Source organism: Pinus tabuliformis, chromosome 5_1, assembly GCF_031772625.1.
Source record: "Pinus tabuliformis cultivar Carrire ecotype Pingquan chromosome 5_1, CPIR1, whole genome shotgun sequence".
Classification (NCBI taxonomy): Eukaryota; Viridiplantae; Streptophyta; class Pinopsida; order Pinales; family Pinaceae; genus Pinus; species Pinus tabuliformis.
The window spans coordinates 96245966-96318054 of record NC_142305.1 but is presented as its reverse complement, the minus strand read 5'-3'; positions in this window follow the sequence as shown (position 1 = coordinate 96318054).

Below are 72089 nucleotides of genomic sequence, written 5' to 3'. Positions count from 1 at the left end.
TTGAGTGGAAAGAATGATGGGATCATGAGGATATGTGTCACATCTCCTAATTGTATTGTAACTCTAAGAATACATGTGTCTTATCAATTTCTAGTTTGATTAGGGCTCTAGAGGTAGAGGAAGAGGTTCATGGACTCTCATTAATGAGATGGCTTCTCATTTTTTTGTATAAATAGAAGATCTCTCTCCTTCATTTGTTAGTTCTTAAGTCTCAGTTTAGAGTTCTTTAGCTTGGAGTTTGTAGTGCTTCCTTGATGGCTCTTGAAAGCTTTGGAGAGATTTGTTGTACTTTGTAATTTGGAAGAATTTGAATAAAGCTTTGATGTTCTCAACATGGAAGGAGAAGTGAATTAGATGTCGTGGAGCACATTAGAATGTAAGGTAGAGTAGATTTCATTTTGTAATTTTGCTTTGATTTCATTATGTCATTTGATTGCTTTCAAGTTTGATAGATTAGATTTTCCATTCATGAAATTTTAATTCATGTAAGTGTCTTCAACCGGTTGATTGTAGATTAATTTTTTTTCTTTACATGTTTTTGCATAAAATAGTGACATGAGATTTACCTCTCTGCTGACTTTGTTTTTTTTTAAGCTTTTCAATTTCAGTTATGCTTTGATTTCAGTCTTATTCATTTACTTTGTTAGTTAGTTTAAATATCAAATTGCTCATGTCATTTTCAGTTACCTCCTATAGCCAGAGTGAGTCAAATGGTGAGGTATTGAAGTATGAATGCGTAGTTTGATATTAGTTTATTTTTCTGCAAGTTAGTTATTGAATTGTCATGTCATTTTCAGTTATCTCCTATAGCTAGAGTGAGTCAAATGGTGAGGGATTGAAGTATGAATGCATAGTTTGATATTAGTTTATTTTTCTGCAAGTTAGTTATTGAATTGCTCATGTCATTTTCAATTACCTCCTATAGCCAGAGCGAGTCAAATGGTGAGGGATTGAAGCATGAATGCGTATTTTTATATTAGTTTATTTTTCTGCAAGTTAGTTATTGAATTGCTCATGTCAGTTACCTCCTTATCCAGAGCGAGTCAAATTGTGAGGGATTGAAATATGAATGCATAATTTGATATTAGTTTATTTTTCTGCAAGTTAGTTATTGAATTGCTCATGTCATTTTGAGTTACCTCCTAAAGCCAGAGCGAGTCAAATGGTGAGGGATTGAAGTATGAATGCGTAGTTTGATATTAGTTTCATTTTCTGCAAATTAGATATCAGATTGCTCAATTTGTTTATGATTACCTCCTAAAGCCAGAGCGAGACAAATGGTGAGGGGTCAGAATATGAGTTGATGTAATTTGATTTTAGCTTTACTTGCATTTTTTTTTATTTTCTTTGAGTGCAGTAGCTTAGTTCATTTCTTTTGTATTTAGACAAGCAGCAGAGACAGTGATTTCATGATCAATATTTCATCTTTTGTTTGATTTAAGTAGTTGCATAGTTACACTTTTGTTTAAGTACTAATTCCATCAATAACATGTTTTGAGATCTTTTGAAGTGCTAAGATTTGGAAGTTACCATTAGGGACATAGACTTTGTCTTGAAATCTACATCCATACTTGACCTTTAAAAGTATTCTTAAGACCCTAGAATAGGATTTCCATTTGCATTAGATACTTTAGGAAACCAACAAAAACAAAACCCCAAAACAAAATTAAATCTATAAAACAACGAAATAAGAAAAATGTTAACTAAGCACATATGGTGCACCACTCTTCATCAGTTTACGTTACCCGGATTTATAATTTATGTAGAGCAATTTAAGATGTTAAATTGACTAGACAATATGATATACTTTCCTTGATCATACCTCTTGATATAAACACAATGGTCAGCTTCCAACCTCTCTGAAAACCATGTTCGAACATGAATGAATCAAATTTCTTGTACGATTGTTGAAGTTCCTGTTTCAACCCATAGAGACTCTTCTTCAACATACAAACAAGGCCTTCTTTTCCTTTTTCTATGAAGCCTTCTGGCTGCTCCATATAAATTTCTTCCTCCAATTCACCACGAGGGAATGCAGTTTTTACATCTAACTATTCACATTCTTGGTCTAAAGTAGAAACTAGACCAGGAATGACTCTAATGGATGACATTTTAACAACATGTGAGAAAATTTCAGTGAAGTCAATACCTTCTTTTCGGGCAAAACCTTTCACCACCAACATTGCTTTATACCTCTCCTTCTTTTCGTCACCTTCATGCTTAATCTTGTAAACCCATTTGTTTTGTAAATCCTTTCTCCCTTTTGGGAGGTTTACCAACTCCCAAGTTTTATTTTCTTGCAAAGAGTTCATTTCTTCTTCCATTGCTTTCTTCCATTCTTTACTGTGCTGGACTTTACAAGCTTCTTGAAAACAATTAGGTTCACCTTCATCAGTCAACAAAATATAGTTTGAAGGAGGATAACTTTGTGAAGGCTTATGAGGCCTGGAAGATCTGCAAACCAAATGTGGTGGTGTATTATCAGGTTGAATCTCCTGTAAAGGTTCCTGCAAGATTCCTTCTTCTTATTGTTCATCATTTTCCACTTGTTGTTCTTCATTCTCCTAAATTTGTTGTTCATTTTCTTGTATTAGTAGTATGTTTTCCTGCTACTCTTCAAACCTGTCAATAACCTTCTTGACCTCCAACTCACCTACAATCCTCTTGAACATTTCTGACTCATTAAATATAACAACCCTGCTTCTAATAATTTTATGATTGACTGGATCCCATAGACAATAACCAAAATCTTCATCCACATATCCCAAGAAAATGCATTTCATAGATTTATCATCTAGATTGGTTTTATTTTCTTTGGGAATATGTACGATTGCTTCACATCCAAAGATTTTCAAGTGAGAATAATTCAAATTCTTACCAGTCCAAACTTCTTTAGGGATATGGCCATCCAAGGCTATAGTTGGAGATCTATTTATGAGGTAGCAAGCAGTCATGACTGCTTCAGCCCAAAAATTCTTCTCCAAACCGGAATTGGATAACATACTTCGCACTTTTTCCGTAATGGTGCGATTCATCCTTTCTGTGACACCATTCTGTTGAGGTGTACCAGGCATAGTTTTCTCATGCTTTATGCCAAAAATGTTGCAGTATTCCTTAAATGAATTTGAGAAATATTCTCCACCATTATCTTTTCTTAAACACTTCAGCAATTTGTTAGTCTCTCTTTCAGTAGCAACATGGAATTTTTGAAATTTTCCAAACAATTCACTTTTATTTTTCATAGGATATGCCCAAACCTTCCTGGATGCATCATCTATAAATGTTACAAAATATGATGCTCCTCCTAATGATTTGATGTTAACATGCCTAAACACATCTGAGTGTACCAATTCTAACACATTTTTCTTTCTATCATGGCCACCTCTAAGGAATGAAACCCTTCTTTGTCTACCATATATACAATGCTCACAAAGATCAAAATTGTAGGATTTCAAACCTGGCAATAAATTTTGACCAACAAGGATTTTTAAGCCCTTCTCGCTCATGTGACCCAAATGCCTATGCCACAGATCTACTAAATTTCCTTCTTTTGTGATAGCAACCAAATCTGATTTTCCTATCAGTGTATTCAATGTGTATAATGTTCTTGTCTTGGGTCCTTTGGCCACAACCAATGCACCTTTGTTAATTTTCCAACCTCCTTTTCCAAAGCTTGTTGAATAGCCTTCATCATCCAGTCGTCCCATAGAGATTAAACTCATGCGCATTTTTTATACATGCCTGACCTATTTCAACAATATATATTTTCCATCTTTCATCTTAATATGGACATCTCCCACTCCAACAATGCTACAAAAATGATTATTCCCCAAATGCACTCTACCATAATCACCAGGATTATATGAAACAAAACTATCTTTGCATGGGGTTACATGGTGAGATGACCCAGAGTCAAGGATCCAATCAAAGCTACTGCTAGATGTATATACACATGCATCCTCTACTAAAACAGTAAACAACACATCACCATATGTGGCTATAGCATTAGTCTCACCTTCATTTGTGCTGGATGACTTGTGATTTTTACTAGACCGTCTCTGATCCTTTTGTCCTTTCTTCCAGAATCAAAATTCTTTCTTCATGTGCCCGGGTTTTCCATAATGAAAGTAGATGATTCTACCTATCCTTGATTTTGATCGGCCTCTTGATCTTGATTGCCCTTGCCGGCCTCGATCGATTCTCCTACCAGTATCAACTAGAGCTAGACCCTCTCCTCCCTAGTTTTCCGTAATTGACTTGCGTCGTAGTTCTCATTCATTAAACTGCTGCTGACATCATCAAACTTTAGGGTCCCTGTAGTTGTTGAAGTGCTCATATCTACAATTAAATTTTCCCAACTGTCTGGCATAGAACACATCAGCAATATGGCTCTAATCTCATCATCTAAAATGATTTTAACAAAGGCAAGTCGATTAGTAATAATATTAAATGCATTCAAGTGCTCAGCAACTGAGGTACCCTCCTTCATTTTGAGATTATATAGCTTCTTCATCAAGAAAACTTTGTTTGATGTCGTGTTCTTCTCATATAGATCATGGAGCTTCTTCCATAATCCTTCTGCGTCTTTTCTCTGGACACATAGAAACACACATTCTTTGCTAAATATTAGAGGATTGTTGCAATCGCCTTTCTATATAGCTTATTCCACTCTTCATTTTTCATCAATGAGGGTTTCTTTGTTGTGCCCTCAATCGGCAAATATTGATCCTTTAAAATCTGTATATCCTCCATCTGTGATTTCCATAGAGAAAAATTAGCCCCGCTCAACTTCTCCATATTTGTAACCGTTGTCTCCATTTTCAATGAAATTCATGCCCCAAAACACAAAAACTCCACTTAAAAATAAAAATTTAATTATTACTCTTTAAAATTTAGTAATAATGACCTTCCTCCTTTTAAAATACCCTTTTCAAAATTCCTTCTTCTTTTAAAATATACTTTTCAAAATTCCAACATATAGTTATATATTTTTCATAATAGATATAAAAACATATATAATGTTTTAACCTTTTCACATTTCACACATATATATGTTGCTTTGAGAAAAAACTTGACGTATACGTGCAAGATTTATGTGAACAAAAATCTTACGAACACCATGTTTCAACTCCAAACTCCACGGATCTCCACATTTCAAACTCTAGCAACACATTTCAACATAGATCCCCGACCTTGTTTTTCTTGCAGCAATTGTCTTTTAGTTCCAGAGTTCCTCAGCTATTTCCTAGACAGATCCTTCAACAGCTCCAGATGTATCAGCCAACGTTTTAACAAACCGTACCAAAGTAAGGCGATGGCACTAAGCGGCTTGCACAGTGGATATTCAACCCTAGCTCTGATACCAGTTGTTCGACTAGAGCATACATAACACACAACGGATTTATACTCAGAGACAAAAAAATGGAGAAACAACAAGATTACTCAATCAAAACAATGGAATAGATAAAACAATCACTGGAGAACAAAAATCACTTTGCATTACATAACAGGCTTGGGCCTTGGCTTGCTTGCTTGGCCAGAGAAATTACAAATTTATAGAGGCAGAAGAAGGATCTAGAATCTTGTATGTGATTCAGATGGAGATCTCGAATGATATAGAAACTAATGGTGGTGTATAAAGATCTATAATCCTGGAGATCTATAAAGATCTGATCTAGAAGGATCTGGAATCTTGCATGAATTTGGCTTCATACTTAACATATACCCGCTAGAGCCATGGGCAAGGGTTTGATGGATAAAAAAGTAACATAAATATTTTTTTCTTTCCTAGTGCAGTTTAACTTCCAAATATTTTTTCCTCACATATGGGATCAAAATTGACCACTGACATGGATAAAGCATGTTGTGAAGCCCACACAGAGTCAAAATGGCCATTGAATTTCTTACTGGATTGTTTACAATCTTCATCTTTAGGAAAATTATGATGAATAGCAAACCTTCAATATTCCTGGTAAGTTGTAAGACTTTGTAGTATTATTATTATTTTAATGTGAATGGCAAGCCTTGTTCAAATAAACTTTGGTGTAGCAGCAAAAACTCTCACCTAATTGAGTTTGAGTTTATATAATGAAATTTTTGTAAATGGGTTATTTAAACTCTTATACTTAAATATTTGTATGCTTAAATACTTGTATATTTATGGGTTTATGAGAATCAATTCAAAATTGAAAATCATCTATGTCATGGAAGTGATTAGTACAAAGGACCTTTATTTAGAATTTTACATGTATTCTAGAACAAGATAACTATAATATCATTCCTTTATTTATCTGTTTCGTATTGTAATTGATGGATTGACTCATTATGTAGTTTCTTGATAATCCTCTTATGTTCAATTAAGCCATTTGGATTTTCCATTGAATGGTGGTTTGAAGGAGAGAGGAAATAAACAATGATGTTGCCTTATTTATGTGTTTTGTATTGTAAATGATGGATTGACTCATTATGTAGTTTCTTCATAATCCTATTGTGTTCCATTAAGCCATTTAGATTTCCCATTGAATTATGGTTTGAAGGAGAGAGGAAATAAACAATGATGTAACAATGATTGAAGAAATAATGATGAGGGTGAAAGTATTCACTAATTGTAACCATTGGATTACACAACTAATCCAAAATTTTGTGTTTAAATTGGTATAAAAAAATTGGATAATAGAAGTATTACCATTATTATTATTTCAATGGCCATCTACTTCATAGTGGAATGGACAATGAGGAAGATGATATCCAGGAATTATGGTAGGTTTTGCCACTGGGTCTTCCATTTTCTTGTTTGGAATTAACATCTTCATCATGAATGAGGCTAATGTTGAGCATAACTCTTTCACAACCATTTTTGTTTCCATCCAGACTCCATGATTTCTTTGTTCAACATATTCTTTGCATTTGAAAAGTGAAATAACACAAATAGTGACATAATGAACACCCACTCAACAAAGAAGAAGATCTCTTATTATAAATTACAAAGGATTGATAAAAACACATTGTAGTATAGTTTAGGGATTTACCCACTAAAGCATTGAAGGGACAATATTAATTCATTCTATTTACCCATGAGGTAAGTTCATAGCTACTAGAGCCTTTGAGAAGAGATATATGTTTTCCATCACCTAACCTCCAATATCGTATAGGGTATGTGCTATATTATTTGCATGAATATCTACATGCATAACTGGTTGCATTGGATGCATGCAATAAGGTCACAAAAGAGATGAATCTAACAAAAAAATTGGCGGTCTTTTGCATAGATATTTGGCAATTTTCAGCAATTTTTTTTCTTTTGGTGGCTTTGTGGAACATAGTGTTTAAACCCATGGTTTTTAATTCTAGGTAAGGAATTAAGGTTGTAATTTAATCCATATTAATGGATTAGGATTTTTTGTTGTTGCAAGATCATACATATTATATTGTAAATGATGAAGTTTGTTGATGATGAAAATTATAGGTGTGGCTCTAGATAGTTTATTCTTTATTCTAGATTAAGTTTGTAAGATTATTTAATATGTGAATGCCATTATTTTACCATTTTTGTTTCTTAAGAAATAGTGTGTGCACTGCAGGACTAAGATCAAAGAGGATGGAAAGCTGAGAGAGAGAAGAGAAAAAAATTAATATTTCTTGAAAATATTCTAAAAAAACATTGATAAAAATACACACATTGAATACATCACAACAAACGAAAATAAACTTAACTTTTAAATGAGGAAACCATTATTTATAGTATTTTTGGTGCCTTCTTGAGCTACATTATTCAATACCATGAGGAAACCAATCCTTCCCCTTAGGAAGCAATGGCCCACATTGCATGAAGTTCCCTCTTTAGAAAATTTTGATGAATATGAGCCAATGAAGAGAAGAGTTTCATGTGGTTAAACCATAGCCATGGGTTTGTGGATGACCCCTAACCATGAAAAACTATGGTCCTAGAACAAAATTAACCTATAATGTTTTTGGGCCAACTATGATACTAACAATGTATGGATTATCAAATGAACTTCAAGATAGCTCACTTCTGAGTATTCTAATTTGTCATGGGTAGAGCATGTTGTGAATCCCATAGGGAGTCAATGACCAATGATTCTCTTATTGTAATTCTTATAATACTCATCTCTAGAGAAATTAATATAGAGTAGCAAAGCATTCTATATGCCTTGTTTGGGATAATATGTAGTGTGAAGGAGAGAATGTTGTTTAATTGATATTATTTTTAGTGTGAATGGTTGGTCTTGTTCAAACAATCTTTGGTGTAACACCAAAAACTCCCACATAATTAAGTTTATATAATGAAATTTTGTGAATGGAATTTGAACCGCTATAATTAAATACTTTCATACTTATGGCTTTATTAGGATCAACCCAAAATTGAAAAAAAATATCTACCATTGAAGTGATTAGGACAAAGGACCTTGATTTAGGTGTGCACATGCACTCTAGAACAAGGCAACTATAATATCACTTTCTGGTTTATTCATTTTTTACTCTAACAGGCCGAGTGAGTGACTTGTTATGTAGTTTATTGATAATCCTCTTCTGTTCCATGAATCCATTTGAGTTTTCTATTAAATGAGGGTTTAAAGGAGAGAGAAAATAAACAATGATGAAATAAACAACGGTGAGGGTGAAAGTATTCACTAATTGCAATCATTGTATTACTGAAATATGTTGTTTGATATATATGGCACATTTGGTGTTTAAATTGGTATAAGAAAACTAGATAGGGGAAGTATTACCATTATTATTATTTCCATTTCCTTCTACTCCTTACTGGAATTTGTTGAAAAAGTGTAACTAGGTTCCTTCTTCATAATGACATGTAATTGCGACTTTTGTAAATGAGCCAATGAAGAGAAGAGTTTTATGTGGCTAACCCATAGCCATGGGTTTGTGGATGACCATAACCATGATGAAATAAGGTCAGAGAACAAAATTAAGCTATAATGTTTGTGGGCCAACTATGTTATTAACAATATATGGCTTTTCAGTTGAAATTCAAGATAGCTCACTTGTGAGTATGCTAAGTTGTAATGGATAGAGCATGTTGTGAATCCCATAGGGAGTCAAAATGACCATCGAATCTCCTATTCTAATGCTTATAATATTCATCTCTAGAGAAAATATGATGTGTAGAAAAGCCTTCAATATGCCTTGTAAGTTGTGACACTATGTAGTGTGAAGCACACAATGTTGTATCATTATTACTATTCTTAATGTGAATGGCGGGCCTTGTTCAAATAAGCTTTAGTGTAGTGACAAAAACTCCCACCTAATTGAGTTTATACAATGAATTTTTGTTAGTGGTTTGAACCCCTATAATTAAATACTTGCATACTTATGGGTTTATGAGGATACCTAAAATTGAAAAAAAATCTACCATGGAAGTGATTAGGACAATGGACCTTGATTTAGGTTTTCACATGCATTCTAGAACAAGGAAACTATAATATCACTCGCTAGTTTTTTTTTTTATTACTCCAACAGGCTGAGTGACTCATTATGTAGTTTATTGATAATCCTCTTGTGTTCCATGAATCCATTTGAATTTTATATTAGATGAGGATTTAAAAGAGAGAGGAAATAAACAATGATGAGGGTGAAAGTATTCACTAATTGCAACCATTGCATTACAAAAAGATGTTTTTTGATATATATCGCACATTTGGTGTTTAAATTCGTATAATAAAATTTTATAGCAGAACTACTACCATTATTATTATTCCCATTTCCATCTACTTCTTAGTGCAATGCGTTGACAAGTGTAAATAGGTTCGGTCTTCGTAATGATAGGTAATTGTGACTTTTGTAAATCATGTAAAGAAGAAAATAAAAATATTATTATAAGCCTTGTTTCATGGATTTAATGAGAAAGGGATTTTATTTTAGATGGCTACCAATGTGAACCTTTAGGATTTATCATGAAAGTCAAAGAGTCAATGTCATGTATGGACAACCCTTCTCATGCATGTTACAAACGTATACTAGTCTATAAGATTGTCAAATATACCTCAAAGACAGGCATTTGATTCTCCTCTTCATCTTGGCCTCAAGAAAGAAATAATAACTCATGGAGACACACCTATTCAGACTTATAGTTCGTCTTATTTATGGGACAAACCACTATATATATGTGGGAAAGCTCTCAACATTTCTATAGTGAAGTTTGCATATATCTTTGAGATTTTCAGATGACAATTATAGTCAGAAGTTCAAATGTCTCTCTATGATTTTGGGCAGACAGTAGCAGTGAAGAAAGGTTCAGATCTCTCTAAGTTCAGGTGACAAGAGATCATAGAAAAGTTTGGGTAAATTCCAAGAGGCAGGTTTCTTATAGGATCTTAGATAAGGAGACAATATTGCAGAGATAAGATCGGTGCTATCTCTTAGTCAAATATTTTAGGTTTACCTCTCCGATTCAAATAATAATTATAGTGACAAAATTCACAGTCACCATAGTTTGAAACTACCACAACAAAGATGAGTTTGAAGGGCTCACAATTCAATATCATTACAGTTTGATGCTACCACACTGAGAAGGTTTTGTTGCCTCTTCGCTTCAGTGCCAATATAGTTGAGTGTTACAGAGTGAAAAAATATTTATACTAACATGAATAAAGAGTTATAGCTAGTATGAGATATCGATCCTTCTACTACGATAAGATCAAGGTATAATTATAGTGATAAAGATCTGAGTGCACTGATGAGGCTTTTGATGATATAGAGAAGTAGTCTTTGTGATAAGAAGGTCGAGAGCAGAAGAGGAGTCGTGAAGAAGAAAGGAGGAGAAGACAGTCAAGAGAACTTGTATCTTGGTCTTGGAGTGGCTAATAGTTCAAAGTCCTTGGTCTTGGTCTTTGTAAATTGGAATATTTCTAAGACGTCCCAATGCCCTAGTCTCTTTAGTAATAAACTCAATGGATGCCCCAACACCCTAGCACACCACAACTCGTCCTACTGCCACGGCACCACCCTGAAGTGTTCACAGGCCCAATTTGTCTGCGACTTCATACACCTGCCTAGAACCTCCTTGCCACCCTATAATGATTGAAATAAGATAGGACTGTGGATTCCCAAACCAGGGACAACAATCCATGATACAGTAAGATGTAAAATTATTTTTTTGCACTTGAACAAATACCCAATCACTCTATGACCTACAACCCAACCATGACATCATCCGAATAGTGACTCCTATACCTCCCAACACTACATCTTTGACTCTAGGCAAAATGATTCTTTCACAAATGAACCTTTTACAATATTTACAATGATGACTCTTTTACAAATGACTCTTTTACAACTTTACAATGATGACTCGTTTACGAACGACTCTTTCACAATGATGACTCTTTTATAAATTACACTTTCACAATGATGACTCTTTCCCTTAACAATACTTCACGATATCTAGATGGTTATCATGTCTTCAAGGATGTCTTGCAACAATGCTTCCTTTGTTTTGATATTTCTTCTCTTGAATTATTTCTTGATGTTGTACTTGAATCTTCTTTTACCTGCATGAAAAATTTTCATGTCAAAACCAATCCCAAAACAAAAAAAAATAACATTTAACATACCTTTGCCTGAAAAAGACATGTAAGTGCATAATAACGAATAAATACAAATTGCAATTACAATGCGTACCTGAATTGTGCTTGTCACCTTTTTCGTTGACTTTTTGTAGTAGTAGACAAATGCTCCCACTCTTGATATAGGCCTGGAGTCTATGCAAGACTATATCCAAAATTGACCTAAAGATATATACAATAAAAATTGAGGACAAACCCTAGAGTTGTGGCGGACCAAGTTCTAATTACATGTTATATACCTAGGGGGGTAATATGGGGTACCAAGGGGGGTACCCAAGGTAATAATGTAATAATGGGATGGGCCATAGTAATAAATAAGGTGGTTAACCCATATCATGTAAGGGACCACAAGTAGTTAGTAATAATGTAATGGGCCCATGGTATTAGTTTGATGGTATGAGGGAACTAATGTAATGACCCATGGTATTGTATGTATGAGGCCTATATAGAGGCTAGAGAGTCCATGTCAAGAAAAAGAGTTAAGGATTATTGTATGAACAGGCATATGGCTTGTGGAGTGTTCTCCTTCCTTAAGGAGTGAATGTATAGTGTTGCCCTACCTTAAGGGTTTGATCAATAAAGAATCATTTCATATTATTTCTGGGTTTATTTACATATCAGATCTATAGTATTTCCGGGTTAGATATATAACAAGTGGTATCAGAGCACTTTCTTGGGAAAAAAAGTGGAGAATGTTTTTTATTTTTGCAGGATTTCGGGGGCGGCGAGTTTGTAGATCATATTTGTACATTTTGGTGCAAGATCTGTAAAATATAATTGCAGATCTGGATTCTTTGTGAAAAGAAGCCGATTTAAAAAAAAAATCAATTGAATCGGAGTCCGGATGAAGGAGATATAGCTGATCTAAAAATCAGTGGGGTTGCAGACAATTTTTCAGGGCAGCACGTTTGAAGCACAGATCTGGATGTCTTGGTGCAAGATCTGCAAAATCTAATTGTAGATCTGGAATATTTATGGAAAAAACCTAATTTCAAAAAACAAATCAGTCGAATCGGAGTCCGGATGAGGGAGATATCGCTGTTTAAAATCAGCTCTTTTTATAGAAATTTTGGTGACGACGGGAGAGTTGCAGCACAGATCTAAAATCCTAGTGCCTGTATCAAGATTTATATCACATGGGTAGATGCAGAATGATTGTTCCATTTCCAGAAACAGGTCATAATACAAATTCTAAGAAATATTGACTAAACTGTGACAATTTCAAATTTTCGCCAAGTAAGTGAAATTTTTCCAAACCTTCATGGCTTCTAGCAAGGAATTTTTTACAAGGAAAGATAATGGTCCTACTATTGAAGAATACATAAAAGAACAGAAATCATTATGGAAAAACAATTGGAAATGGTTTGCAGTGCAATTCTTTAGAGATGATGCAGCCACATGGTGGGGATTACTTAACCAAAAGAAGTGTTACAACTTGCCTGATGAAGAATTTGAAAAATTCCTTTTAGACCGATGGTCTCATACTAGAAAACCAAATAAGGAGAAACATATGGGGTTATTTCCTACTGGTATATGTTTATTTCAGGTCCATGGCTTGATTCAGAAGGAGAAAATTGTTGTGTCTATAAATCCTAGTTGCAAGCACAATCTTATAAGTGTTAATTTGGCAAAAAGATTGCAAGTTCCAGCAAAACACATTGACACTGTACAGATTGATAATGAAGATGTTCAAATTTATAATGATTTGAAGATTTCTATGGACAAGTATGTATTGCATTCTAATTTTTAAGCTTCAAATATGGCTAATGTGGATGTTGTTTTGGAATACCCTTGGATGGAAGAGATGGGTAATATCAATATTAATGCGCGGAAGAAATTCCTGAAGCTCTGGTATAAAAAGAAGAAAATTACATTACAGGATATTTCCATTAATAAAAAGGCTGAAGTGGAAGATGTTCCAGGGACTGACATATCAGATGATGAGCCATTGATGGTCGACAACCAAACACAAACATCAAACCAGGTACTAGAAAAACAGGTAGAGTCCAAAGAAGTTGAAGCAGAAAATGTTACATCGGATGAGGATTCAGTGGTTGAGGTAATATTGGAAGATAAGAAACAACAGTAAGCACCACAACATGTACCATATACCAATCAGGCTCCATTAGGTGGTGAATTAAAGAAAGATACACCGTTAGCATATCACCACCCACATCACCCAGCACGAGATCGACGGTTCACCTTTCTCTTGGATGGCTAGATGCATGTGCATGGTACCAGTGGACTACTCTTTTGAGTAGATCTTATTATTTGTGTTCTTCCCATGTTTCGGGGATGAAACATGCTAAGGGGTGTTATAGACATTTTTGTGCCTAACAGCATGAAATGTCGATAATCTAAGGGATCCAAAGTCCCTAAACATGTTGTTCCTACCTCTAGAGGAACAAGGTCAGCAAACCACAGCACTGAAAATCAGTTCTCCACCTGAAAACACTCAAAAACAAGCTAATTCTGGATCATGTCAACTGCTCCACTGAGCATCTGCGCTGAATGTCAACTGCTCCACTCTGTACCTGCGCTGAATGTCAAAAGCAATGAAGGCTACCTACGCTGGGTGAGATTGGCCAAGTGGCACAGTCATTCTGCAAGGTGTCAAATGCCCAGGAAGCTTCCAAAATGACACTTGGATCAAGGAATTCGCCTTGTGATGAGTAAGAGGATCTAGATCTCCAAGTGGAAGCAAGAAACTCCAAGTGGAATCAAGAACTGAAGTATAACTGAAGTGGGAGAGGACACTAGTCAGCTTCATGCCAACCTCAAGCCGACTCATCCTTTCTCCAAAACTCCTATATATAGAGCTCTCTCATGAGGTCTAAGGAGGCTGGAATTTTGTGCAAGTAAGGAAGTGCTGTTGGTTTGAGTATAGAACTATTGGGTGATTGCTTTGAAGGAGATGAAGAGGATATTTCTTTCTGCTGGGAGGTGTTGCTGGATTGGGCCTATTATGGTTGTAACACTCTCAGAACTTTACTTCTTCCATTAATAAAGTATTTGAGGTTCTTCTATATGCATGTATCTTTGTGGCGTATTGATGCTTGTATATTTTATTTATTCTAATCCTTGAATCAATTATGGATGTATGCTTCTTGTAGTTTCTATTTCTTGTGCTTTTGCAGGATCTTTGTGTAGCTGGGCCAGTGAAAGAGCAAGGAGCTGGGAGCAAGCAGCAAAGAGGGAAGATTGGATCAACCATTAGCGGAAGATAACGGTTAGTGGATCCTCTTTCTCTTCTCTCTCTCATCTCATAAAGAAGTAATCTTGAATAGCTTTGCATTCAGTTGTTGCTGAGGTACTATCACCCTTAGAGTGGGATAGGGTCATTCCCTATTGGATACTTTTCCCAACAACTAATTGGCGACTCCGCTGGGGATCGTATCTTGTTGGTTGTTTGTGTTTTTGCTATTCATTTCATAAACAAACGGAGTACCGAATCGAACTATATTTGAATCTTTCAAATGCAAAGTAGAGGGCAGCTACTCTAGCTCAGTTTCTGGGCAAGTTTATGATTTGAAGAGCTGATACACAAGGACTCTAATAAGCTCTTAGTGATAGCTTTTCATCCTCCTTGTCATCCCTTAGTGTGTCCTTGACTGATAGCTTCTGATTTGAGAAAAAACTGTGAATTTTTGAGCAATCTGTGACCCGGAAACCAAGAGAAACGAAAGTTTCGTTCTTCAATGCAGGCTGTAAAAAGGTTGTTTGCATTTCAGCGTAGTTCCCGAAGGGGCTACCTACGCTGAAGGTCAAACAGGCAGTGTCCCACCTGCGCTGGACCAGTCTTGCCTTGTGCTACTGGGGTTTCCTGCTGTTTCTTGCCCTGTTTTCACCCTTGTTTTTGCTGTTTGTTACCAGTCAGTGTGCCTATCTGAAACCAACTTTCCTTATCACTATTCCGCCTCGGTTGTATAAAGAAACTATGTTTGTTCTTTGTGTATTTCTTATATCATTTACAGTTTCCCATAACGAAAGTGAACTAGTCTTGCTGTGGCCTCTTAGATCTAGACCTGTGATAAAGTGTCGTTTTGATCTTAAGAGTTAGTTTGTTTGCTGTTCATAGCTGATTGAGCTTTTGCTTTCATCATTTGGTTTGAGTTTATATATTTCTAGTGTCGAAACAAGTAAATCTTAAGGTGTCTTTTGATTTTGGACAAGCTTGTTTGCTTTCGCTTGAAATTGAATTCAAAATTATACAACAGCTTTCTTTTTGTATCGCACAAACATTAAGAAAGAGAAAAGAAATACCTGCATCTTTGCATTTTGCATATAAGTTTGTATGTTGATTTAGGGAAAAAGTGCATTAGAGAGTGCTCTTTGATCTGTGTGAAAAGATTTTGTCTCTCTTTTCCCTCAGTAGTTAAGATTTTCATAAGTCGAAAAGATTGAAAAAGATTGCTTCTCATCTTAGACTGCATTTAGGAATTTGTATCAATACATCTCGTGGTGAACCTTGAAAGGAAAACTTTAAAAAGATCAACTTAAAATATATTGAATTAACCTAACAACGCTTTGAAACATAACGCAAACATCTAGAGGTCTAAGCTAGAGACGTGTTCCGGCGTCGTTAAACGTAGTGACTGTCGATCTCGACGAAGGTGGGTGATTCCTCCTGAGAGTCGGTGGCACTAATACGGACTTGTGCTCCCACGTACCGTCGCGTATATATTGGGAGACCCCTATAGGAATAAAGCCTTTATCCAATAGGAAACCGTGTCGGCCGCCCTACTGATCGCAATGCAGTGAACACAGCATTCACGAAGATCGACCACTCGTACCGTAAAACGTATTCTGTGGTTTTGCGAAAGGTTTGGCACACCCTCTGCCTAGATCTCCAGAGCAGTTTCTTTTGGCCTTTTTCAAACTCTATAACTGAAAAAGTCCAACCGAGCATTTGTCACTTCGGGCTCGTTAATACATCGAAGGAGACTAGAGTCATCTTTAGCTTTTTCTCGACTCTTAAAAAGTGAAAAAGCAAGTTGTGTCTAAAAGCGTCTAATAAAATTCATTCATTTCGGAAACACAAATTTCCCATTTTAATATTTTAGTTGATCGAGTAATCCGCAATCGTGGAAGAAAGTCAATTGAAACCCCGTCGTTCGCGGAGGCTTACGAGTCAACCGTCTGTGTCCCCGGAATCGAAAACAGTATGGGCGAAGCGAACTCGTTTAACCGGTTCAAAATCTCCTTTGAAAGTTAGAACAAGTGTTCCGACTGCATCTGAGGTTCTGGTTACTCCTTACGTTTCTGGAAACCCTGCCTCTATAGAAGAAGTTCAACAGCCACAGAAGGACAGTAATACTGATCCTAGTCTGGGAAAAATACTTGTGTAACTGAACCAGTTCCATCTGTAACCGGTCCAGAAAGTTTTGTTCCCCAAACAACTGTCGCTGTTGAAGCAACCACTTCTTCGGCACCAGAAATATTTTACGGACCTGACGGTCTTCCTCTTCCACCGGGTTTGATTGCGATAGAGGAAATTGCAGAGGATCCGCAAGCAAGTACTCCAACTGATTTTGGAGTCGGGGTCACTCTATTTCCTTCATCAGAAGTTAATCCACCACAAGTGGAAGTCCCTGTAGAATCGCTAGGCAATCTATTGGATAGACTTAAAATGTCTGAACAACCGTCATCATCTAGGACTGTGCCAAATGACACAGCGACAGCAGAAGCCCCTGCCGTCACTCCAACGATGTTTGCCGGCGTACCAGCTGTCCCAACTAGCTCTCAACAGCTAGAAGGAGTCCACCAAGGGACTATTTCGACAGTATGGTCTCTTCCAGTTTGTTCATCCGAAGTAATACCCAGTAATTCTTATGTTGAAACTCGACAGATTGACCCTCATGGAGGTCAATTTGGGCCATCTAGTCCTCAAGGACTAACAATCCCTCTGAGTTCCGGATTGCTACCATATGGGGGGCAGTATGCCCTTTCATTACCTCCTCCGGGAGGATATCCATATGGCAGTTCTCAACAGTATTCAGGTTATACTGGAATTGCATCAAGTAGTTGGGTACCTATGCTACCTCAACAACCAAGGATTGTATATTCTATGCAACAGTATGTACCTGTGACGAACATCCCAACCACACTGGCTATTGTAACTGTGTCGCAAGTTCAAGCGATGCCTGTTACATGTCAACCTCAGATTTCTCAGGTTGTAATGCAACAGTCGCTTGACCATGGGTCACAACCACAATCGCCGACTGGTGGGATGACACAAGTACAAATGGGTACAATTACCCCACACCTTGGTCCAATGGTTAGCATGGCGCAACAGAACCTGGCGTCACAACCATGGCTTGTACAATACCAACAACCGCAGTTCCAGCAAGTGTACCAAGGTTATGAGCAGCAGATCTTTGCGAATAGTGGACAACCGTATATCCAAAACGGTCAAAACCAACCACTTTACAGTGGTCAAGTCCACCAACCGTATCAGTCATACCAACATCAATTACATTATGCTGGTATGCAAAGGCCCACTGCTGAAGCGATTCCATCGTACCCTGGTTACGCTTCGCCTAACCTGAATCAACAGTTACCATTCGTGGCAACTTTAGAGTTACCCGATTTACACCGTTTAACCAATGATCCGATTGCTTATGCCCCTTGGTGGCCAGCGATTCCTCATAAAATTCCATCTGACATTCCTAAATTCAATGGAAATCCAGGTGAAGACCCGTCGAATCACGTGATGACTTTTCATCTGTGGTGTTCGTCGAACACCCTTAACGACGATTCGATAAGACTTCGCCTTTTTCAGAGGACATTGACAGGTCCAGCGGCTAAATGGTATATTGAATTGCCAAGAGCCTCTTTCGACAACTTTAGTTCCCTAGCCACGACTTTCTTGACCCATTTTTAATTACCGATAAGGTATGAAACGGGAACAGAAATATTAACCAACTTCAAACAGACAACTGCTACCCATATATCTGATCATATACATGAGTGGCGTCGTCGTCGTAGGATGGTGAAAACATATGTTCCCGATCAGCTATTAGCTGAATGGTTTAAAAAGTCGTTACTTCCAGCTATTACGGAAGATGTGGCCAAGGGGGGAGTCGTAACAGAGGAGCAAGTGATTGATCGTGCACAATATTTGGACTTAGTTTATACTCAGTCCGGCACACTCTATGACAAAATACCTGATGCTCCTAGACCAGAGTTTTCAATTCCTCCCCCTCCTAAATCAAATAGTGACTCTCATGTCGGTGATGGCGTGATTGGCACAGCAAACACGAAATCGATAAAGGCTTCGTCAAAGGAAGCCCGTAAGAATTCGGATCAAAATGCAAAAGGAGAAATTCTTGCTTCGAAGGTAAATGCCGTATCAGAAGATAAAGGCAAAGAAACCAATCAACCAGGAAGCAAGAAGAAACAAAACAAAGGGAAGAAGAAGAAACAGGGAGAGTCATCCCCTGGAAAAAATTCTTCAAACCCTCCTGGCAAAGGGAAACAAAATTATCCATGTCTAATATGTGATGATAAGGATCATAACACAAAGAATTGCCCATTCAAAGCTGAGTTAAAGAGGTTCTTTAAAAGTTCCCAAACATCAGCTGTGTTAACTGATCCATTTCCCAACCCAGGTCAAAATCTGGTTGATAGTGGAAATGCTTCCCCGTCGCAAGTCCTTATGTTGTCAGTTTCAAAACAGCAGAATGATGCTTTGATTTCGACAAGGAACAAAGATTATGGGAATCCTCAGGTGTCAAACGAAAAAGGTAAATATCAACCAAGTAGTTCGACAACAACTTCGACAGAAGTTGTAATGCCCATCATCCCTGAATTAACAATAAAACTGCCGAAGGGTGTAGTACACAAGTCGACATTTAATCCTCGTGCCAGAGCGGCGCAGCATTATAATATAGTGGAAGATTTGGCCCAATCGCCATCAGCTATGTCGACTCTTGAAGTGCTACAAAATTGTCCAACCCAAAGGCAGGCATTGTTATCGGCAATTGGTGGGGTTGATCCTAAGGATTCCAATCTTGTATCCTTTGATCACAAGGGATATGATCCTCAGTTACCAGCTTAGCTAGCTTTCCTTATTCAAGTGAAAGCACTCAACAAAACTGTTCACAGAACGATAATTGATGAGGGAGCCTCGACATGTATTATGTCAATGAGTTGCTAGAAAACTTTAGGATCTCCAACCTTGTCGCGATCTTCGACGACATTAAAAGCTTTCGACGGAAGGACTTATACCCCTTACGGTATCCTTAATAACTGGAAAGTTGAACTAGGAGGAAAGACAGTAGAAATTGATGTAGAAGTCATTGATGGAAATCTTGACTATAACATCCTACTGGGTAGACCATGGATTTATGCCATGGCAGCTGTCGTATCGACTTATTTTAGGAAGATCGCATTCCCGTTTGAAGGAGGGATTACGATCGTCGACCAATAGAATTTCCTCCCTAATGGTTCGCAAGTTACAGGAAGCATTCCCATGATCCATGAGAGCAACCATTCAATTCAAGATATCGGAGTAGGATTATTGAAAGACCCCACATTGATGGGAACTTTCGCGCTACCACCTCCTATTTATACAGGAAATGTACCGTTTGTAGCGACCTGCAACATGATATCTTCCACGAAGGTCAACATGGATCATTCAATGGTTTTGCCCCCAAGCCCTTTAGAAATATTGTAGCAATCAATGTTTCAAGCATGGGAGGCGAGCCCAAATCAACGCTCGTCAAGCGTTTGGGTAGATAGGTCTAGAGAATATGGAACCCCATTAGATCCTTGGTCGAAAGTACATGGGACTAACGAAGGAATCTTACAATCAATGATGATTGAGGGGGCACCATGGAATGATCACCACCATCGTTCCCTTCTTCCGGAATATGAAGAAGATACTCAAAGTGACCTTTATCACCCTTCAGTATTTGAGTTCCTAACGAATACTGTAAATACGGTGGATTCTGAGCGAAACCTATTGAGGAGACTATAGCCATAAATATCTCGACTAAAACAGATGTTGTAGAGAATATTTATGTCGGCAAAGGTTGTTCCCCTTCAGAACTGGAAATATATAACGCTCTTTTTCGCGAATTTAGAGATGTCTTTGCGTGGTCATATGATGAAATGCCAGGCATTGACTCGAGTATCGTTGAACATGAAATTAAAATGTATCTTGATGTCAAACCAGTAAGACAACGACTTCGGCGGGTGCACCCGAAGAAAGCCGCTGCCATTAGGGCGGAAGTTGAAAAACTCCTCCATGCTGGATTCATCTACGCAGTTCCTCTAACCGATTGGGTATCGAATATTGTCCCTGTTATGAAAAAACAAGGGACGATTAGAGTGTGTGTCGATTATAGGGATGTAAACCAAGCTTGTCCGAAGGACAACTACCCTACACCCTTCATCGACCAGGTAATTGATGAATGCGCCGGATGTGAAATCTTTTCATTTATGGATGGATTTTTCGGGTATAATAAAATAAATATCCGCCCACAGGACCAGTCAAAGACTGCATTTATTTGTCCGTGGGGCACATTCGCTTATCGAAAATTACCCTTTGGTTTAAAGAACGCAGGGGCGACGTTTCAGAGGGCGATGAATTATGCCTTCCATGACATCAAGAACATTGTTCAACCTTATCTCGACGATCTTCCGGCTCATTCGCGAAAGCGGACTGATCATCCGCAACATTTAAGAGCGATATTTCTACATTGCCGACACTACAAGATAAGACTCAATCCGCACAAATGTGTGTTTTGCGTCGATTCTGGTCGTTTACTTGGCTTTGTAGTCTCTAAAGATGGGATTCGTCTCGACCCCTGTAAGGTTCAGGCAATAATTAATTTGCCTCCACCTTCAAATTTGCTTCAGATTCAGAAACTCCAAGGGAAAGCAAACTTTCTGAGGAGGTTCATTCCAAATTACGCAGAACTTGCTAAGGGTTATACTCGTCTATTGAAAAAGGATGTACCTTTTGTCTGGGACCAGGTGGCGCAAGCTTCTTTTGATGCTTTGAAAGATTGTCTAGTAAAAGCATCATTAATGTACGCCCCGGACTATCAAAGAGATTTTAACCTGTATCTAGCTGCAGCGGATACGACCATTGCGATGGTTTTAGTTCAAGAAGTCGATGGAATAGAACATCCTATCTATTATTTAAGTAAAAACTTAAACGATACAGAAAGTAAATATTCTTATGTTGAAAAACTAGCGCTTGCAGCTGTTCAAGCGATTCAAAGGTTTCGACATTATGTCCTCTTTCGAAAAACTACCATCCTGTCAGATTGCAACCCCATGACTTATATACTGTCGCGACAGTTGCTGGGGGGAAAATATTCAAAATGGATAGCAATCCTTCAAGAGTTTGATCTGGAATTTGTAAAATCCAAATCAAAGAAAGCTCTAGTTTTTGCAGAATTGTTATGCGATCTCCCATCGTTGTCCAACGATGAAACATCGGAAGATTCAATCGTGGACGAAAGTTTGTTTTTGATATCTGTAAGCGATGAGTGGTATGGAGATATTATAGTTTATCTCCAAACCCAAAAATTCAGGTCTAACACCTCTCGCTCCGAACAAAAACGTATACGATACCAAGCAAAAGACTACATGATCGTCGGTGATACACTTTACCGTCGTGGTGTCGATACAGTTCTGAGGAGGTACCTTACCCATGAGGAGGACGAAAAAGCCCTGAATGATTGTCATTCAGGCGCGTGTGGGGGGCATCCGTCTGGATATGCAACAGCACAAAGAATCTTACGAGCAAGATACTTCTGGCCAACCATGTTCAAAGATTGCATAACCAAAGTCAGAAGTTGCCATGCTTGTCAAATCTTTGATAGCAAAACCAGACGACCACCCACGCCTTTACAGCCGATAGTTGCTGTTGGGCCCTTCGCCAAGTGGGGCATCGATTTCATGCAATGTAACCCCACCTCGACCGAGGGGCATGGGTATATTATAGTCGCTGTTGACTATTTTACCAAATGGGCCGAGGCGATGCCTACATTGGATAACACTGGTGAAACAGCTTCCCTTTTCTTTTTCAATCATGTAGTCGCCAGGTTCGGCGTACCACAGGCTATAGTTACAGATCATGGATCGCATTTTCGCAATCACATGATGGTCGAATTAGCTGCCAAGCTAGGGCTATCTCACGACAGCTCTACCCCATATTATCTGCAAGCCAACGGACAAGTTGAAGCAATCAACAAGGTCCTGAAGCGTATGTTGCAAAGGATGATCGGGGTTCATAAAAGAAGATGGCACCTAATCCTGTACTCAACTTTGTGGGCTTACCGGACCTCGGTAAAGAACGCAACCGGGTTCACGCCTTTTCAACTGGTGTATGGCCTGGAAGCAGTCTTACCAATCCAGTGCGAAATTTCATCGCTTAAACTCGCAATCGATCTTCTCCCCGGAACTTCAGAAGAAGAGACTCGTTTCTTGGAATTAATCCAGTTGGATGAAACCCGTTGTGATGCCGCTTTGGCTAACGAGGCCCATAAGAAACGAGTAAAGGCTCAGTTCGACAAAAATGTCAAACCCCGTGTCTTCTCAGAAGGTGATTTGGTCTTGCTTTATGACCAAGAATCCGATAAGTTGGGAGCAAGTAAATTCAAGTCCTTATGGATGGGCCCCTATATTGTTAAAAGGGTGTTAGCAAAAGGAGCCTACGAGTTAATGGATTACGATGGAATTCCACTGGCGCAGCCCCGCAACGGGTTGTACCTCAAGCGTTACTATGCTTAAATAGTAACCTGCATGCTTTTGTTGTATTTTGTTTTCGCTAAAATGTTTGTTCTGGTCGAGTGATCCGCCTTTTTCATTCGTTGCAGATGTCAAACCTTATGGAGACATGTGTGGGATATGCCGACGGAGCGAGTCGTAGTTCGCGGAACCTATCCTCCGCAGCCTGGGCCATTTTTGATCCAAGCGGCGAGTTAGTAAGTTTCAGAGGTGTATGTATTGGGCAATCAACGAATAACATCGCTGAGTATAGTGCGTTGATAGAACTACTCTCTGATGCCATCACATGTGTCATACGCCGACTAATTGTGAGGCTAGACTCACAGCTCGTAATACTACAACTCAATGGTATATATTCTGTTCGCAATCCAGCTATTTATCGCATGTTCCTAAGGGTTAAGATCTTGGAAAGACGATTTGATTCAATTCAATATCAACATATTTCAAGAAACTTAAACACATTAACTGACTCATTAGCAAACTATGTGTTAGATAGACATTTGCAACATTTATAAAAAGGACACATCATCAAAAATTGTACATATGGATCACGTAAATCAACCAGAATAAAACCCGAAAATCAAAATACATATAAGCTGTTTATATAAGTTCATACATAATGTTTTGTAACCAAGACAAAATTGGTCATATGACCTAAAAACTCAAAAAGATGCTAGGGGGCACCCTAGCCTAGTGGTGCTCATGATAGTACGTCACGGCCTGTGCAATCAAGCGCAAGAGACGAGTCCATCGTCTAGGTACACCAATGGTATGTCGCTGCATCTGTAAAGGTAACTCGTCAATCTGTACATCCGGAAGGCCACGAGTAAGGCTCTCAACCTGCTCCTGCACAGCTGTAAGGGTCTCAGTGTCATCAAGATCGCGAATAACAACTCTCCTAGCGGGCTCCCCTGCTGGGGCAGCAGCCGGCGATCTCGGACGAACTGTTCGACGAACAGGACCAATATCTGCATGCACCCAAGAGTACAATTAAAAGTCTTGATAGAATAAAGCACAACAACATTATGAGTAAGAACAATAAACAGTAATATGGTCAAGGAGTTTACCAATGGCTCCCCACTGCTCACCATCCGGTAGCACCAAATCCGGATCACCTCAGAAATCCATACCCACATATGGATACTCAGAAAACGCCATCTCCTGGCGCTCGAACCACCTAAAGAAGGCCTCGGTAAAAGTAATCTGAGGTTGACCTGCAGGCCTAGACATGTGGTCAACCCACCTCTGCATGCGTGGCTCGGTCAGAGAAGGCAAGTCAAGTATGATGTACTGAGGTTGCATCAGTGGGATTTTCTCCAAGGCGAAGGCAGTCAGAATAGAACCAAATCCAAAGTTCTTCAGCTTCCCGTCCTTTACCTTGGTCAATTGACTTTTCATCTGAACAAGTACTGCATCACACCAGTTGAATACTTTCGGTTAGAGACACTCCAAGGCGTGCTGCATATAAGACCTGTTGGCAACATGTAGAGCTGCGCTGCCGGCCATCCTACCAATAGTGAACAGAATGGACCTGAGAGCCCGATCAGTAATCTCACGGATAACAATCTTGCCATCTCTGCTCGGCTGAGAACCTTCCCTGCAATACTGGCGGACATAATCTCTGGTGGAATCAGTCCCCCGGGCCGTACCTGATAAGGAAATGGGGGCACCTCATCTTGAAAATCCAGTCAAGAAGTACATGTCCTCTATGGTCAAGGGGATGGTCTTCCCTCTAATCTAGAACACTTGGTTAACAGGATCCCAAGCATCAAGCATATACTGCAGTAAAGAAATCTGTGCTCTCATGCTAGAGATACGGAAGAACTTCAGCAGGCCACAGTTCCGCAGCGCGTTCACCGTGACCGAGTCATGGAGGGCAATCATGTCCTCCTCTTCATGTTCTCATTCTCGCCATGTGTCACACAGAATTAGTCAAGGGTGCGGACACAGCTGACCTTCCTAGAAGTCTAAGACATTCTAATGACAAACAAAACAAACTGGAGCTATCCTTCTCTAAACATACATTATGATATGAGAAATCAAGTGTTTCGTTCTTTCCTTTGTCCAAACGCTGTTGTAGAAGTCCAAGCTTTGTTGATCTGGATGAGCTCCTCCTTTTCTCCAAAACCTGTAATCACCAACAGTCAAACAATTAAATAGCACCTGATTATAACATAAAACAAAGCATATTCAACACATAGACCAAGGAGTACATGAAATAACCCATAAACAACAAGTTATTGAGAAGAATGGACCAATTTGCATTAAAGGTAATCAAAAGGAACCATTACAACCTGAGCCTTGGTGTTGTGCAAGCTCCTTCCAGGGTCCACAAGAGTCTTCCTCTACTTTGACAAATCTCACCCACTTCCAAATAGAACAAGTAAAGATGGCAATCTCTCCTCACAAACTTCTAAATGGGAGTCTTAATTCCTGCAGCATTTACCCTTAGAAATGTATAGCTTTCAACCTTCTTCCTTCTGGCTCAATGCCTCTTTTTATAGTGCTCAAGAGGAAGTTAATCAGGTCCACCATCAATGGGATAGTCCCCTCTTTGGATGGGATCACTCCCTTATTGATGGGATAAGTTCCTCTTTGATAGGAGTGCATGAACCATCTGGAGGCGCTCAATACACATCAAACAACCTTCTAGAATGCTCTAGAAATGACCACAAGTAAGTTTTTGAAGATAAAACTTGCGCATTTTAACCTTTTCAGAGGGATGCACCTGCCCCTTTAGATACAGAGCGTCCTTGGACGCAGACCTTATGAACAATAGGTGCGTACCCGCAGGCAAGGCTTGAGAGAACCTGCGTACCCAGAGATAAACATATTTTTAAAGACTTTCTCTCTTTCTTGGAGTTTGACATGAATAGCAGAGGCATAAGACTTGCTCAAGAGGGTAGTATGACTGTTGATAGAGCCATACCGACTGTAAATAGCCATGGTGACATTTTTTAGTGTAACAGATTGCCCACTAAAGTGCGAAGCCTGGAATAGATTAGGGTTTTGTATTATCTAGGAAGGGTGAAGCGCTTTATCATTTCGAGGATTATCTCGTGGAGAGCCTGGTCAGAACCTGCAATTTTCAACACAAAATAAATGTATAAGATTATATCATCACTGAGGTAGGCATTCCCATACTCAGATTGAAACTTTAACTAACTGACTAACTACTCTGATACAGAAATGATTTCGCAGTACATCATGATCATAGACTTTTGTAGACGCAGTATGGACGCAGCCATCTATTTATGGTTAGTCTACTTAGATAATGAATACAAAACTCCTCGCAGCCTGGATGGTAAAGATTTGATCCAGGGTCTTCATTCCTACTTCTCGAATTGGTACGATTCTAGCCATGCGAATAAATGAGTCGATGTCGAACATGGTAGAAACCACTTGATTACCAGTCGATGATGTGAACTGTTAACAAGCGTGAGAGAGACCACCAGTAATGTCAATGGTTCTCAAAGTACCCAGTACAATCCATGAGATGTGAATGAATGAGTTGATGTTGAACATTTCACAGAATCCTTCGATCGAAAGTCAATGATGTAAACTGACGCCAAAGGCGAGAAACCTGCCATTGATGCATGCAGACTTCAAGGCACTGACGATTTCTAAGTCATCTCTCTAGATAATGTGCTGATGTCGATAGAAAGTGACCCGTTGCAGGCAAGCCCACAACACGAAATCATTGTTCAAGTTGAAGAAATGTTGCTGTAAGGACTGACTCAGGGATGGTCAAATGGATGACAAGTATTTTGCAGATGAAATTTTTGTTTGCGGACCTCTTGGACACATAACGACACGACAGATGGTTTGGTGCTAAATAACTCAAAGTTAATCCCCGGAACCCGGTTGAAGACTTTCAAAAGTGGTTTGATCAACTGTGAGGTAAAGGATTTCCCAACCCAGGTGAATGAAAAGTGTCGTGTCCAAGAGTGGTAATAAAGTTTCTTCTGAGACAAAAGGTAACAAATAGGCTCATTCTTCTCTCTTTTCCCCCACCATTTCTGGCAAGTACCTCTTTATTTTTAACAAGCTTGAGGAGGATAACATATGCTTGATTATAAGCTCATCCTTCGGATGAGTCCAACCCAGTTTTGATTTGAACCCTAATAAGGAGTGGTTCGTTCCTGTTTGTAATTGAACAGGTCCTTTACTGTGAAATGTTTAACGAGCCCAGTATAGGAAAAACTCGGCGTTTTTCAATTTTAGAGAGTCTGAAAAACTTAAGAAGACTCCAAGTTGAACTTTTTCGTAGATTTGTGTCCCTCAAGCCCGAAAAAGTATAAAATAATACCTGGGGGAACCGCTTGATCTTGCGACCAAGAGGTACTTTCATGATTAGTGCCACTGACCTGAAAAGTAAAAAGCGATCAAGGACACGTCGTTTTATTTCCAGTATCGAGTTTGAAACGACAAAAACCCGACAATCTTTTCCTGATTTTACGGTCAGAAAAGAGCTATAAGGGGACCGTCTTTTAATTCCATTTTAACGAGTGTAAAAGAAACGCTCGGCAATATTTTCATATTTTAGGAGTCAGAAAAGGGCTTAAAAGATGACTCTAAGGTTTCACTTTTTCATAAATTTTAACGAGTTCGAAAAAGGGATAAAAATGTACTCATGTGGCCGACTTTCAATTTAATTTACGAGCAGGAAAAGACGGAAAGAACTCGGCATTTTCATTTCTTTTACGAGAATGAAAGATGGCAAAATAATCTCGGGATTTTCATGAGTTTAACGAGTCTTGAAAATAGCTAAAATTGACTCAAGATTGGTTTCATTTTTACAAAAGCTTGAAACATAGAAAAACTATGCTTTATGGCCCCTAAGCATAACTGCTAGAGCGCATGCCCCCCTAGCTTCATTTCTTTCGGCCAGTTGGATGAAATGAAGGCTGAGTTACGAGATCATTTGAAAGACTCGACCTAAAACTATAAGAAAATTATGCAAAACACTGAAATAACTAACCTAAAACTTAACATTTATAAGATCTCGTCAATCTCTCGACTCAAGTAGAGGAGGATTTGTTTCATTTTTAAACGAGCTTGACACAGGAAAAGAACTATGCTCGGATTCGGTTTCATGTTTATGCAAGCTTGAAACGAAAAACTATGCTTGTTATAAGTTCACATGTCCCCAGCATAATGACGCAAAACGAGGAACATGCCCCCCAAGCTTCATTTCATTCAATGAGGTGGATGGAATGAAGCTTTACTTTCAAGATCTATGAAAGACTTGAGGGAGTTGTTTCATTTTTTAAATGAGCTTGACACAAGATAAGGAACTATGCTCGTAACTATTCTCTACAATCTACCTAACAAAAACTCTACTCTAAAAACCTTGATTCATTTTTTAACGAGCTTGACACAAGACAAGGAACTATGCTCTTAAATCCTTGATTCATTTTTTAATGAGCTTGACACAAGACAAGGAACTATGCTCATGACTACTATCTACAATCTACCTACTTAACCTACCCTTGTTTCATTTTTTAACGAGCTTGACACAAGACAAGGAACTATGCTCAAAAAGTTCGCATGTCCCCAGGATAATGATGCAAAGCGAGGTAGATGCCCCCCAGGCTTCATTGCATTCAACCAAATAGATGGAATGAAGGTTTACTTTCAATATCTAACTTGAAAAGGGAGTTGTTTCATTTTTAAGGAGGTTGACACAAGAAAAGAACTATCCTCATACCTGATTCATTTTTTAACGAGGTTGACTCAGTAACAGGAACTATCCTCATACCTGATTCATTTTTTAACGAGGTTGACTCAGTAACAGGAACTATCCTCGTACCTGATTCATTTTTTAACGAGGTTGACTCAGTAACAGGAACTGTCCTCAAACCTGATTCATTTTTTAACGAGGTTGACTCAGTAACAGGAACTGTCCTCAAAATCCTACTTTCTATAGTCTACCTATATATCCTAAAATCTACCTGATTCATTTTTTAATGAGGTTGACTCAGTAAAAGAACTATCCTCATGCTAGCCTATTTCATTTTTTAATGAGGTTGACTCAGTAACAGGAACTATCCTCATACCTGATTCATTTTTTAATGAGGTTGACTCAGTAAAAGAACTATCCTCATGCTAGGCTGTTTCATTTTTTAACGAGGTTGATACAGGAAAAAACTATCCTCGTAAAATCCTACTTTCTACAATCTAACTACATATCCTAAAATCTAGCTGATTCATTTTTTAATGAGGTTGACTCAGTAAAAGAACTATCCTCATGCTCACTGATTCATTTTTTAACGAGGTCGACACAGTAAAAGGAACTTTCCTTGTAACATCCAATTTCATTTTTTAACGAGGTTGAGAGAGGAACAAACTATCCTCGTAACTCCTTGTTTCATTTTTTAATGAGCTTGACACAAGACAAGGAACTATGCTCATGACTTCCAGTTTCATTTTTTAATGAGGTTGAGACTAGAAGAAACTATCCTCACACTCACTGATTCATTTTTTAACGAGGTCGACACAGTAAAAGGAACTTTCCTCGTACCATCCAATTTCATTTTTTAACGAGGTTGAGAGAGGAACAAACTATCCTCGTAACTCCTTGTTTCATTTTTTAATGAGCTTGACACAAGACAAGGAACTATGCTCATGACTTCTAGTTTCATTTTTTAATGAAGTTGAGACTAGAAGAAACTATCCTCACACTCACTGATTCATTTTTTAACGAGGTAGACATAGTAAAAGGAACTTTCCTCGTACCATCCAATTTCATTTTTTAACGAGGTTGAGAGAGGAACAAACTATCCTCGTAACATTGATCATGGCTTCCAACTGGAAGAAAGACATGTCAATGAACACACCTTGATCATGGCTTCCAGGAGGTCTTCATCAGAAGGAAGAATACTTCTCTGGAAGGAACACATGTCAAGGGACTCAAAAGGGAGAAGAACATCGTGTTCAAGTAATCCCATAGAGTTTTCCATGTCAATTACCGGATCTAAATCAACAGTGAGAGGCTCACCTACATCGGTAACTGAAAACATGGGACCAGTTGCCACATAATTAACCCGTGGCAGGGTAGATACCACTTTAGAATCAGGAACATTTAGGGTGTCATATTATTGGTAGTTGAGACAAGACTAGGGAATGAAAGCTGGTCTACAGTCACAATACTGCCATTGTGAGGGAAAGACATCACGCGAAAGAGTGTCGATACGACAACTTTCATTGCATAAACATAGTCTCGCCCAAGGAGTAAATTGAAATCCAAGGGACCTCGAACTACCATAAGATCAATACAGACAATTTTACCTTCCAAGGTAATAGAAAACTTAGGAAGGATCCCTAAAGGTTCGCTAATGGTTCTGTTAAAAGCTTTCAGATTCTGCGTAATAGGCGCAAGCTGAGGGTAACCCAAAGCTTTCCAAACAGTTGAGGATAAAATACTAACAGAAGCACCTTCATCTACCTGAATACGATGTATATCCCTACCACCAGCCTTGACAATGATTTGGAAAGGGATGGAGGAAGGAAGACGAGGTTCTGTCAGTCTATTCCAATCAAAGGAAAAGACCTCAGTACTTGGAGGGGGTTCTGTAGAAACAGGTGAAATGCCCCCCGACATAGAAGAATCTGATGTAACAAGAAGAACCTGAGCGGTATGAAGTTCACTCTCCAAAGGGAAAGTGGGATCGACCGAATGTGAAATTGGATCGACCACTTGATCAACTAACGGATCATCAACCTGAGTGACATGAGTTTCACTCTCCAATGGAAGAGTGTGATCGACTGTACTTGAATTTAAATCAATCACTCCGTCAGTTGACGGTAGGTTGGGAGAAAGTTTACGGTAACCAGTTGGAAATTCTTGCTGTGGAACAGTAAGTTTTTCCAACAATTTTGAGGCTTCATCCATGTGAGGGCAAATGTGAGTTTGATGACTCCCTTTGCATAACTTACAAGGAAACCTAACTTTACCCTTTTTCCCAGGAACCTGACTATCACTGGTTGATGGATCAACGGAAAGTTGATGAGATTTTTCTGACCATACTTCCAAGACCTTTGGAATACCAGGACAATTGACAAGGAAGTGGTCACCCCTACAAAGCCTGCAAGGGTATTTGGGTTTACGATGCATGTTGGAGTTTTCCTCAACACCACTAACACTTACAGCCGTGGTTGGTTGGTTGACTTCTTTCTTATCTTGCTTCTTCTTCTTCTTCTTCTTCTTCTTCCCTTTCTTCTTCTTCTTAGCCTCCTGGTTACTAGCATCAAGGCTTTTACCAGGCGAAGAGGAAGAAATGGAGGAAGAAAAATTAGGCGAAGAAGGTAAAGGGTCAACAGAAGGTTGGTGATGTTGAGATGGTGAACTCTGTTGAGGTGAAGCATCCGGTTGAGATGGAACAATTGGAGTATTTTGGGCTAACGAAGTTGAAAATAACCATATCGGTAAACCTATTGTAAATCCAGGTAATGACAAAGTAGCCATATAAGGAGGACCAACATTTCCAAAGTAAGGAAAAGTACTAGGATTCTCATTAGGAGGGGTTCCTAGGTTGATAAATTCCAGAACATTTGCCATTATATTCAACTTCAGTGAATTTTATTAACAATTTAAAACTAAAATTAACAATTCACACTTAACAACTAAAATTCACAATTCACACCTATGGTCTCTAAAAGTAAAAACAAACAAATTAACACGCGCTATCAAATCTAGGAGTCAAACCACACACAAACAGTAGCCTTCCGGACCGAAAACACTAGTTGGTGATTAAGCCCAACCTCGCAGAATCCAGTACAGAAATAGTGGGTGGAACAGTTACCCCGACAACCTGCTTAATGAATAGACTGGACCAAGTTCCTCCACTTTAACCGTCTCGAGTGAAGTGAACCCCCCAGAAAATCCAAGTGAGTATAACCGACGTCTGCTCCAGGTACAGTGGGACCTTCCCTCCACCATCACCTCGGTAGAATCCTAAATATAATGGCCACTAAGGTTACCAACCGCAACAAATGCACCTGGGGGAACAGTCTAAACTCCGACAGCACACAAGGGCAGAGTAGCAAGCTCAATCCCCTTGCCGGCTCCTTGACAATAATCCAAGGTTTACCGACAAGTGACCCCTGGCTCCTCGACAATGGTTAATCCGAGGTTTACCGTTTGTAATACGTGCGTGTCTGGCATCGTTCCCAACGAGGGGGGAATGATCCCCTCACTGGTTCGGACACGAGCTCGTGCTTCTCCTTTAAGAGGAGCTTTCCCAGAGTGCAAGTGAGACAATTGGATTTATTCTATCACAAGATAAGCTACTTGTTTGGTTTTGTTGTCTTGGAGAGTTAAGTACTCACCTACTCCAAGACACTAGCCTAAGCTATGTTGGTGCTTCAGAGCCCTAGAAACGTAAAAATTACTAGATGAATTTTAATTAAGCGCTGTGTTATTAAGGCTGTTATTACTCAAATGGGTAAATGGATATGAAACCAATGGTGTTATGACCCGACTCAACTGAATGCAATCGCATATGATAATACAATCCTTTCAATTCGATGAATCCTAACTAGAGTAAGGAGAGAGTTTCCATTCACTTCCAACAATGCAAAAAATTGATCACTAAGAGAAAATATAACAAATTCTCTAATGCACTAATTTTATCAAGAAAAACTAATGCAAATCAATTCCAAACCATTTTTGTATTTTTATTTTTGTGTAAATTCAAATCAAAGAAAACTGATCTAAATCTACGATTGATTTTCCAGAATGTAAACTATGCAATTGTAATCTATGCACAATTCGCTTGAAAAGTATGCAAATGTAATCTATGCAAATTTTTCAATAATATTCTGAAAATGAGAATTCTAATTATGCAAATGTGATCAATGCAAGAGAATCCTCAAAGACAAGATGATTCTAATGTAATCTAAGAACCAATCAAGTGCAAGTCGAGAAAATTGGGTGAGAGTTCTAAAGGTCAAAAGTAAAAACACTCAAAGGCGATTAACACTCATACACAATGAGGGGGAAATTTTTTTGCAAAAATAGAAGCAAAAAGATGCAAAATTGTGAAAAGACTGAGAGAAACCTCCAAGTAATGACCAAAGGAAAATAAATTAAGAATTTCTCAAAAAAGAGACTCAAAACACCCAATTGATGAAAGCCTAAAGCAGGAATGCTAATGAAACAAGCTTAGGTGAAGATCTTTGACAGGAGACTAATGGATCTGGGCAGTAAAAACTAAGAAAAAGCAAAAACTAAGAGAAAAAATGCAAAAAAAAATGGAATTTTCTCAAATTTTAGCAGGGGACGCAGGCAACCCGTTAGAACAGGTGCGGGCCCGCACTGTGCACACAGCAACAGTGCGTCCAGGGATGCACTGTGCAATACTCAGAGGGTGCGTCCTACTGGAAATTTCAAGAAAAACCAAAATGAATCTAACCCTAAGCTAACCCACCCAGAGACAAGGTCACAGAGCCAAAACCAGAAAAATAAACCAATTTTCTCAAAGCAAAGTTCACACAAAAGAAAAAACTCTTCTCATCAATGGAATCTATCCCCAGCGGAGTCGCCAATTTGTCACACGGAATCAGTCAAGGGTGCGGACACAGCTGACCTTCCTAGAAGTCTAAGACATTCTAATGACAAACAAAACAAACTGGAGCTATCCTTCTCTAAACATACATTATGATATGAGAAATCAAGTGTTTCGTTCTTACCTTTGTCCAAACGCTGTTGTAGAAGTCCAAGCTTTGTTGATCTGGATGAGCTCCTCCTTTTCTCCAAAACCTGTAATCACCAACAGTCAAACAATTAAATAGCACCTGATTATAACATAAAACAAAGCATATTCAACACATAGACCAAGGAGTACATGAAATAACCCATAAACAACAAGTTATTGAGAAGAATGGACCAATTTGCATTAAAGGTAATCAAAAGGAATCATTACAACCTGAGCCTTGGTGTTGTGCAAGCTCCTTCCAGGGTCCACAAGAGTCTTCCTCTACTTTGACAAAGCTCACCCACTTCCAAATAGAACAAGTAAAGATGGCAATCTCTCCTCACAAGCTTCTAAATGGGAGTCCTAATTCCTGCAGCATTTACCCTTAGAACTGTATAGCTTTCAACCTTCTTCCTTCTGGCTCAATGCCTCTTTTTATAGTGCTCAAGAGGAAGTTAATCAGGTCCACCATCAATGGGATAGTCCCCTCTTTGGATGGGATCACTCCCTTATTGATGGGATAAGTTCCTCTTTGATAGGAGTGCATGAACCATCTGGAGGCGCTCAATACACATCAAACAACCTTCTAGAATGCTCTAGAAATGACCACAAGTAAGTTTTTGAAGATAAAACTTGCGCATTTTAACCTTTTCAGAGGGATGCACTTGCCCCTTTAGATACAGAGCGTCCTTGGACGTAGACCTTATGAACAATAGGTGTGTACCTGCAGGCAAGGCTTGAGAGAACCTGCGTACCCAGAGATAAACATATTTTTAAAGACTTTCTCTCTTTCTTGGAGTTTGACATGAATAGTAGAGGCATAAGACTTGCTCAAGAGAGTAGTATGACTGTTGATAGAGCCATACCGACTGTAAATAGCCATGGTGACATTTTTTAGTGTAACACCATGTAAGGGACATTTTGTTCAAGGTTCCCTGCAAATCAAACAAGAGAAAGAGTGAATTCCTGATTTGATGAAAAACTGGTGAAAAAATCATCAAAAATAACCTTAAAACTCAGTCTTTTTGAGCCCAGCGCAAGCAGGAAGTCTCCCACTTGCGCTGAGGGTCAGGCTGCCTTAAGGCAGCTTGACCTTCAGCTCAGGTTTCGAAAGGGAAACCTGCGCTGATCCTAGGGCGCCCTGGCAAAACCCCAGGGGCTCAGAAAGATCGGAAAACAGGCAAAAAACAGGAAAAGGAAACCATGAAAAGAAAGAGCTAGGGTTTAGCTCCTACCTGGTCTAGACAGCACCGAAAATCGTCCGCATAATCTCCCGGAATCAGCTGGTGAAAATCAAGGGGGAAGAGGCACCTCCAGAGCTCCAACAAACCAAATGCAAATGAAATGGTAAATGAGAGGTAAAAACACCTTTTAATGGCTTTTTACACAGTTTAAAGTAAAATATTAGGGTTATAATCTCATTCTCATGCAAATATTATTCATTCCTAACAAAGTTTGTTGCAGCAATTGAAAAAGCAGTACTATATTTGTTGTTGGGAAAAGTATCCAATACGGAATGACCCTATCCCACTCTAAGGGTGATAGTACCTCAGCAACAACTGAATACAAATCTATTCAAGATTACTTCTTTATGAGATGTAAGAGAGAGGAGAAAGAGATCCACTAACCGTTATCTTCCGCTAATGGTTGATCCAATCTTCCTTCTTTGCTGCTTGCTCCCAGCTCCTTGCTCTTTCACTAGCCCAGCTACACAAAGATCCTGCAAAAGCACAAGAAAGGGAAACTACAAGAAGCATACATCCATAACTGATTCAAGGATTAGAATAAATCAAATATACAAGCATCAATACACCATTAAGACACATGCATATAGAAGAACCTCAAATGCTTTATTAATGGAAGAAGTAAAGTTCTGAGAGTGTTACAACCATAAGAGGCCCAATCCAGCAACACCTCCCAGCAGAAAGAAATCTCCTCTTCACCTCCTTCAAAGCAATCACCCAATAGTTCTATGCACAAACCAACAGCACTTCCTTACATTCACAAAATTCTAGCCCCCTTAGACCTCATGAGAGAGCTCTATATATAGGAGTTTTGGAGAAAGGATGAGTCAGCTTGAGACTGACATGAAGCTGACTAGTGTCCTCTCCCACTTCAGTTATTCTTCAGTTCTTGAGTCCACTTGGAGTCTCTTGCTTCCACTTGGAGATTTAGATCCTCTTACTCATCACAAGGCGAATTCCCTGATCCAAGTGTCATTTTGGAAGCTTCCTGGGCATTTGACACCTTGCAGAATGACTGTGCCACTTGGCCAATCTCGCCCAGTGCAGGTAGCCTTCATTGTTTTTGACATTCATCACAGGTACAGAGTGGAGCAGTTGACATTCAGCGCAGATGCTCAGTGGAGCAGCTGACATGATCCAGAAATAGCTTGTTTTTGAGTGTTTTCAGGTGGAGAACTGATTTTCAGTGATGTGGTTTGCTGACCTTGTTCCTCTAGGGGTAGGAACAACATGTTTAGGGACTTTGGATCCCTTAGATTATTGACATTGTCAAGTATGATGTACTGAGGTTGCATCAGTGGGATTTTCTCCAAGGCAAAGGCAGTCAGAATAGAACCAAATCCAAAGTTCTTCAGCTTCCCGTCCTTTACCTTGGTCAATTGACTTTTCATCTGAACAAGTACTGCATCACACCAGTTGAATAATTTCGGTTGGAGACACTCCAAGGCGTGCTGCATATAAGACCTGTTGGCAACATGTAGAGCTGCGCTGCCGGCCATCCTACCAATAGTGAACAGAATGGACTTGAGAGCTCGATCAGTAATCTCACGGATAACAATCTTGCTGTCTCTGCTCGGCTGAGAACCTTCCCTGCAATACTGGTGGACATAATCTCTGGTGGAATCAGTCCCCCGGGCCGTACCTGATAAGGAAATGGGGGCACCTCGTCTTGACAATCCAGTCAAGAAGTACATGTCCTCTATGGTCAAGGGGATGGTCTTCCCCCTAATCTGGAACACTTGGTTAACAGGATCCCAAGCATCAAGCATATACTACAGTAAAGAAATCTGTGCTCTCATGCTAGAGATACGGAAGAACATCAGCAGGCCACAGTTCCGCAGCGTTCACCGTGACCGGGTCATGGAGGGCAATCATGTCCTCCTCTTCATGTTCTCGTTCTCGCCATGTAAGGGACATTTTGTTCAAGGTTCTCTGCAAAGCAAACAAGAGAAAGAGTGAATTCCTAATTTGATGAAAAACGGGCGAAAAAATCATCAAAAATAACCTTAAAACTCAGTCTTTTTGAGCCCAGCGTAGGCAGGAAGTATCCCACTTGCGCTGAGGGTCAGGCTGCCTTAAGGTAGCTTGACCTTCAGTGCAGGTTTCGAAAGGGAAACCTGCGCTGATCCTAGGGCGCCCTGGCAAAACCCCAGGGGCTCAGAAAGACTGGGAAATAGGCAAAAAACAAGAAAGGGAAACCATGAAAAGAAAGAGCTAGGGTTTAGCTCCTACTTGGTCCAGACGGCACCGAAAATCGTCCGCAGAATCTCACGGAATCAGCTAGTGAAAATCAAGGGGGAAGAGGCACCTCCAGAGCTCCAACAAACCAAATGCAAATGAAATGGTAAATGAGAGGTAAAAACACCTTTTAATGGCTTTTTACACAGTTTAAAGTAAAATATTATGGTTATAATCTCATTTTCATGCAAATATTATTCATTCCTAACAAAGTTTGTTGCAGCAATTAAAAAAGTAGTACTATATTTGAAGAGAGAAAAGCTAGTAATGGTAAAAAATCAAAATTTGACCATGTGATTCGAGCAGTTTTAACACATAGTTCATGCTCGTTAAAAAATAAACATAGGACCGAGTAGTTTTAACACATAGTTCATGCTCGTTAAAAAATAAACATAAGATCGAGCAGTTTTACCGTGGAATTTATGCTCGTTAAAAAATAGAAAATCGTGAGCAAGAGTTTCCTACAGAGTTTAAGCTCATTAAAAAATGAACCTATACTGGTAAATAACCATTGTGATCGTAAATTTATTAGCCATAAAAGCCTTGGTCGTGTCTGCACCCGCCACCTCCATTCCATATTGGCCTACCGTTCACCTCCATATGATTGTTTACCCATTTTGAGGAACAGCTGCGAAGAGTGATTTCACCTAGCCATCCTTGTGACACTGCCGTGATTGGAAAATTCCAACCTGTACCTGGAATCTGCTGCTATCCCTGTTTATCACTCGTTCCTCAAAAGACGAGTCTTCTTTGAGCTCTTTTCTCCTGACTCATAAAATATGAAAAGTTTGCCGAGTTTTGGCCTTCCAGCTAGTTAAAATGACCGGAAGAGCTATCCCTCCTCTAGATTTTAATCTTTTTGGGCCTGAGGGATTATTACACAAAAAGGTCGAGCGCTTGTTTTATTCGGCTCGTTAAAATTATCGAAAACTCATCCCTTCTGTATTGTTTTATACTTTTTCAGACTTAAGGGATTAGATGACGAAAAAGGAATTTTGGAGTTAACTTTCTGTACCTTTTCAGACTCTCTAAAAATGAAAAGGACCGAGTTTTCCTTGTCGTTAGACTCGTTAAAATGATTAAATAGCGACAAACTTGTCTTTAGACGAGAACGAGTTTCCCTATCGCTAGGCTCATTAAAACATAGCAATGGGATTGCCCGAAGGGCAGGTTATAGAACAAGCATATGTTATCCTCCTCAAGCTTGACAAAAATAAAGAGGTACTGGTCAGAAATGACTGGGGAAAAATTGGGAGAACCTCAAAGCTTTAATGGTAGCAAGTCGCTCTTGAACATGACACTTTGTCCTCCGTATCACATCGGGTTGGGTTGTTTCATTCACCGGTCTCATCACCATGGTCCTCGCCAAACCATCCACATTTGGGGTAATGCTACCGATCCATCACATCAGTGTCGTTATATGTTCAAGGGATGTTGTTCAGAAAGAGTCAACCGTGTCCCATCCACTGCCATACATTATCCTTCATCCACCCATGATCACCACCCTGAATCATATCTCACAGATTGTTTTCACCTCCACTAAAATCATTAGCTCCGTTTTGTGTCATTGATGTGGGATTCATTAAGGCCCTCCTTTGACGGATCGCTTCTTGTCAACTTCAGCTCATTATCCAAGAAGTTGATCTAGGAACAACCCCCCCAGTACTTTGAAGCTTGCATGCCTCAATGGCAAGTTTCTCACTTCCGGCGACAGGTATACATCAATGGCCTTCGACCAGAAGATTTTGCGTGGTGTTCGACGCCAAGTCCTTTATTCACACCACGTGAATTGTACTGCAGTACCTTGAGGGTCATTGTCATTATTGGTTATTCCTCTCGCGCTTGTTAACGATTTACATTATTGACCGGTAATCAAGCAATGTCTTTCCATGTTCGACTTCAGCGCAATTCTCACATGGATCGACTTGTACTTAGAGTGAAGATCGAACGAGTTTGAAGACCCCGGATCTAGTTTCATCCATCCGGGCTGCGATATATATTCAGGAAATATAAAGACATTTGATATGTACATTATTGCAGCAGATGATCATCCTACTCAAAGGATGATAATTTCATCAGAGAATTATCAGTCTATCATCAGACAGTCGTCTGTTATATGTACCAAAATGAATTTATAAATCTGAGCATGGGAATGCCCGCCTCAGCTAGATCATGAAAGCAGAATGAAAAATAATGTATTGTATTGTATTTATTACAGGGCACCTCTCAGCGATTGAATGAACTTCGGATCCTCCTGATAAAGCATTTCACCCGATAAACGACCTCATACTTTAGGGGGCAACTGTTATAGACATTTTTGTGCCTAACAGCATGAAGCATGAAATGTCGATAATCTAAGGGATCCAAAGTCCCTAAACATGTTGTTCCTACCCCTAGAGGAACAAGGTCAGCAAACCACAACACTGAAAATCAGTTCTCCACCTGAAAACACTAAAAAACAAGCTAATTCTGGATCATGTCAACTGCTCCACTGAGCATTTGCGCTGAATGTCAACTGCTCCACTATGTACCTGCGCTAAATGTCAAAAGCAATGAAGGCTACCTGCGCTGGGCGAGATTGGCCAAGTGGCACGGTCATTCTGCAAGGTGTCAAATGCCGAGGAAGCTTCCAAAATGACACTTGGATCAAGGAATTCGCCTTGTGATCAGTGAGAGGATCTAGATCTCCAAGTGGAAGCAAGAAACTCCAAGTGGACTCAAGAACTGAAGCATAACTGAAGTGGGAGAGGACACTAGTCAGCTTCATGCCAACCTCAAGCTGACTCATCCTTTCTCCAAAACTCCTATATATAGAGCTCTCTCATGAGGTCTAAGGAGGCTGGAATTTTGTGCAAGTAAGGAAGTGCTGTTGGTTTGAGTATAGAACTATTGGGTGATTGCTTTGAAGGAGGTGAAGAGGAGATTTCTTTCTGCTGGGAGGTGTTGCTGGATTGGGCCTATTATGTTTGTAACACTCTCAGAACTTTACTTCTTCCATTAATAAAGTATTTGAGGTTCTTCTATATGCATGTATCTTTGTGGCGTATTGATGCTTGTATATTTGATTTATTCTAATCCTTGAATCAATTATGGATGTATGCTTCTTGTAGTTTCTATTTCTTGTGCTTTTGCAGGATCTTTGTGTAGCTGGGCCAGTGAAAGAGCAAGGAGCTGGGAGCAAGCAGCAAAGAGGGAAGATTGGATCAACCATTAGCGGAAGATAACGGTTAGTGGATCCTCTTTCTCTTCTCTCTCTCATCTCATAAAGAAGTAATCTTGAATAGCTTTGCATTCAGTTGTTGCTGAGGTACTATCACCCTTAGAGTGGGATAGGGTCATTCCGTATTGGATACTTTTCCCAACAACAAGGGGGGTGGAATGTTATATACCTAGGGGGGATAATATGGGGTACCAAGGGGGGTACCCAAGGTAATAATGTAATAATGGGATGGGCCATAGTAATAAATAAGGTGGCTAACCCATATCATGTAAGGGACCACAAGTAGTTAGTAATAATGTAATGGGCCCATGGTATTAGTTTGATGGTATGAGGGAACCATGGTAATGACCCATGGTATTGTATGTATGAGGCCTATATAGAGGCTAGAGACTCCATGTCAAGGAAGAGAGTCAAGGATTATTGTATGAACATGCATATGGCTTGTGGAGTGTTCTCCTTCCTTAAGGAGTGAATGTATGGTGTTGCCCTACCTTAAGGGTTTGATCAATAAAGAATCATTTCATATTATTTCTAGGTTTATTTGCATATCAGATCTATAGTATTTCCGGGTTAGGTCTATAACAATACAACAACAAAGACCATTCTATCAACTATGACAAGACAACTAACATGAACATAGAACATCATATAGATTTAGTAGACTTGGTGTAGCATCAAAAATATGTAGCATCAAATGTGTAGTATGAGGAATAGGACATCCGAAATGTGGTATCATAACTAACTGTGACATATAGAGACATAGAGATATAATGGAGACCCTATATATACTTACCTTGTCCCGCAAAAAGATATATCAAAGATGATACTCAAAATTTAAATCTAAACACTAATCACACATAGATTTTTGTAGGAGACTTGCACATGAATGTTGATGTATCATCTTTACTGCAGTGATCCTCAAATGCATGCTTTTTCTTGCCTTCTAGGAGCTCGATATTGAATATGTTGTATCTATGTAATTTTGTATCTCCTTGGATCTAAAATTTCATCCTATGGTATCCTTTTGAGTCATGTTTCCAACCCCACATGTATGATCAATATTTAATTCTTCACGAAAGAGTTAAGCCCATTGTCCCACAATGACCTAATTATATACTGGCTCACTGGAGCGAACTTGTACGAAGTGCCTCGTGTCAGTTTTGCGACCTTTGGCCTTGAAAATGATACCCAAGAAACTATAGTCCATCCTATTTCTCTCAATATTTACAAAATTTGAATCCATTGCTCAGAGCGAAAGTTATGATGATTTTCCCAACATCACCTACTTGACATGGAATTTTGGAGCCTACGAAACCCTAACTTCCTCAAATCATATCACCGAAAATATAGTGAACCAAGATCTAAAATTTGGTCACAAGGTTCATCAAGATTTCGGATCACATGGATTTTAATTTTAGCTTCTTAATCATTTCGGAACAAAGTTATAACGAAAATTCCATGATGTGTTTGAAGCCACAAAATCCCTACAAGAGGAGGATATGAGGGTCATTACTTATATGAATGTCTTGGTTTTAGAGGGTCCTCAACAAGGGAATGTTGGGGGTATTTTAGGAGAAAAAAAAACATTATTAATTATTCACTATTCAAGGACCACAACCAATTATGAGTTCCATGCCACAACCCCATAGGGTTTTAGCCCACTAACTGGGGTTACTAACTTCAAGCACAATTATCTCTCAAATTGTGAAGAATTAAATGGCATGCCATATATAAATGAAAACATCTCGATGAGTAGAATCTATATAGAATATCCTTCACTCAAAATAGCGTAAGTTTTCAAGTAAAATTCCCATGCAAAATTGAGGTAGCCCATGCTGTTGCTTGGGTTGACATCAATGACAACAATTTATCAACAATATCCTCCTTTGGCATTGATGGAAGCATAAGTACTCCCCCTCCATTCATGACACCTCTTCCTATTGCCTTCTCTCCCACTTTGTGTACAATGGCAAAGGGTAACTACACCTGACAAAATGTCATCTAGAAGACTTGTACACACCTCCACTCCCCCTTTCTGCTTAGTTAGATAAGAGAAAGCTTCTAATGAGAACTTGTGAGAATCCCAATATTTTGGCAAAGATGCTTCAATACTTCATAGGGTAATGGTTTGGTAAACATGTTAGAAATTTATTCCTTTGCGCCAACATATTCAAGCTTGATATTCTTTTCTATGACCTGTGTGGCTTAACGAAATGATATTTGATCAAATGTGCTTTTTTTTAATGAATCATAGGATTTTTGGAGACATTGATGGCACTAGTGTTATTGTAAAATATGGGAATAGGCTCATCAAACCTAACGTGAAGATATTGCTAGGTTTTCTTGATGTAAAGAACTTGAGTACAATAAGTTGTTGTCGTGATGTATTCTACTTCCACTGTAGATAACGAGATTGAAGACTTATTTTTACTTAACCAAGGGACAAGGCAACCACCTAGGTAGAATGTTGTTCCTTTGGTACTCTTATGATCATCAATACTTCCTGCCCAGTCTACATTTGTATAAGATTGGATGATGAGATCATTTCCTTTTGGATACGAGAACCCATATTCCACTATGCCCTTAAGATATCAAAGAATTATTTTGACGGGAATGATATGAGATTCTTTTGGTGCTGCTCAGAATCGTGCTACCTCTCCAACTTCTTGTATCACATCTGGCTGGGAGGTTGTCACATATAGGAGACTACCAATCATGGATCTAATTCTAGTTCTAGTTCTAATAGACATCATGATTACCATCATTATCATCCTTACAATAGGAGTGATAGGGGTTACTTTCTAATGATTTTAAAAAAGTGAAGCCACCTACTTTTTATGGGGATGTGAAGAAGTCGGAAGATGAAGAGGCTAGCATACTTGGGATGAAAATATTCTCTAAGTTTCATAATTACACAAATAACAGGAAGGATAGAGTATTGATCTTCATCTTGAAAGGTAAAGCAGACATTTCGTGGAAAGACATGAAGCGATTCAGAGACATCAGGATAAATGACTTGAGTTGGCATGAGTTCAAGAGGCTTTTCAGGAAGAAACAATTCTTAGAAAAAGTATTATGACAACAAGGCCAAGCAATTATATGAGCTAAATATGGGATCAATGACAACTGAATAGTACATGACCAATTTTTTAGAGCGATTGAGGTATGTACCATATCTTATAGATGAGAAGGCTGAAGTTCAACAATTTGTTAGTGGAATTTTATTAGAATTTAGAGATCGGATGGAGTATGATGAGCCTTGGTCACTCGAGGAATTTATTGGGAAATTGAAGAATTATTATGAATAGTCAAAGGATAGGAATGAATGTCAGCAAGGATGGAAGGGAAAAGACAAAGGTAAAGGTAAATGGAAGCCTCAGAATTTAAATGAGAAAGAAAATGTGGCACTGCAAAAGAGGTTCAATGCAGCTAGATGGGGACATGGGTCACAACAACAACACAGAGGTAATGGTACTAGTCAGTTGGATTGTTGGACATGCGGTAAGGAGCATCTTAAGAGAGATTGTCCACATAATAATAGTGGTAGGCCTTAGATATACAATGCATGGGAGGCATAGACTATCGAGGACGTTGGTCATAGTGTTCCTCTTATTTCTGCAGAATTGCATAAAAAAAGGAAAACCATTAAACATCTATCATTGAGATGGACGATAAGCTTTGTAATCAAGTTATTTCTATTTTGATTGACCCTGGATCTAATTATAGCTATGTTAGTCCCATCTTGGCGGATAAGTGTGGTTTGAGTAAGGAATTTCATGCAGAGTCTTGGTTTGTGCAATTGGCTATAAGTACAGAGAAGCGAGTTCATCATTGGGTAAGAGCTTATGCATTTGATTTCAATGGCATTATTGTTGAAAATAGCAACAAGAATGCTGAAAATGGAATTCTATAAATAGAATTTTGGGATACCTTCCTATTTTAGTCAGTCCCTAAACTAAAATAATGAAGTAAAATTCGAATTTGATCTTAGCATCTATTTGTAAAATAATTAATTAATTCATCTTGAGTTAATTAGTTAAGAAAATTAAAACATGAATTATATGTGGGGAGATGCAATAGTTTCTCCATTAATTGAGGAATTTATCCATCAGTTAAAGAGATAAGGATGAGTTGTAATATTGAGTTGTAATTTGTTGACTTAGTTAAATGAGTCAAGTCCAATTAGATTAATTCAAACAGTTTGTTGAATTAATGTAAGTTCAGTTAGTTAATGCTTGCATGCATGTAGCTACTGCACTTCAGATAACTGAGTATTCTGTCATAAATAACTCATGCATGTCAGTTTAGATAGAGACCCAGTTGAGATCAGAAGGAGGGGCATTGTACTATCAGTTGCTAGAATATTCCATGGTGAATATTCCTTTCATGCAAAAGGAATTATTTCCTTGAGGATTGCGCAGTTACTTCTTCACGTTTAGTGAGTGTGATGAGGCCAAGTCACACATGTGGCTTCACTGGACCCCAAGTAAAACTACACAAGGGAATAGGAGGCTTGGAGGTCTTGAGGAGGACATATACTATGTCTATTCAGTTTGTGAGTTGTATTGTTTGATTGCATAGAAAGCAGGATAGCTTGACAGATGATTCTTTTTGTAACTTGAACAAGATTTCCACTTTTATGATAATACAAAGTTGGGGTTTTAGGCTGAGGCTTTGCCTCGATTATTTCCTTTCTGTTATGTGTGATTGATTTCTCATTCTCAGTTATTTGTGTTCTCTTGATCTTTCTCAATTCGATTAATCTTCTACAAAGTGTTGTAGAAGTAGATCTTGTATTGTGTTTTAGTATATTTCATAATTTGTTGATCTACAGTAAGAATTTCTACATGGTATCAGAGCAAAGGTGATCAAGGTGAAGAATAATATACAAGAAGGAGAAGTTGGAATTTTTTGGCTCCTGAAAATAGAAATCAAGTTCTTATCACATCTCAATTTCACGGATGGTGTTTAGTGGTTTAAGACTTGAGTATTCCCTTGATGGAAACTCGAATTATATAGCCAGGAAGGATCGCATGGAGGCAGTATTAGAGATAATGGTATAAAGGACTTCATTGATCAAGAAGTCCCCAAGTCAACTGATACTACTAAGCTGGCGGAATGGAGGAAATGTGTGGCTATAGCAAGGAGAATCCTCCTAGAGGGAGTTCGACTCCACATTGTCTTGAGCCTCCATGGGAAGGAGACACCATTTTCAATGTGAAAAAAATTGAAAGATATATATCAGAATAGCAGAAATCAGAGGAAGGTGGCACTAAAAGACAAGCTTCATAAGATCAAGTGTGAAAAGGGTGATACAATCTCTACATAACTGAACAATCTCACCACCTATAGGGATGAGCTTGGAAGTGTAGGGATCATGACCGCTGATTATGACATGGTGACTTTTTCACTCCTCGGTCTTCCTAAGAACTGGCATAGCTACCAAGACTCGGTTAATGGAAGAGAAAAACTACCATATTGGGAATGAATTTGGTCGGATCTGATGCAAGAGGAAATAAGAAGAATCACCAGAGATGGATCCTCATTGAAGCAATATGATGAGGAAAATCTAGCCTTAGTGAGTAAGGCAAGGAAAGGGAAAGGGAATGCATCCCATTCCAAATCTGGTTCTTCCCATGGTGGGAAGAAGATTTACAAATCGAAAGTGTGATGCTTCCATTGTCATGAAGTGGGCCATTATGCTAGAAATTGTCCACAGAAGAAATCCAAGAAGGGTTCCTCAAAGGCATCAGATGATGAGGCACTGGACTCACTGTTTGAGCTAGATTTCTCACTTATAGCATGCATGGTTTCATCAATGCTGGGATGTGTGTGGTACCTGGACTATGGAGCTTCATTCCACATGTCAGGTGACAAGAATCTTTTCAGTACCTTGGAGGAGAAGGATCTCGAGATGCAGATGGAGATGGGTGATGATGGAAAGTACCGTGTTTCAAGTGAAGATACGATTGTGTTTTAGAGGGACCTCACCCTGACTGATGTAAAGTATGTACTAGGTCTGAGGAAGAATCTTGTGTATGTCGCTATGCTAGAAGATAAAGGCTATGATATAGTCTTTAGTAAATGAAAGGTATTCCTGAGGCATATCGGTACTGGACAGGCAAAGTGAATATCGATTCGAGTCAAGAATCTCTACAAGCTAGAGGTAGACGGTTGTGCTGCTTTGAGTTCCAAAGCCAAGATTATGCAGAGGCAAGATATTAGTGAGTTATGGGATAGAAGACTGGGCCACTTGCACCATGGAGCCTTGAAGATCATGCAACATATTTCTACAGGATTACCCAAGGGAAAACTTGAGCAAACGACTACATGCAAAGGTTGTACCTTGGCTAAGTATGTGAAATATTCCTTTCCAAATCGAGACAATAGAGCTGGCGCAATCCTGGAGCGAGTTCACTTAGATGTTTGTGGACCTTTCTCTACAGCCTTCACTGCTAAACAAAGGTATTATGTTATTTTTAATGATCATTTTTCTCGTAGATGCTGGATCTACTTTATGCAAAAGAAGGATCCGACCTTCTTAAGGTTTTGTGAGTTTAAATCCTTGGCAGAGAAAGAATATGGAAAGAAAATAAAAGCCTTGCGTACTGACAATGATGGAGAGTATGTCTCCCAATAGTTTAAAGACTTATGTGCTGCAGAAGGAATTAAATGAGAATTGACGGCACCCCAAAACCCACAATAAAATGCATTGGCCTAAAGGAAGAAAAGATCGATTGTGGGAGTAGCTTGAGTGATGTTGCATGACCGATGCCTACCACTGCATTTGTTGGCTGAGGCATGTAATACAGTAGTATACTTGCAGAACAGAAGCCTGCACCATATACTGAGGATGAAGACACCTATGGAGGCTTATTCCAAGAAGCGACTTGATGTAAGTCACTTCCGAATATTTGGATCATCAGTTTACTATCACGTGACCAAAGATGCCAGGAAGAATCTAGACCCAACAACTGAGTTGGGAATACTTGTGGGGTACACAGATACACCCCACAACTATCGTGCATACCTTCCTTCCACTCAGATGGCAGTGGTATGAAAGGATCTAAATTTCGACGAGTAGAAATACATGCAAGTGTCACTTAAAAGGGAGCTTAGGTTACATGTAGAGGAGGAACCTTGAATTCCTAAGGAGGAGTAGCCTCAGATTGATGCAGAGCAGTGGCATGTAGAGGATCCGGGAGTAGAGACATCCACTCATGCTGAGATTTCCAAAGATGGGCAGAAACGCTCAAGGGAAGCTAACACGTTGATGTTGGATGCACGGGAGAATGTGGGACAACCATCTTCTTAGTGAAAATAGAGGAGGTCGCTCAAGTGGTACACTGGGTACATGGCCTTGGTTGGGGAGAGTGTAGATACAAAACCTTCTTCATTCGAGGAGGCAGTACAATAACCAGTCTGGGTTGATGCAATGGTAGAGGAGTACGACTCTATCATTTGGAACAGTGTGTGCGATGTTGTCCCAAGGCCTCAATGTAAGTCAGTGGTGAGTTCCAAATGGCTTTACAAGGTAAATAAGGTAGCTGATGACAGTGTTGAGAAACATAAGGCAAGGTTTTTTGCCCAGGGTTTCTCACAGGTTGAGGGGATCAACTATGATGAGGCTTTTTCTGCGATAGTAAGGTACTCATTAATTAGATCAATATTGGCACCATCAACTCAGATGGGGTGGAAGATCCACCAGATGGATGTGAAGACAACATTCCTAAATGGGAATTTTGAGGAGGAGGTGAACATTGAGCAGCCAGAAGGTTTTGAAACCTTCGACCACGAGTCACATGTGTGCAGACTCAAGAGGGCTCTGTATGCACTGAAGATGCGAACCTTTACCACATCATGGTAGAAGGTAAAGCATTGATCAGTGTCCTTTATGTCGATGATCTGATTTTGACAGGAGTTGATTAGCTGATACAGTTTTGCAAGGAGGACCTTGCAAGAGAGTTTGAGATGAAGGACATGGGCCTTATGCACTACTTTCTAGGCATGGAGGTGTGGTAGAAATATTGGGAAGTGTTTGTGTCTCAAGGAAAGTATGCCAATGAGACACTCAAGCGCTTTCACATGGAGAAGTGCAAGCCCATGTAGACTCCTCTAGCTAGGAACTGGAGGAAGGAGGATGCTACCTCAGGTGAGGTAATAGCTGCTATTGTTTATTGGCAGTTGGTGTGTTCACTTATGTATATGGTGAAAACATGACCAGACATATGCTTTGCAATAAACCAATTGAGTCAAGCTATGGTTCAACCCACCAAGTTGTTTTAGAAGGAAACGAAACATGTGCTGAGATACCTTAGAGGCACATCTCAGTTCGGATTATGGTATAGACGAACAGAGTGAGTGAAGCTTTAGGGCTTCACTAATGCGGATTGGGCAGGGAGTCCATCAGACCGGAAGAGAACTTCTGGAGGAATCTTCAACCTTGGTTCAGATGCAGTTTCCTGTTACAACAGGAAACAGAGATCAGTTGCACTTAGCTCAAAAGAGGCTGAATACATGGCTGCTAGTTAGGCTACATGTGAGGCCATTTGGATGCAGAAGATTCTAGTGGGATTGTTTGGTCAGAGGATGGATCCTACAGTGATCTACTGTGATAACCAGAGTTGTATGAAACTCTGAGAATATAGTTTTTCATTACAGTTCCAAGCACCTTGATATTTGGTATCACCATCTTCGACACTATGTGGTCAAGAGGATCATGTTGTTGCTATCTGTTTCCACTGAGGAATAGGATGTAGATATTTTGATTAATGCATTGTAAAAATGCAAGTTCGACTTCCACAGAGACAGGATTGGGGTTACTGATAATCCCTTTCTTGTTTAGAGGGAGTGTTGAAAATAACAACAAGAAATGTTAAAAGTAGAATTGCTAAAAATAACACTGCTATAAATAGTAGTTTATCCAGTGTTGAACTTAGAAACAATGGATGAAAAAATGGAAGTGCTAAAAATAGCATTCTATAAATAGCATTTCGGGATACCTTCCTATTTTAATCAGTCCCTAAACTAAAATAGTGAAGTAAAATTCGAATTTGATCTTAGCACTTGTTTGTAAATTAATTAATTAATTCATCTTGTGTTAATTACTTAAGGAAAACAAAACATGAAGTCTATGTGGGGACATGCAATAGTTTTTCCATTAATTGAGGAATTTATCCATCAGTTAAAGAGATAAGGATGAGTTATATTGAGTTGTAATTATTTGACTTAGTTAACTGAGTCAAGTCTAGTTAGCTTAATTCAAATAGTTTGCTGAATTAATGTAAGTTCAGTTAGTTAATGCTTGCATGCATGTAACTACCGTAATTTAGATAACTGAGTATTCTCTCATAAATAACTCATGCATGTTAGTTCAAACAGAGACCCAATTGAGATCAAATGGAGGGGAAGTGTAATATTATTTGCTAGAATATTCCATGGTGAATATTCCTTGCATGCAGAAGGAATTCTTTCCTTGAGGATTGCGCAATTAATTATTCAGGTTTAGTGAGTGTGATGAGGTGAATTCACACATGTGGCTTCATTGGACCCCAAGAAAAACTGTGCAAGGAAATAGGAGGCTTGGAGGGCTTGAGGAGGACATTTACTATGTCTATTCAATCTATACGTTGTATTGTTTGATTGCATAGAGAGGAGGATAGCTTGAGAGCTGATTCTTTTTGTAACCTGAACAAGATTTCCACTTGTATGATAATACAAAGTTGGGGTTTTAGGCTAAGGCTTTCCTCGAGTTATTTCTTCTGTGTTATGTGTGACTAATTTCTCATTCTCAGTGATATGTGTTCTATTGATATTTCTCAATTCGATTAAGCTTCCGTAAGGTGTTGTAGAAGTAATCTTCTACTGTGTTTTAGTATATTGCATAATCTATTGATCTACAGTGAGAATTTCTACAATTCCTACTGTTAACACCCAGGTTGTTCCCTTTGACTCCCAAGGGAATACGGCCGGGGTAACCACTAACCAAGCTTTGGATTACAGCTTCTAGCCAAACTGTAATCAGAGAGGGCTCTCTCTTTAAGGTTTGTCTCTGTTATCTGAAAAAGTTTAGGTTAGTTATGAGTTCAGGGTTTTGGTTTTATGTTTTGGTTGAGGGATGTCTCTCTGTACCTATAGTGGAAGTCTTCTGGCAGCATTAGTTCATTGGGCAATGGAGTCTGTGGCTACAGGTTGTCTGGAATATTGAGTTGAATTGCTGAAAATGCAGGGCCATTTGAATACATCATGAAACAAAATTGAGATTGTGAATATGAAGTGTGTTTAACCCGTGAAAAGCAATTAAGAATTTTCCACTAAGCTGGGGTGTAAGAAAGAGATATATTGCATAGGAGCAAACTTGAATTCCTGAAACAACAATCACTGTGAAAGATATAGTTTGGAGGTGCAGCAGTTAAGAATTACACCTTATGACTATAACTGAGGAAAAACATTTATAACAACATAGATTGAGTTCAGGGTATTCTGTGAATAAATCCTGGAACTATTCTTTTTCTTTGCCATTAACTATGAAACACAGAAACATGAATGAGCTATGAAAAGATAACAAAAACACATTATGAAGAGTTTTTTAGGATAACTTATTGTGTCATGAAGTACGCAGGAATCCTGTAATATTCAGTAAAACACCACAATGCCTCAGATAACTCAGAGCTTTGGAAATTCCATCATCTTTGTATTAATACTCTGGAAATTTACAGCATAAGAAACTCTAGAAGAGAAATCAACAACCCTCTGCAAGCTTATGCGAGGGGGAATATATACAATCGGTCATACAAAATATCTGAACTGTTGAGTCATCTCAGAAATAAATACGTTCACCAACTACTACAGAACAACAGATAAGAAAGTTATTACAGCTTTGAATACAAAATAAATGCTCTTTAATTCTGTCAGAAAACTTTTTTGACCTTTGGAGGCTACTGAGTTGGTTGAACGTTCTGTTATAAATGCTGAATGATGTGTCTTTATGTCCCTGTCATCCTGTAGACTTCTCGGCCCTGTCACCTGTGACTGCCTGTGCTGCTTTAGTGGCCGAGTAGATTTGCTGAGTTGGCTCAGCCGATTCTTCTCCATAGATGCTGAATTCATCAAATTTTCATGTGTATGATAACTTATGTATTTTAATGAAAAAAAAAACTTGATTACAGGCTATTGTTTACAGTATCATCTATATCATTTTAGTCCAAAATTCCTGTGTGGGAAATTGATGTCTCAGAATTGCCTCTAAGGTCTCATCTGCCTCTGTGTATTTGTAGAAGTTTGGAGGCACTTCAAACAAATGTTTAATTTCATTCATAATGAAAAATAAGTTCTCTACCCTGTTATAGAGACTTTGTCCAGATGTTGGCCCTGTTTCTTCTGAAGTACTGGGTCTTTCAGTGATCTGATTATTAGCAAATGTATTTACCCTTTTGGCATAATTCTCATGTGAAAGTAGTCTCCCTGCGCTGTTCAGTAAGCTAGGAAGACCTTTGCCCTGTAGTACTGTAAACTTGTCCATGAAATAATTTACCTCTGTCTGCATGTCCTGGCTTCTTCTTTCCAGTGTTTGTACCAGGTTTCTTAGTGTAAGGACCCTCTTTATAAGCTGGATGGTTTCAGTTCTGTTTGGAATTCCCATTGCTGCCAGCTGAGCACTTGTTCTGTTATTAAGCACATTAATCATTCTATTGGTAACCTTAGGTATATTGCCTAGAGATGCCCTTGCTCTCTGGATTTCCCTATGTGCTTTCCTTATGAGCTCCATCTGCTCATGAATGGTCTCAATGTATTGCCATTGATCAGTGATTGATTGGCCAATGTTGGCCCATAAAACTGTCTTAAGCTCAGCTGTCACTTTGTCAAGTGTGAGCTCCTGCTCCAGCTCCTTTATCTTCTCCTTAAAGGCCTTTATTTCCCTTCCCTTTTCTGCTACCGTCTGCTTGGATTTGTCATATCTTTCATTGAGCTTAGCTAGACTCTCCCTGGCCTCATTTAGCTCTGCCATTAGGGCCTCTAAGGCCTGAATTTCATTCTTGAGCTTCTGCATATCCAGGCTTGGAGCCTGCTCTGTTGTTGGTGCAGTTGCTGATGTAGATGGTGTTGTCTGTTCAGTAGGAGGAGAAGTAGTCTGAGGAGGTTCCTCCAGATTGGTTATTTCTGGAGGGGGCTGAGAAGTTTGGCCTCCTTCCTTCTGTTGTAGTGCTGCCTGCAGTGCAGCCTCCGATTGTCCCAATTTTTCTTGTGTCTGGATCAGCTGTTTATATAATGATACCAGCATAGCTGATGCATCTTTATCATGCTTCAGCTGGGCAACTTCTTCAATTTGTGGGTGAATGGTTGCTGGGATCTTAATCATTTTCTTCAATGCTGCCATATCTGCATCCCTCAATTTCAACAGTGCTTGTACGGCCTTGATGTCCTTGGGATCATGCCCAAGTTCTATGATGATATCCTCCAATGCTTTGATTCGGTTGTCTTTTGCCTGTGAGGATGCTCTCTCCAACTCAAGTTGGACAGTTGTGTTGTTTAGGCTATTTTCCAGCCTGTAGTTCACTAATGTTTTGTCTGCCAAGGACGCATACACCATCTCACCCGTTTGTTTATGCAATTCAATTTGATCCATCGGGTGGATTTCCTTGGCAAGGACCTCAAGATTGGTCTTTAAGTAGTTTGCAGGTGACTGTGGCTGCAACGCGGTTGGCATAAAGTGGCTCATGATCATTTTGCCCTCATGGACATCATATGTAGACATTAATCTCTGCTGGTTAGTGGGAGCCATCTTTAACAAATGATTTTACAGCTGTATTTTTATTGGCTCATTCCTCTTCTTTATATCAATGAACTGTTGTTTGATGCCTACTTCACCTCCCCTTTGCTGGCTTGAGGAGCTGACTTCTCCTGCCACTATCCTTTCTTTTTCCTGCTGGAAGGAACTTGCCGAGGCTTCCATGCTTGGCGGGCCCATGCCCAAAGTTTGCCCTGTAGGCATTTCTTCTTCTGAGAGGGGATTTAACCTTTGTCTTTTCTCCCCTTGAGTTGTGGAGGTAGTGAGGGGAGTCTCCAGCTCTCTGTCCCTCTTTCTACTTATGTCTTCTTTTTGTGGGGTTTGGAGGACTGAGGCCTCCACTGTTGTCTCCTGCCTAGGAGGCAGAGTATCCTGAGCCTGCGACACGGTGGACATTGGGGCTTCTAATGTTTGTTCCTGCTGCTCTGATTTCTCTTTTTCTTGCTGCCCCCCTTGTTTTTGTTGTACCTGTTGTTGTTGCTGCACTTCCTGCTACTGTACCTCCTCATGAGGTGGCTGCTCTGGCTCCATCTCTTTCTCTTTGCCTTTGCCAGAATCTTGATCAGTAGTTTTGGCTGCTTGCTGATGTGTTGTAGACGATGAGGCAGCTTCTCCCACTTGAGTGCCTGGAAGAGCAAATACCTGTGAACAAAGCTCTAAGTCAGCCATCTTTTGGAGATTTTTTACTGCTCTTTGACTTAGTTCTTCTTGTTTGGCAACCTCCTCTAAGGTGCCTTTCCTCCACTTTATTTGATTTGCATATTTTTCTATGTGAGGCAACCTTATGTGGTCATAACTGGCCAGCCTATATCTGACCCTTCTTAAACTTATGAAATGATTGGGATCATATGGTTTCCAAAGAAGCTGGTCTGCAAGCCAAGGGCTTCTAGCATTCTATCTGCCTCTTGCCAACCTTCCTCCCTTTTATTGTAAATGAAGTGGCCTAATTGGTTCCTGACTTTGAGTTGTGCTTTCTTGCCCTTGCCTGAAAAATGGAGTACATCAGCATTCCCAAATTGCCTGAAGTACTCGAGGGCAAAAAATCTCATAGGCACGTATTTGGGTAATCTGTATGGGGGCAACTCACACCCATATATTCCGATAACTGTGTGGTTTTGGTAATATTACCAATCCCCAATGCTGTATACCTTAGACAGCTGAAGAATCCTCTGCATCTCATCAGTTAGTCTAGGAGGAGGTGAGCTCATAAGCAGAGACATGGCTGGGTGGATGAAAAGGTCTATAAACTCACAATAAGTGTATGGCGAACAAGATCTGCAGTGGAAAGCAGAGGACCAATAGACTACTGACCTTGGATTGCCTTGTGCATCCACTCTTTTCACAGCAAAAGGAAATTTCTCATGTTGATAATATAAGATTAAGTGGTAGATATAGGAGGTGTATCTGAACACCCTTTCTCTTGACAAGTTCATCAACTGCTCATGTATTTTATCGGATATGTAAGTGGCATAGTCATAACAGATTTGGGACTTGCCAGGGGAAAACATGAGCATCATCACCAGCACAATTTCATCAACAAACTCAATTGAATTATAGCCCAATATGGGACTAATCATGTCTACCAGGTCTCTGCCCAATTGGTTGAGGTATACATGAGAAATGGGAGGGTAGTGCACGGTGTCAGAGTCAATGTACAATTGATTCATCTTGGTGACCTGAGCATCTGTCAGCTTTGCTCCTTGCTTTATCAGATCTACCAGTGATAGAGGGACTAGTTTCTTATCAGTATTGAAGTGCAGCGTCTCTCTAATGGCTTCAGGGGTGATATAAAAGACAACTGAGCCTGAAGGGTCAAGCACAACCCTCTGAGGGGGATCATAGCAGTCAGCACATCGGTGGATTAGGTCAGGAAACTGGTTGACCTGAGGGAGCTTGAAGATAGGGAGGAAAGAGTCCCAAATGCCAAATACATCCATTCCACTCTCATGCTTAATCTTCAATTCATTTAGCAAGTGGATGTGGTACTTGCTATGCATTAGCATTTCCTCTGATATTTGATAATCCAGGTCTACTAATGGTTTCCACTCCAATTCTCTTTGAGGGGCATTTAATGGAGCAATATTCAAGGCCACAGGTGCTACTGGTGCGTCCATGGTTAAGGAGTACTATAATTTGTATTAGAATTGGTTACAGTGTGTAGGAGAAACTCAGAGGGGTATCTTTGCAACAAAGAAGTGAATTATAAAGAACAAAGGGTATATTGGCAGTGGGAGCAAATGAAATAGTGCAAAAAGCACTGCTAAGAGCAAATGTTTGGCCTTAAAAACTCTCTTCACGGTGAATTATAGCAATTTGGGTTTTAAGTCCACGAATGCACGGACAGAGTGTATGTTTTGATGAAAACTTTGGTATATAAGGCTCTGCAGGTGAATTTCGATTCAACCCTTGGAAATGAAGGCTGGCCACCGGGGATTTGCTGGTGAATATTAGCTTGCTCACTCTTTTAACTTTGTTTCAGACAATTATGGACACAACTGAGCGCAGGGGAGGTAAATTTGATAAATACCTGGTGAATTTTCTTGGCAAAGTTTTGAAATGCAGGTGGGTTGAAGGTGCCAACGGTCTCCTGGTTGATTTCAGCAGGTTGGCGCCGGATGGTCGTGATTGTATGCAGAGCGGAACAACAGTTGTTTTTTGCAAAAGTAACAAAAACGACGTTTTTGGGCAAAAATATGGACTTTTGGGTTATTTGGCGCTTTTTTTGGATGATGTCAGCATGACGTCATCAGGTGGGGTCAAGGTCGGATGATGTCAGGATGACGTCATTGGCTGGCGTGGCGGCCTGTGAGTGGTCCACGGGGGTGGTGAGGTGGCGGGCATGTCGGAGTGCTGGCGGACGGGGGCGCTGATGCGGCAGTTAAGTGGCCTGACACGGGTATGACACAGCAATGACGTCGGCCTGACATGGTAGTGACGTTGGCATGGCAGGTTCATACAAAACCAGAAATGGTAAGTGGTAAGATATCGCACCGCTCTTTATACGGAAGCGGAATTGTGAGAGGGCGGCCCGATACAATTTGGGGGTGACGCGTGGCAGAGGCCTGATGTCACCCTCTGACAAATTTCGGAAGCTAACTTACGGATGTCGGGCCCGTCCCGATATGTATGTGGGCCGTCCGATGAAAAGAGCCTGATCTGACGGTCGACGGATGGCCAAGATTCCAGGACAATACGGAAGGGGGCGGGGATTAAAATAATATTTTCTTTGGAAGACGCGCCCGGCGGGGACTTTTGAATTTTGGCGAATTTTTATGGTTTTCAATGTATTTTTAATGCAAAAATGTATTGCGCCAATACTTTGGGTAGAACGGGAAAGTGGGTTTTTCATGCATTTTCGCAAATAAAGCGGGTTAGGGGTGAAAATGGGTTTTTTACAAGGTTCTTTTGCAAGTGAAGGGTTAAATGGTTTAAATGACTTCTGAAGGGGAAAGAGGGGTAGGGTTTGGGTTCTTAAACTGACCGGATGTCACTTTAATCCCTGACTGTGCACATATGGCTATAATGCCAAAGGGGGAGGGATATTTATAGAATGTTTGGGGTTTATACACCATAGTGTTTATAATAGTAGGAAAAAAGGGGAACATAGGGGATTTAGATAATAATAAGTTAGGGGTTAATATGAGTGGAAAAAGGTGAATGAGGAGTGATATCACTAAGTTTATATGAAAACAACTTAGCTTAGGGAGTAGATCAAAATGAAAAGAATTTTAGACAAGAAATGTGGCTTTTAAAGGAATAAGAACCAACATAATACCTTGATTTCTTTCATGAACACAACTGGTGAAGGGATGTTAGTAATGAATGCGAAGGGGGGGAAACAGGAAGTTAGACATGCTCCTTTGCTTTGCTGCGACATGATGGAGAAGAGAAGCTTCTCTATGCCTTGATGTTTCTTTCACGTTAGACCAGCAAAACTCAGTTTGAAAGAAATGATATTTCTGCAACCCCAACTGCCTACCCATCTACTTGCCTAGCATTTTTTTGTTTCTTCATGGAGGGTGCACTTGGACTTGCAGACCCTTATGTGCCCTTTTCTTTTCTTTTGGCTTTTTCTTTTGATTTTCTATCTAGAACTACCCTTATTGCTTCCAAGGTCCCAGATTAAGCAGTTGGGAACCTTACTTCTCTACCTAGCTACTGGCCTGCCAATATTAAACAGTTTGGACAAACTTCTTTCTCTATTCTACAACAAAAAATTGAAACGTGGCATGATCCAGATTAGGCTGTTGGACCATCCAACCAAAATTGAGTCAACATCAAGCTTATGTATACACCTTGTCTTCTCATGGAAATATGGGATATTTGAATCACCAAAGCAGAGCATATTTGGAACTTTTATTTGCCAATCATGAAATATGAAACCTATTGGTATAGGTAGCTAACAGTGGCTCCACATGGGGATGGTTTCCATTTGAAAGACCAAGAACAGTAGGTCAGAATGCCTTGGTCCATGAGTTCTCTTACCAAACTTGGAGTACTTCTTTTTGTAATCTCAAAATTGTGCTCTTCCCCTCTTGGTGCATCTCTGAACTTATTTGCCTTTTGCTGATAATTCACAAAACTCGAAAAACTGCATTCTTTTACATGTTAAAAGACAGTAATATATACACCTGAGTATGTACAATGGAGAATTAGGCTACACTCATGGATAGTTGTCAAAATAGTGCTTCAACATCCTGCCATTTACAGGACCTTCATCCAAATCAGTTTCATCAAGATTCCTAAGGAAGTAAGTATTATTTCCTTGCACTGCTTGAATAGCAAATGGTCCTCTCCAAAGGGAATCAAATTTTCCATGTTTTCCTTTGTCTTCCCTTCTTGAATCCCACTTGAGGACTTTATCGCCAATGTTGAAATCTTCAGCCTTAGTCCTTCTATTAAAATATCTCTTTAACTTTTCTTGTAAAACTTGAACTCTGTGATAAACTTGATCTCTAGTTTGCTGCAAACATATAATTTGATTTACCCTTCTTTGCACATCATTTGGTTCAGCCTGGCTTTCTTGAAGAATTTTTATGACAGGGATCCCTAGTGATGAAGGAAATTTGGCTTCTAATCCATAAACTAACTCATATGGGCTAACCCCAATCGATCTCTTGGTTGTTAGTCTATCTGCCCATAGGGCATTGACAAGCTTCTTATGCCAATTCTTCTTATTTTCTTCCAACACCTTCTTTATGATGTTCACAAGGCTTTTATTTGATGATTCAGCCAGGCCATTTCCTTGGGGATAGTATGCAGTAGAATGGCCCAGGGTAATGTGAAATTTGTGGCAGAAATTCACCATCTTCTTAGATCTGAAAGCAGCAGCATTGTCTGTTATTATCTTATCAGGACAACCAAATCTAGAAAGGATATTGGTCTCAAGGAACTGAATGATAGTGGAATCATTTGCCTGTCTACATGGGATGGCCTCAATCCATTTGGTGAAGTAGTCGGTGGCTGTGAGGATCCATCTATGTTGGCCTGAAGATGAGGGATGAATTTCCCCAATGAAATCCAAGCCCCATTGTTGAAAATGTCTTTCTGTAGCAATAGGCCTTAAGGGAAGTGGCAGTAACTTTCTCTTTCCCTCAAACACTTGGCATTTATGACATGAGGTAGTAAATTTCTTGACATCAGAGAAAACAGTGGGCCAATAGTAACTAGCCCTCAGTATCTTATCCACAGTGGACTTCCAATACAAGTGTCCACCACAGTCACCTGCGTGAAATTTCTTCATAACATTGTTAGTCTCATTCTCAATCAAGCAGTTTAACAATATACCCTCATGTTTTTTCCAAAGTAAATTGCCATCCATGACACAAAATCTTGAAGCTTTCATTTTTAAGAACCTACATTTAGTTCTGGACAATCCTGGGGGAGCACACAGGTTTTGCAATATATGACAGATGTCGGAATACCAGGGAGATTGTTCAAAGGCTACATTGATCTTTGGAGTCGCCAGCTCCGGTTCACTGTCCAGTTGATTGATGTCTAGAGCTTGAAAGTTTGCCTCTGCCATTAATTTGGCCAAACCTTGCCCTTTTATCAGTTTTGTAGGTTATATTTCAATATCAAATTCCAAGATGTTGGCAATCCATTTGCCTCTTCTATCCTCTAGGTTTTCTTGGGTGAGTATGTCTTTCACAATGGGACTTGGCACATAAGCTATAACATGGGAGTATAGGATGTAAATCCTAAAGTCTTTAATGGCCTTGACCAAAGCATAAGCTTGTTTCTCCATGATTTGATATTTCAGAGGTGCATCTCTAAGAGCTCTACTAAAGAAAGCAATGGGTTTTTCATTGCCTTGGTCATCTTTCTGTAATAAGACAGCAGCAATGGTATGCTGGGAGGCAAAGGAGAAAATGATAAATTCTCTATCAAATTGAGGATTTGTTAAGACTGGTGTTTGGGTAAGGGCCAACTTTATGCCTTCAAAAGCTTGATTTGCTTCTACTATCCATTTCACTTTTGAATCCTTCTTTAGCATGTTATTTAATAATCTGATCAATTCTGCTAGGTTTGGGATAAACCTCCTTAAGAAGTTGATCTTCCCCAAGAATGCTTGTAATTCTTTGATGTTTGTCGGGTGGGGCATTTCTAAGATAGCTTGTATCCTGTCTGGGTCAATTCTAATGCCATCCTTTGAAATGATATGCCCTAACAGCTTACCTTCTTCCAAGCCAAATAGAGACATTTTGGGATTTAAGGAAATGCCATATTTCCTACAGGTTATGAATATTTGTCTCAAATGCCTCAAGTGTTCTTGGTCAGATTTTGAGAATGGTGTGAGGTCATCTAAATAAATGACAAGGAAGTCATGAATCTCTTTGGCAAAAGCAATATCCATTGCTCTTTGAAATGTGGCCCCTGCATTTTTTAACCCAAAAGGCATTTTGACATATTTGAAGGTTCCCCATGGGGTTGTAAATGTTGTTTTGTCCTGATCATCAGGATGAACTAGGATCTGGTTGAAACCTGAGAATCCATCAAGTAAAGAAATTATTGAGGCCCCCACTACTCTTTGCAAGATGTGATCCATCTTGGGTAAGGGGTAATTATCTTTCAAGGACACTTGATTTAAGTTCCTTAGATCAACACAAAGTCTTATCTCACCAGTTTTCTTTCTTGTGGGCACCAAATTTGAAATCCAATCTAAAAACCTGATAGGTGCTATGATACCCGCTTTAAACATTTTTTGCAGCTCTTTTTCGATTGAAGGGAGAAGCATGGGATTGATCCTTCTCAATTTATGCTTAAATGGATTTTGATTAGGCTTGAGAGGGATAGTATGTTGGATAACAGAGGTGTCATAGGATTTTAAATCCTCATAACCCCATGCAAAGACATCTTGAAACTCTTTGAAGAGGTCAATGTATTTAGGTTTTTGATCGGGAGGTAAGGATGCAGACAATTTTATTATCTTGGGCTTTTCAACAGTTCCAATGTTGCATTCTGCAATGGCAGCATTAAGGGGCTGCATCTTTGGTTTTCTAGGGATAACATTTGAATAAAAAATGTCCTCCAATGGAGTTAGGCCTGTTGGAAAAAAATTGTCTTTCAGCTCTATGATTTTAGCCTCCGCACCAGCTGTTTCTTCACAACTGATTTCTTGAATTTCTTGTATGTTGTCTTTGTTAAAAATTGTTGGATGTAGCATTTGGTTAGCTGTTTTGGGTGATATTGCCCTGTGGTTCTGTTCACTAAGTATTTGTGTTTGACTTGCTCCCTCAGTGTGTTAGCACCCAGGTTGTTCCCTATGACTCCCAAGGGAATACGGCCGGGGTAACCACTAACCAATCTTTTAATCACTGTTTCTAGCCTAACAGTGATCAGAGAGGGCTCTCTCTTTATGATTTGTAACTGTTTGTTGTAGGGTTTTAGGCTAGCTATTATGCACTGTGTTTTGTTTATGTTTGGTTGGTGAAATTCCTTTTAGGTTCTAGTGAAGTAGTTTTCTGAGAAGTTGAGTACCATTGGGCAATGGAGTCTGTAGCTGTATGTGTTTGAAGTTTTGAGATGAAAGATGGGACTTACAGGGCCATTTGGGAGTTTAATAGAACAGATTTTTGATTAAAAGACTGGAAACAGGTAGCACGAATAGTGAAATCATTTAAGAATTTCCACTATTTATCTATGTGTTCCCAATAGATAGCTTTAAGAAAAGAAAACAGAGGTCTTAGGGGCAAAGTTGAATCCCAGAGAATGACTGTTACAATAAAAAACACAGTCTTGAATTGCAGCATTTAAGAATTACAATTCTGTTACTGTATAAGAGGAAAACATTTATAATAGCTCAGTTTGAGTCCAGGGTAAACATGGTTAAATCCTGGTACTATCCTTTCACCTTGCTATCAAGTGTAAAACATTAGAACGACAAAGAGAACAAAAGACTCAAAACGGACACGATAAGAGATTTGAGAATACTTATAGTTTTATGCAACACCCATGGAATCCTGTAACAGGCATCCTTCACCACAAGACATCAAATACACCAAACTTCTGGAAGTTCCATTCCTCCTTTGTATTAATTCTCTGAAAATATTACAGCAGATTGAAGTTATCCAAGAGAAAATTCCAGCAACCCCTTCAGCATCTGTGAAGGGTCTATATATACTAGCGGTGGTCTACAGAAATATCTGAGTTCTGCGTTATCTCAGTCTTTACATTCTCACCAACTCTTTAAGATATTATGTCGAAAATTTATTACACATTTAATACACAGTACAGGCATTTTAATGCTCTGTCAGAAGATATTTAGCTTTATAAGAATAGCTAAGTCGGTCTGAATATTTGGAGTTAATGCATAGAAAACCCGACTGTAGGCTGGTACACTATGTCTCGGACCTGTCAGCTGTGACTTTGACTGCTGCTGGTGGCGAGTGACTGGTCTGGCCGAGTTGGCTCAGCCTCTGCTTTTTCTGTAAATTTTAATTCCCAAAATTGCCACTGCGCGTGTCTGCCTTTTTCCTTCTGCGCTATTGGTTCTGGCCTGTCAAAATTGTCTGGGTCAAATGCCTCCAGACATCCTGTGTGGGCAGTTGATGTGCCAAAATTGCCCCTAGAGTCTCATCTGCTTCTGTGAACTTGAAGAAATTGGGTGGTGTATCAAACAGATGCTCTATCTCATTCATGAGAAAAAACAGGTTCTCCACTCTGTCATACATCATTTGCCCTGTGGCTGGCCCTGTGTCCTTTGAAGTGCTGGGAGGTTTTGCAATCTCTGCTACTGCATGTGCATCAATTCTCTTGTTATAGTTGTCCAGGGTGAGCAGTCTTCCCACGCTGCTCAAAATGTTGGGGAGGCCTCTGTTCTGCAGTGTTACAAACTTCTCCAGGAACCTGTTAATTTCTGTCTGCATGTCCTGTGTCCTTCTTTCCAAGGTTCCAATCAAGTTTCTCAATGTAACAACTCTTTTGGCTATGGCAATCGTTTCTGTCCTGTTGTTGATTCCCATGCTAGCCAATTGAGTGCTGGTTTTGTAATTCAGGATATTGATCATCCTGGTAGCTGCTTCTGGCATGTGCCCAAGGCTTGCCCTTGCTCTCTGTATTTCCTTGTTTGCTTTGGTGATGAGCACCATTTGTTCATCCATGGTTTCAATGTATTGCCACTGTTTGGCAATGGATCTCCCAATGTTGCTCCACAACACTGCTTTCATATCAGCTGTCACCCTTTCCAGTGCAAGCTCTTTTTCCAGCTCAGCAATCCTTCTCTTAAGGGTTTTCACCTCTCTCTCCTTGGCTGCCTCATTTTGTTTGCTTTTATCAAATTTCTCATTAACATTAGCCAAGTTCTGTTTGAGCCCATCCAGCTCTTTCATTTGAGCTTCCATAGCTCGGATCTCTGCTTGCAGCTTTTGCATGTCTAGACTAGCAGCCTGTTCTGATGTTGTAGTTGTTGCTGCTGTGGATGGCGCTGTAGTTGGTGCTGTAGCTTCTGTTTGCTGAGGAGGAGGAGCAGTCTTTGGAGGGACTTCCTCAAGATTTATTATCACAGGAGGAGGCTGGGAGGGATGGCCCTCTTCTCTTTGCTTCAGTGCTTCCTGTAGTGCTGCCTTTGCAGCTTCAGTTTGTCCTAGCTGGTCTTGAGTCCTAACCAGCTCTTTGTATAAGGATACCAGCAAGTCTGTGGTATCTTTTTCTTGCCGTTGCTGGGCAACTTCATCTGTTTGTGGATGGATGGTGGCCGGGAGTTTGATTTTCTTTCTTAGGGCTGCCATGTCTGCATCCCTTATTTTCAGCAGTTCTTGGATGCCTTTGACATCCTTGGGATCATGTCCAATATCTATGATTACCTCCTCCAAGGATTTGATCCTGTTGTCCTTGGCCTGTGAGGATGCTCGTTCCAATTCTAGCTGGGATGATGTATTGTCTAGGCTGCTCTTTAACTTGTAATTTTCCAGTGTCTCATCTGCCAGGGAGGCATACACCATTTCACCCGTTTGTTTGTGTAACTCTATCTTATCCATGGGGTGAATATCTTTAGCCAGAACCTCCATGTTGGTTCTTAAATAGTCTGAGGTGGACTGAGGATGTAGAGTTGTGGGCATAAAATGGCCCATTATCATTTTGCCCTCACTCACATCAAAAGCAGACATTAGTCTCTGCTGGTTGCTGGGAGCTAGTTTTAACAAGTGATCATAAAGTTGCACTTTTATGGGATCACTCCTTCTCTTGATTTCTATGAACTGCTGCTTTATACTTGAGTGCCCCTCTCTATGCTGGCCAGAAGAGCTGACCTCTCCTCCCATTGTCATATCTGGTCCTCTTTGAGATGAGCTGGCCGAGAGTTCTCCACTGGGTGGGCCCATGCCCATGGCCTGCCTTACTGCTATGTCCTCCTCTTGGGAGTCATTCAATCTTTGTCTCTTCTCTCCTCTGATCAAGGATGAAGTCTGGGGAGTCTCTCTCTCTCTCTTTCTGGTTAAGTCCTCCTTCTGAGGTGTTTGGAGGACTGAGCTGTCCACATTGATGTCTGTTCTTGGAGACAACTCTGTTTGGGGCTGCTGTTCTGTAGATCCGGGCAAATCTGTCTCTTTATTTTGCTGTAATGGCTGCTGCCCACTAGTTTGTGGTTTATCTTGTTGCTGCCCCAACTCCCGTTCTTCCATTTCTTCTTGCTGCTGTAGCAAGGTGTCAACCTGTTCTTCTGTTAATATAGGTGGTTGTTCCACCTGTTTGCCTTTGTCCTTGCTTGCTGCTTGGGTTCTCTGCTCGGCAGTTCGCTGTTGTGTTGCTGGTGTTGTGGTGGCTGCCCCAATTTGCCTCCTGTAGGAAATAGGCACCTGTCCACAAGTTTCCAAGTCAGCTTGTTTTTGGACATTTCTAGCCTCTTGCTCAAGTATTTCTTCATTAGTCATTTGCTCTACTAATGTGCCCTCTTCCCAATCTGGTGCATTTGCATATTTTTCAATTTCAGGTAATCTGGCATGAGCATAGTTGCCTAACTTATACCTGATCCTCCTGAGGGAAATAGAGTGGTTAGGGTCATATGGAATCCACTCAAAACTAGTTTTCAACTGGAGTCCTTCCAGGATCCTGTCTGCCTCTTTCCAGCCTTCCTCCTTTCTGTTGTATAAGAAAGGACCTAGCTGATTTCTCACTTTCAACTGTGATTTCTTGTTTTTACTCTGAAAGTGTAGGTAATCTGAGTTCCCAAATTGCCTGAAATATTCTAAGGCAAACAGTCTCATGGGAACGTACCTTGGCAGCCTAAATGGATTTAATTCACATCCATACACCCTAATGACTGTGTGATTCTGGTAGAAGTACCAGTTGCCGATGTTATAAAGCTTGTTCAAATGAAGAATTCTTTTCATGTCATCGGTCAGTCTAGGAGGAGGGGCACCTTGCAGCACTGTTAGGGCTGGATGAACAAATAAATCAATAAACTCACAGTATGTATAAGGTGATAGTGAGGTACGATGGAACACAGGGGTCCAGAAAACAACTGATCTTGGGGTTCCTTGGGCGTTGAGTGACCTCAAAGGGACAGAGAAGGTAGCTGGCTGGTTGAACAGGAACAGATGATATATGTAGGAGGTGTATCTGAACAGCCTCTCCCTCTTCAAGTTCATGAACTGGTCATGAATCTTCTCAGCTATATAAGTTGCATAATCATAGTGGATAGCTGGAGGCTTACCCGGGGCAAATATGGACAGCATTGCCAATATGCAGTCATCTACATCTTCTAGTCCTCTGAATCCTAGGACATAGCCAATCAAGTCCACCATCATCCTGCCCAACTCATTCAGGTATTGGTAACCAATGGGAGGGGTTCTGACTGCTTCAGAGCTAGGGGTAACAAATAGCTGGTTAATCTTCACAATCTGGTCATTAGACAGGTTGTTTCCTCTCCTTACCAAATCTTGCATGGAAGAGGGGTCAGTTTCTTGGCTGTATGAAAATGCAGCATCTGATTTATACTCTCTGGAGTGATCTGAAACAGGACTAGGCCTGTGGGGCTAATGACTGCCCTTTGGCTGGGGTCATAGCACTCTTGGCAACTGTAGATAAGTTCTGGCATTGGATTAACTTGGGGAAGGTTGTATATGGGCAAATTTGATTCCCAAATCCCCAGGATATCTGCTCCACTCATGTGCTGGGCTCTCAGTTCATTAAACATTAGGACATTATACTTAGTTCCCATAGGGAACCAGTCCAGCATCTGGTAATCCATGTCTCCCAGGGCTTGCCATGCTAATTCTTGGTGGGGGGCATTGATAGGCTTAATATTGAGAGCAATGGGAGTTTCCATAGCTTGTGAAGGGATAAACTGTTGCAATTTGACAAGTGAGTTGGCAAAGACAGACTGCAGATTGCCCTCTGTGGTAAAACTTGATTTTCTGAACTGTCAGAGGGGAATTTACCAGCTAGAAATTGAAATACTGCTGGTAATTGGTTACAGAGATTCTTTTGGTGCCCAATTTAGCTCCTGGTAGTAATTCAGAGGTATTCAGCGGGGCATTAGCCGAGAAAACGCAGGACGAGGGGTTTTCAGATGAATTGCAGTTTGTTACTACTCTGCAGGGAAATTTTGGACTTCACAGAGACAATGGTGGAGGTATAACCCGGTTCCAGTGGTGAAAAAATCTGTTTTACGGTCCTATTATGCCTGTGAGCAGTTTAGAGCAGAATGCAGGTCGAATGGAGGGCAGGGTAGGGTAAATACCTGTAACTTGACGTGCAGAAGTCGTGATAAGGTGTACTGCAGTTGCTGGAGTGGTCGCCTTTGTTGAATTTACAGGTTGGCGGAAATCCGGGCAGAAACGGTTAAACAGAGAGTTCAGCAGACAATAACAGTGAAATGGTAAAAAATGCGTGAAATTTGGTTAATATGAGATTTTTACCCATTTGGCGCTTTTATAGGATGACGTCAGCATGACGTCATTGGTGGGTCACGGTGATGTGACGTCAGCAGACGTCATCGGGGAGGACGTGGCAGCAGACGACCGGTCAACGGGGGTGAGGTGGCAGCCCAGTCAGCGGTGAGCTGGACGCGGCGGGACGGTCAAACAGCGGACGGGCGGAGGTTAAGCCGTGAAGGTTACGGTTAAGGCTTTAACCGTCACGGTCTCTCGGGGCGGTTAGAGTACGGCGCCCAGGGTGTCAGAGGGAGCTCCGAGACGGTCTAACGGGCGACGCGTGGCAGAGGCATGACGAGGCGCAACGTCATGTTCTCGGGAGTTAACGCGCGGACGTGGACGGCGTTCCGATATTGTGGTGGGCCGTCGGATCTGGAGGGCTTGATCCGACGGCTGGCGGAGGTGTAAGGTGCACGGCGGATAGGGCGGCGGAAAAATTTAACGTTTATGGGTTTTTTGACAAGGTTTTCAAATGTTTCAACCTCTGACCACCCGCGCTTGCATTTGGGGGCATGCTGAAGGCGGGATTTTGCCTTTTATAAGGTTTGCGGAGGGTTTGTGGGCTAGAGGGGTTTAGAGAGGGGTTTTTACCCATGCAAAGGTATTTTTTGAGGGGAAATGATCTGCAGCAAAGGGAGAGTATCAGAGATAGGTTCACCATGGTGGCCAGATGCCACTATGATCCCTCTTTGCAGATTTCTCGGCTATTATGCCTAGGGGAGGGAATATATAACATTTAGGGCTTTATACACCTTAGTGTTATTACTATTAGGGCAAGGGGTAGAATAAGGGAGTTAAATAGTAGAATTAGGAGTTAGTAAAGTGAAGGAGGGGAATCTTTGAGAAAGGGGATGTTAATGATGGAGTAAGGGGGAAAAAGTGAAGTTAGTGATGCTTTCTGCTGTGAATCCATGAAATTCACCACCTTTTTTGCTGATATGTCCATTGCCTTGGCAAAATATCTTTGACCACTATGTAATGATGAACCTGTCCTTTCTGCAACCACAACTGCCTACCCAACTATTTCACCTAACATTTTTTAGTTTCTTCTTGGAGGGGCACTTAGACTTGCAACCCTCAATTGCCCTTTCTTTTCTTTGGCTTTTTCCTTTTTTACTCTATCTGCTTCTACCCTTATCTCTTCCAAGGTCCCAGATTAGGCTTTTGGGAACCTTTGTTTCTCTACCTGAACTACTTGTCTGCCAAGATTAAGCTGTTTGGACAGACTTCTTTCTCTATTCTACAACTCAAAATTGAAACATGGCATGATCCAGATTAGACTGTTGAATCATCCACAAAAATGTAATAAGGTCCTCAATATCTGAAGTAATTTCACACACCTCTGATTACCTGGAAATATGGGATCTTTGTGCTAACAAAGCAGAGCCTATTTGGATTTTCAATAATCAATCATGAAATATGAAACCTATTATTATAGGTATCCAACAGTGGCTCCACATGGGGATGGTTTTTCTTTTGAAAGACCAAGAACAGCAGGTCAGATTGCCTTGTTCCTTGAATGTCCATCTTAATCTTTGAGCTCTGATACATGTAACCTGTCAAAATTGTGTGCTTTTTGATGGGAACCTCTGGTATTATCTGCCTGTTGCTGCTAGTTGCAGTACTTGGGAAAACCTCTTTATACAATATAAATCAAAAGAGAATATGTACAATTGCATATATACAATGAACCTTTGGATCCTTATCATATTGAACCATCATAATAGTGCTTCAGCATCCTGCCATTGACAGGACCTTCATCTAGTTCAGTCACAGTCAAGCTTTTAAGGAAATAAGTGTTATTACCTTGCACTGCTTGGACAGCAAATGGTCCTTTCCATAAAGAATCAAACTTCCCATGTTTCCCTTTGTCTTCTCTTCTTGCATCCCACTTTAGAACTTTGTCTCCTAGATTGAAGTCTTCTGCTTTGGTTCTTCTGTCAAAGGCCTTTTTCAGTTTCTCTTGTAGTATCTGCACTCTGCTGAAAACTTGTTCTCTGGTTTGCTGTAAACAGATTATCTGGTTGATCCTTCTTTGCATGTCATTTGGCTCTGCTTGACTTTCTTGTAGAAGTTTCATAACTGGCACCCCTAGTGATGAAGGAAATCTGGCCTCTAATCCGTAGACTAACTCATATGGGCTGGTCCCAATTGATCTTTTGGTGGTTAATCTGTCTGCCCATAAAGCATTTACTAGTTTCTTGTGCCAGTTCTTTTTGTTCTCTTCCAGCACTTTCTTAATGATGTTTATCAGGCTTTTGTTTGATGATTCAGCAAGACCATTTCCCTGAGGATAGTAAGCTGTAGAATGGCCCAAAGTGATGTGAAATTTATGACAGAAATTTATCATTTTCTTGGATTTGAAGGCAGCAGCATTGTCTGTTATTATCTTTTCTGGGCAGCCAAATCTAGCCAGTATATTGTTTTCTAGAAATTGAATGATCACTGAGTCATTTGCTTGTCTGCATGGGGCAGCTTCAATCCACTTGGTGAAGTAGTCTGTTGCAGTCAAAATCCATCTGTGTTGTCCTGAAGATGAGGGATGAATCTCTCCAATGAAATCTAAGCCCCATTGTTGAAAAGGTCTCTCTGTTGCAATGGGCCTCAAAGGAAGTGGCAGCAACTGTCTTCTGCCTTCAAACAGTTGGCACTTGTGGCAAGATGTTGTGAATTTCTTCATATCTGAGAACATAGTGGGCCAGTAATAACCAGCCCTTAATATCTTGTCCACAGTGGATTTCCAGTACAGATGTCCACCACAGTCTCCAACATGGAATTCTTGCATAATTTTATCAGTTTCATTCTCAAGAAGACAGTGCAGCAAAATACCTTCATGGTTTTTCCAGAGTAGATTCTCATCTAACACACAAAATTTGGATGTTTTCATTTTTAGGAACCTAGACTTAGTTCTGGACAGTCCTGGGGGAGCACACAGGTTTTGTAACACATAACAGATATCAGAGTACCATGGAGATTGTTCAAAGGCTACGTTGATCTTTGGAGTCGCCAGCTCTGTTTCACTGTCCAGTTGGTTGATATCTAAGGCTTGGAAATTTGATTCTGTCATTAACTTAGCCAAACCTTGCCCTTTTATTAACTTTGTAGGCTTTATTTCAATGTCAAATTCAAGTATGTTTGCAATCCATTTTCCTCTTCTACCCTCTAAGTTTTCTTGGGTGAGAATGTCTTTGACAATAGGACTTGGTACATAAGCCACAACATGAGAGTAAAGGATATAGATCCTAAAATCTTTGATAGCTTTGATTAATGCATAGGCTTGTTTTTCCATTATTTGGTATTTCAAAGGAGCATCTCTAAGAGCTCTGCTGAAGAAGGCAATGGGCTTTTCATTCCCTTGATCATCTTTCTGCAATAAAACAGCAGCAATAGTATGCTGGGAGGCAAAGGAAAAAATAATAAAGTCTTTGTCAAACTGAGGATTAGTTAATACCGGGGTTTGGGTTAAAGCCAGTTTTATGCTTTCAAAGGCTTGCTTTGCTTCCACAGTCCATTTAACCTTTGAATCTTTCTTTAGCATATTGTTTAGCAGTCTGATCAATTCTGCTAAATTTGGGATGAACCTTCTTAAAAAATTGAGTTTTCCTAAGAATCCTTGCAACTCTTTGACATTCCTAGGGTGAGGCATTTGTAGGATCGCTTGTATCCTATCTGGATCAATTCTTATGCCATCTTTTGAAATGATGTGTCCTAAAAGTTTCCCTTCTTCCAAACCAAATAAAGACTTCTTGGGGTTTAAGGAAATGCCATATTTTCTGCATGTTATGAAAATCTGTCTTAAATGTTTCAAATGTTCTTGGTCAGATTTTGAGAAGGGTGTAAGATCATCTAAGTAAATGACCAAGAAATCATGAATTTCTTTTGCAAAAGCAATGTCCATTGCTCTTTGAAATGTTGCCCCTGCATTTTTCAATCCAAATGGCATTTTCACATACTTGAAAGTTCCCCATGGGGTAGTAAATGCAGTTTTGTCTTGATCATCAGGGTGCACTAAAATTTGATTGAAGCCTGAGAAGCCATCCAACAATGATATTCTTGATGCTCCTACTACTCTTTGGAGGATGTGGTCCATTTTGGGTAAGGGATAGTTGTCTTTGAGTGATACTAGGTTCAAATTCCTTAAGTCTACACAAAGTCTAATCTCACCAGTTTTCTTTCTTGTAGGGACCAAATTTGAAATCCACTCAGAAAACCTGATTGGTGCTATGATCCCAGCTTTGAACATTTTTTGTAATTCCTTTTCAATGGAAGGAAGAAGCACAGGATTGATTCTTCTCAATTTTTGTTTGAATGGTTTTTGATTAGGCTTGAGGGGAATGGTGTGCTGTATAACAGAGGTATCATAAGACTTCAAGTCTTCATAACCCCAGGCAAAGACATCTTGGAATTCTTTAAAGAGATCAACATATTTGGGCTTTTGATCGGGGGGCAAAGAGGCGGACAGCTTGACTATCTTAGGCTTTTCCATAGTGCCAATATTACATTCTTCAACTCTTGCATCTAATGGCTGCATCTTTGGTTTCCTGGGGACATCATTTGAGTCAAAAATGTCCTCTAGTGGGGTAAGGCCTGCTGGGAGGAAGTTGTCTTTGAGTTGTATGATTTCAGTTTCAATGTTACTCATCTCTTCACAGTCCATTTGTTTAATTTGTTGAATGTTTTCATTGTTGAAAATGGTTGGGCTGAGTAGTTGTTTTGCTGTCCTAAGTGACATTGGGTGAGCAGATTGTTGAAACTGTAATTGTGATTGACTTGCTCCATCAACAATTTGAGATTGACTTGCTGTCTCAAGGTCAATATTTAATCCTGTAAACTCTTGTTGCAAAGTTAAAAAGTTGTTTATTTGCCTATCATTCTCAAATACTTGCCATTCTTTGACATTGTTTGGAATAGAAGGCCTATATTTGACTTCTGCTGTGAAACAATTGTTGGGTTGTAGTGGGAATTTGAAGGTGCTGGCAAATGTTGCCAAGCTGTGAGCATGGAGATTGTGGCCCCTTGGAATCTTTGTGAGAACAAACTCGGAGAAAGTTTCTAGTATTTCAATTACAGCAGACCTGTAGGACCTTAATCTTTTGTCATTGGTGACAAAATCCCCTTTTACTTGTTGAATTACTAGATCAGAGTCCCCCATGATTGAGAGGCTATGTGCTTGTAATGATTT